This window comes from Manis javanica, chromosome 9 (assembly GCF_040802235.1).
Source record: "Manis javanica isolate MJ-LG chromosome 9, MJ_LKY, whole genome shotgun sequence".
Classification (NCBI taxonomy): domain Eukaryota; kingdom Metazoa; phylum Chordata; class Mammalia; order Pholidota; family Manidae; genus Manis; species Manis javanica.
The window spans coordinates 99,872,282-99,944,370 of NC_133164.1; the positions used below are offsets into that span (position 1 = coordinate 99,872,282).

The window sequence follows — 72,089 nt, forward strand, 5'->3', positions numbered from 1 at the left end:
AGCCGGGAATGCCCTGGGGCTCAGGGATGGATTCCTATCTGTCTGGGAGAATAAAGAACTTCCTTTCTGAGGAATGTCAAGACCGCCTCGTTGGTGCCACACTGTTTCAGTCTGGCACAGCCCCCCTCCCTGTTTCTGGTCTGCTTTGCCCGGCCTTTTGGCTTTACTCACGGTCTGCTACTACCACTTACCCCGCTTTTGCCTGCCCCTGGACTGCCCCTTCTGAGGGACGGCCATGCCCCCTCCTCTTTCACTTCAGCTTTCTTCATCTGCAGCCTAGTCACACCAATGTTGTAGCCCAGTGGTTTGGAGAAATAACAGGATATAGTTTTACATAATTTCTCTGCTTGGGAAATGCTGAGAAGAGGCCCTTTCTTGCAGAGACCCCAAGGATAAGGGTGCAAGTCCCCTTCTGCTGAAGGCCACTAGATCCAAGTGGTTCCGAAATGGAAACACATGCAAGCTGGCTGCCCTGGGGCTCCTCTTCTCCCTGCCCACTCAAAACCCTGAGGCAGGGATGCTGTAGCTGCTGAGGTAGGACCACCATGGATTTGGCTTCAGGACAAATGGTGGATAAGGCTTCTGAGGCTTGGACCACTAGTGCTTAGTGCTGGGTGGATGGTAAGATGAGGAGGCCCTGAAGGAATCTGGTCTGTTTGGCTTTGGCAAAAGAGCCAAGCTTAACTTTCAGAAGCATGTGTGTGTTTGAAGTCTGCATGGATGGATACCAGGTGGCAGGAGAGCCCTCTGACTACAGAGACCAGGGCTGAGGGAGCATTTTGGATTTAAACCTGACTTCCCTTCCCACTCCTGGTGAATTTTAAAATTCACCTTTGAAGGCTGTGGTCTCCAGACACTGCCTTCTTATAGGGTCATGTCCCATTTAATAGTATGAAAGCATACACTGTATTTTGGGGCCTCAAATGCACTACCAAGGGTGAAACAAAAATAATAAAATTAAAACTAAGATCAAAATGAGAAAATTTATTTTTCTGATGCTAGCCCTAGGCATTTGATTTGGGGATGTGCTAATTGCTGAAAGAGGAGAAATGTGGGGAGAAGAAAAGATGCACCTCAGGGTTCTGAGTTAGTGATGGGGATGTAGACTGAGAGATCTGGCTCCCAGGCTGAGAGAGAAGGAAGGTCCATTACATCTGGCTTGAAATGAAGAGAAAATCAACGCTTTTTATCTCCCAAATAAAAGCAGGAGAGCACACTAAGTTTGAATCCTGGCTCTGCTCCTCATCAGGCATGTGACGGTAGGCAAGTTACTGAACCTCTCTGAGCCTCAGCTTCCTTGTCCATAACATAAAGAATATCATGTGCTAAGGCTTGTATTGGTTTGCTCGGGCTGCCATAACAAAGTACCATTGACTGGGTGGCTTACGGATATTTACTGTCCTATGGTTCTGGGAGCTAGAAGCCTGAGATCAAGGCGTCAGCTGAGTTGGTTCCTTCTGAGGCTGTGAAGGAGAAGCTGGCCCGTGTCTCTCCCAGAGCTGCTGGAGGTGTGGTGCCATTCTTCGGCAGTCCTTGGTTATGTAGAAGCTTCACCAGATCTCTTATTTTCATCTTCACATGGCATCATCTCCATGTGTGTGTCTCTATGTCCAAATTTCCCCTTTTCATGAGGACAGTAGTCATATTGGACTAGGAGGTCTACCTATTTCAGTTTGACCTCATCTTAACTGATCATTTTGTCAATAACCATATTTCCAAATGAGTCACATTATGAGGTATTAGGAGTTAGGACTTCATCTGAATTGGTGGCAGATCAGCAGGGACACAATTCAACCCATAACAGGATTATTATAAAAATAAAAAACTATGACATGTACATAATGTTCTTAACAGAGTCCCCAATACAACATAAATGTTCAATAACGGAAGCTATGGCTATTGTTATTTTTTGCTAAACCTTCATTCACTAAAGATTTATCTATAGCTAGGCCAGATCACTGGGAATAAAATCATGTCCTATATACATCAGCAACATCATCTAAGTTACCCAGGACGAGTATGTCCATGGAAGGTGGGATGCTAGGTTGTAGGAAATTTTAGGCTATGTGCACACCTTGCTAATACATAGGCCAGCCATACTGACAGACATGTGGTTATATATGTGTATGTCTTGAAAACTATATAGAAAGATCTTTGCTCCAAAATCTAAACCCTCTGAAATTTAGCCATGAGATTCATCTAGATTAGTTGCTAGTGATTTAGATATCATTTTGAATGAAGGTATAAGGCATGCTCCTCTGTGCTTTGAATATGGGTCTAGGAAGAAAGAAGAGGTCTTTCCAGGGCCTGGCCCTCTGGGGAGAAAGTAGGTCTGAGTATCAGTATGAGACTCCTGGGAGCACACCCAGTGAGTGGGTCACCTGGAAAAAGCACAGTGACCCAGATGGGGGAAGTGAAAGGACAATAAGGTGACTGTCACCAACTTTGCAAACTTGCCTCTATTTTAAACAAAGGAGGTATGGTTCCTCTGTGAAACGATCAGCAGGCTTTTGTGCATGTTCTGTAGACCCCAAGCCCCTGTTCCAGGGTTTTCTGTGGTGCCATCAGTAGTCATGACAAGAAGATGAGTCAAGAGCATTGGACTGGGAATCCGAAGGCTGGCATGCTGCCCCTTTCTCCACAGCAACTTCGCTGTGTGACCTTGGACAAGATTCTTCCCCTCTCTGGGCCTCAGTAGCCTCATCTGTAAAGTAGTGGCTGGACTGCCTTCTCTCTGTGGACCCTGCTGGCCTGACAGTCTTTGATATACTGATCTTGACTCAGGGCCTGCTCCAAAGTCAATTAGAAAGAAATTCTCCTGAATTATGAGTGTCGTGAGCATAGGTTTCTTCTGCTGGAATGCAGCTCTGCTGAGGTTGTATCTCCGTATCAGTCATCTCTGGAAGGGAGGAAAAAGAAAGAAAGATCATCTGCCTGTATTAAAACAGGAAAGAGAGCAAAGTGACATCTGAAGGGAAGTGCGGAGCAGGCTGGCTCATGCCCATCTTTGAAGCATGGAAAGGCACTTTCCCTGGAATGTGTGAGTGAATATGATGAGCGAGCCTGTTTGATTAAGCAGCATGAAACTGGCAAGCCAGCATTCTATATGTTTTGTTTTGTCTAATGGCTGTAATCAGAAATCACGCCATCTCATCAAAAGTGGGAGTGGGAGCCAGTGATGAGGCCGACAGGTAGTTGTGCCTCTGCAGCTCTTTTGAAGACCCCTCCTCACATCTCCCCAGAACCTACAGGATTTGAGAATGTGAAGGGGTCTCTGATGAAGTCTCCACCAATGGGAAAGTAATTGGATCACTTTGTCAAGTCAGTTAACAGCTCATCGGTTCCATTTCCTTCCGTGAATTTGGATTAGATAGCCAGAACCTAGTAGAGTGGCTGGCACCAAGATACGTGCTTCAAAAATATTTATTAAATGAATTAATCAGTGGGTGAATGGAACAAGGGAATGCATGAATAATGGATGCAAACCTTACAGGTAAGAGGGGGAATGTACAGATGAAATTTTAGCTCTTTGTGTCAGATTGACATAATTTTTGAGAGGACTTTAGTGATGTGGGACCTGACTGTTGGTTCCTCAGTGATAAAAGATAAAGATGCCTACTTTGGAGCCCTAGGTCTTTTTCTCACTTGCTGTGCAGTTAAGGAAGTTACTCAACCTATCTGTGCTTGGTTTTCATCTCTAATGTGTGGATACTACTAGTACCAACCCAGGTCAGAGGAGTGGTGGGTCCACCTAGAGAATATGTGTGAGCACTAACTGAACTTTGTAGCACAACAAACTACTGATTAGGCTGGATAAGAATGGAGTTAGCCCTGTGTGTGTACCACTTGGCAGTTGCCTTTATGGCATGATTCTAAAGGTGGATGAGGCTCTTCTCCCCAACTATCATCCCCCTGACCTCTAGTGTGCTTAAAATTCCTACTCTTAGAATTCCATTTGATCCAAATTAATGCCTAGAGAAGTCCCTTTGGCAGCATAAGTTGCATGAGAAGGTGAACACATTCACCCATGAGCCACTCATTATTTCCCAAACTTCAGTCTACCTTCAAAACCCAGGGCAATATCATAGCCATTAATTCCTAGGCTCTGTAGTCACTCATTTAAAATCTAAGCTATGCTATTTACTAGCTGTGTGACCTTTGGCAAGTCACTTAACTTTGCTGAATCTCAGTGTTCTCAATTGTAAATGGTTAATGATATTTGCTTCTTGATGTTATCATGGGGTTAAGATGAGATAATGTACATGATCTCTTTGCATATATCACTCATACTCAAAGGGAGTGATTATTATAATACAATTTTTGTCCCATTGAGGGAATTCATAAGAACATTGTTATGAGCTAAATGCTTGTGTCCTCCCAAAATTATGTGTTGAAGCCCTAATCCCCAGTGTGATGGTATCAGGAGGTGGGGCCACTGGGAGGTAATTAGCCATAGAAGAAGTCATGATGCGGGTGGAACCCGCATGATGCATTTAGTGTCCTTAAAAGAAGAGGAAGAGACCAGAGCTCTGTTTCTGCCATGTGAGGACACAGCAAGAATGAGCCTGTCTGCAAGCCAGGAAGGGAGCCCTCTCCAAGAACCGGATCTCAGACTTCAGTCCCCTAGAACTGTGAGAAATAAAGTCTGTAGTCCGAGCCACCAAGTCTGTGATATTTTGTTATGTCATCCCAAGCTGATTAAAGAAACCATGAACAGCAATTCTCAAAGATTTCCAACAATAGCAGCATCACTGAAACAAGTTGCTGCTCCTAAAATGACCACTTGCAGGACACCCCTCGCCCTCCCCACCTCCCACAGACCAGTGGCCTTTGACGGGCCTGTGCTGCAAGTGCACACTGCTGGATTGAGGAAAGTCCCGGAAGGTCCCTTGAAAGAGATTGTCTCTAAATGGGGTTCAGAAAGACGAATGGGATGGGATGGAAAATGGGGAGAGAGGTCATTTCTGCTTCCCTGTGACTGCTGCCATTTTTATGAGCCCCTCGCCTCCTGTTTACCCCACTACTGTCCTGCTCCCCACCCCCCACCCAACCTTGTGCCAAAGGGAGCCTCCTTTGGAAACGTCTGTCTTCAATTCACTCCTTTGCCCTGAGCATTTTGTTGTTCAGGATGCTGGGAGACTGTGCCCTGCATCTTGTCCCCTGGTCTGTCTCGTCCCCTGGGAGATGCCTCAAGGAGGAAGCACCAAGCTAGACGATGCGAGAGCATGTGAATCCTAGTCGTTTGCTGGTTTTAGAGATCATCTTTCTCTTTTGACTAGAACTTAATCTTGCCTCTTTGCCCCAAGGTAAATTTAAGGATACCGCAAGACCTGCATATCCAGATATTCACCTTCGCTTCTCCAGGGGAAGGTGGGGTCCAAGAAGAGCCGAGACACAGACACACACAACAGCTAAATGCAGTACCATATTTGGGTTGCAGCACAGAAAAGGGTTAAACAGATTTTCTTCTCATATCTTTTTGAGATCGTTTTATAGCTCCAATCTCAAGGGAAATGAGCAGTTTGCACATTTACCGTTTCCTATCATTCGACCATCTGTAGGCACCACCTTTCACAAAGAGCTTATACGTTAACTGGTCACTTTATCATTGGAATATATTTGGAATATCAAAAACCAGCTGTTACAGAGCTATAAACTGGAGACTTTATTACATATTGTTGATCATTACTTTGGTATTTGGAGATTCATAATGCACGGACTTTGAGATCTATCTGTATTGCCAAGGAGGCCAAAGTTTATTTCCCTAATAATATGCAAATGGAGCCTTTATACCAGATAATGAATAATCACTTCAGATTAAAGGCTGAATTTTCTTTTAGTGGTACTGGCGGTGCAGCCTTTTGCATGCAGTTAATAATTAATTTAAAGAATTACCACTTCAGTGAGCCCTGCTTACATTATTTATTAAGTGTAATTAAAGTATTTATTAGTCAAGTAATAAATGAGGGACAACCCCCAGCACCTTAACAGTGTTGTAAAATAATCACAGACCATGTTTATCTGCAAAGCAAGACTGAGTGTGGCTCGAGTGTGTTAACAGATTATTTGTGATCCTTTGGTGTGTTACCAGTACACCTCAACAATGGGTACATGTCTGGCATGCCCACCTGCTTCCAGGGCTCGGTTCATTCTATAGCAAACGAGTGCCTTGGCTTTTTATCATTGATTTGTGTTTGTTTATTGAGAAACAAAATAAAGGGGATTTCTTGATTCAAGCAAACACCTCCTGTCTACCACATTCATTGCAACTCAAAATGGCTGATCCAGCATTGCCATTTTGGAATTTCTTGAAGGACTGCTGAAAGCATTACCTATAATTAAGATGATTATACAAATTGTCTGAACCAGGGCAGTTTTGAGAATGAAATACTAGGTAAATTGAGAAGGTCCTAGGCAAACCAAGACTGAACCTTGGGTTGCTTTCACCAGGCTATGGAAATTAGAATCACCTTCTACCCCTAAATGCCACTCCCCATGTAAGGTTCTAGATAAAACCCTGGACCCCAGCCTTCCCTCAATTTCAGGCATCTTTGGGCTGCCCACAGTCTTCCCCAGGAAACCTTTCCTGGTCCCTCCAATCAGACGTGATCACTCCTTCCTCTAACTCCCAGCATGCAGCTCACACCTCTGCTGGTACATAACTCAGAGGCTTGCGGTATCTTCATATGTGCATTTATTTTTAACTTCACTCTATGAAAAGTTTGCAAACTTTTTGAGGAAAGAGATCATACCTGCATATTTTTGGTTCTTCCATTATTCTTATTTTGGTGCCTCACTGAAAGCATGTACATAGTAAACATTTACTAAGTAGATTTTATACTTGGGAAGCACAATCCCTTGTCTTCCTAATCAGGAGAGAGGGTAAAATTTCAGTCCAAGATCACTGACCAGAATCCATAACTGAGCAGATGGTCCTGCGGAGTGGACATAAGCAGTGGAAGGGGTCACCAGCAGGCAGCCAAGCCAAGGCCATTCACTTCTGCCATGGAAGTCACCTGAGAGTCAGAGTACTTGCATGTCAACGAACAAAGTCTCAAGGCCCACTCCAGTCAGACCAGTGACTTGTTGGCCCTAGAGAATCATGCTCAGCCTTTGCTCTCTGAGTCCTTGATCTGGAAAGTTCTCCATCCTATGCGTTCTGAAAAACAAGGATAAAATCTACCAAAGTGTATACAGGTTAAGAGACTCTCCTAAGGTTATTGAGATAATTGGCACATTTCTGCAAATCCTACCTCCTCATCTAGGTGAGACCCGCCTACCTCATGTTCCACCTCCCCTCAGAAGTGTTTTCCTGACCTCCTCTCTGACTGTTTAAAAATCTACACTATCCAATCTTCTCATTTCGACCCTTGTGCCCCCGGGCTGCACTGCTTCATATACACAAACCTCCAGCTCTCCAGGAAGGATGATGCCGTCTCCTTCCCCTACTTTCCCCACAGTACTGGGTGCACAGAAAGTGCTCAGCGAGTGAAGGAAGGGGGCCAGACCTCACCTGGTTTTCCCTGAATGCTTCCCTCCCCTGTCTGCCTGCCTCCACCTTCACTCACTTCCCAGGATCCCACCTGAAAAGCACTGTCACTTATCAAAAGACACTGTGGTATTAAAAAGGAAAAGAAGTGATGTGGGGTCAAAGCCAAAGGGGCTGAGTGGCAGTAGTAGAAGCAAACCCAAAGAGTCAGACTTCATGTTTTAATCATAGCCAACACTGCTGAGCCCAAACTTGTGGGCTTATAAATTGATTTGTCTTTGGACCCCTTTACAGAGCTGTTCCTAGGCGACCGACAGGCTGGCCATATATCATATGTGCTGGGGCCTCGTGCTGTGGCAGCCTGCTCCTGACCTCTTAATCAAGCCGACTGCTGGGGCACCGAGAGGAGATGGGCAATCACTTATGGAAACACCAGCTGGCATTGGTCCCACAACCATCTGCCTGTCTCCCTCTGGTCAGACTGACTGTCTGCTAATGCCCCCTTCTCCTGTGGGCCATTTATATATTTCCCCACCCTTTTTCTTTTTTTAAGTGGAAAACAAATAGCATTATTGGACGTGCTCTGCTTGGCTACAGCTGTGAATCACAAAGTTGGAAATCAGTCCAAGACAAGACATTCTCTGCTTGGCTGCAGAGAGGTCCAAACTGCTGATCTAGCCTCCTCTGATCTTTGGTATTTTATTTATCTATAAATTTGTCATGGCCCTTTTAGGAAACGTCTTGCTGTTGTGCATTTTCCCCACTCTTTTTGTTTCCAAAGGGAAGGGGCCTTTGCTGTAGTCATAACCTGGGTCAACAGTTCTTCTTGGCCTTGTCAGAGATAATCAGTGTAAAGACAATATGCGAGAATTGCATGCAGCTGGCAGCAGCAGGGATGGGAGACAGGTAATAGAGGTTTGACGTAATTCACTTTGGCTCTTCACTGCTTACCAAAGTCAGTGATAGATCACAGGTAATGAGCAGAAGTGGATGATCCTGGGGTGGCACCCTTGTTCCACCATCATCATTGTGCCGCTCAACTAGGACTGAATGAGTGCCATTGGGGAGGATAGCACCATGCCCTCTCAATAGGAAACACATAATCCCTAGATCTGCCATCCCTCTATCTGTTTCTGCATAGCTAGATCTGTCCCTATATCTAACATTCTGACAGTCAGTTAAGCATCCAATCAACAAGTCAATATTGACAGTATCCTTTATGCCTTTCTTAGTTTCAGTTCTCCCAGAATCAGACCCTGAGATAAGGATGTGAGTACAAATTGTCTAGTTGGGAGTTAGAATTAATGCCAGAAAAGAAGTGAGGAAAGTCATACAGGAAGGAAAAGACAGTGAATAAAGGTGCATCATTTATTTTGCCAGCTACTGCTATGGGCCACTGGAGCCTAACTCTCGAGGAAACTCTGGGAAATGATGCAAACCACATGGCTCAGAATCATTGCAAGGGGTGAGGGAGCTGGGTGTTTATACAGCAACTCCCCAGAGTCCTTGGTTTGAGGGCTTTTGCTGGAGGGTGACTCTGAAACTCTGGCCTGCCATGTATAAATACAGCAAGCTTTCTCCCACTGAGGGTAGAGGAGGGAGAGCCCTCAGCCCCAGAAATGCAGATGCTGGTAGTTGTAAGGTGGCTGGAGCCCACTGAAGGGTCCAGGGGATAAGGGTGGAGCCCTGGAAGCACCTGCTACAAAAACAAAAAGCTCCTCCCCAAATGAGGAGTTTCTGGGGAAGCCAGAAGCTGAAGGTACCCATTCTATGTTCTCCATGCAATCAGTCTGGAAGGATAAAACTTACAAAGCAATCCAATAACTAAGCACTAAGTGCCATAGTAAACACTGAGAAAAATAGAAGTTCAGGGGAAGGAAAAATAACTATCCAGTCAATAGGAAAGTTCAATTTAGGATTAAATTAGGACCAGGAGAATGGGTAAGATTTAAATTATGAAAAGGAGGGAAAGAAAGATTGAATAAAATTATTCATTCCCAAAATAGGGTATATAATTCAAATTGAAAAACAAATAATCAAATTAAACCCAGTGAACTCTTCCCTCCTATTCCTGTTCACATCATCGTCTTAGAGATAGTTTACCAGTACCCACAATTGCACTCCAGTAAGCCATTTTTAGTTTCTTGGCATCTCAATTCAATGGTCAAAGATTTGGATCAGTTGACTTCTAAATTCCTTTCCTATCAGAGATTTTAAGAACCATGGGTTATCAATAAATTATACAAAAGACCAATGACATTCTATTTTGAAAAATCATTTTGCTGGTTGTGTGAATATATGCCTTCTGATTTATCTGCCCATTCAGCAAACCACACCGCATTTAACCAGAACCCTTTAGGATTGGTGGCGGTTCATTATTTGAAGGGTGGGGACAGCTGATCACATGTCCCTTTGACAGAGGGCAGCATACAAGTATAAGAGATATTCTTGGCTGCTGGTTTGACCCTCAGTGGGAGACAAGACAGTACTTGTGTTCAGTGGAGAGCTTGGACTCAGAGAAGCCTGTGTTTGAACACCAGGTCTGCCATTTACCGACTTTGTGACTTTGGCAACTTGACCCCTGGAGGCTTCAATTTGTTCATCTCTAAAATGGAGGTGTTATTTCCACTATCAGAGTTGTTACAGGAATTAAAGTTAACAAGGACAGTGTCTGTAAAGTATGTAGCCCCGAATTTGAAACACTTCAGAATCCAATATACAATGATAATGAAAATACGTGTATTAAAACAAAATACCTAGCATATTATCTGCAGTCATCAAAGTGTGCCTACCCTCTGGTTCTAGCACTTCTTTTCACTTAATTTTCTATACTACATACTAAACCATTGGATTATTCATACCATGTATGCATGAGATGGGAATTTGATTTCTGGCTGGAGACCTTGCATTTTAGTCTATACATGCATTTTAAGTTCAGGAAAACAGTGCAACAGATAAGGAATCAAAGTTTAGGTTAAGACCATAAAAATGAGAGTTCTGGGGTTTTTTTTAAATATGACATTAATTTTATGAATGGTTTATTTTTCTTGTCATTTCATTTTCTCTCCAACCCCATCAACTAGGAAAAAAAGCCATCTTTGTGAGTACTGCTCTGAAGTAGCTACTCTGCAGTACCAGCAGGAGGTCACAATTCAAGGCCATGAGGGGCTAAGAGTCTGGCCAGACAAGGGCAAGGTCAGACTGTGAAAAATGGCTACAGGGCAAGGAGTAGGAGCTATGAAGCATAGCTGTGGTCTGCAATGGGCCTGAGGAATTCTTCCAGCAGCATCAGACACCATCAGAGAGTAGGGCATAAGCTTCTTCCTCCTTTGCAGCGGTCAGGAGAGGCCCACTGCTGCAATTGCTTGGGTGTTGGCCCAACGCAGGGCTCATATACTAACAGCCTCTCCTTGGCTGTGTTAGAGTGAGAGGAGGAATTACAGATCATGGCTCTGGGACAACTGCTACAACCAGGACTGTGCCAGGCAACTCAGAACCTGCAGCCACCCAGCCCTGGTAGTCTCTTTCCTTTTCACTTAGAGTCAGACCCAATCTCTCAGCCCCACTCTGCCTGAGAAGTCGAGCCAGCAGTCCCCAAAGCTCCCTCTCACCCTATTTCTCTTCCTTAGGGATGGATGTCCAGAGCTCCTCTCTGCCTCTAGATGTGTCCATTGCTCTCCAGCACCTCCATCCCAGTGCTGGGCCAAGGCGGAGGAGAGAGGGCACTCACATAGGGCCCAAAATTGAAGGCAGTGCCAAAAAGCTCAGTAATCAAGATGGATCATATTTCAATACAATGTTTTTAAAAAATCAAAATTTGTGCAAAAATAACCCATTATGAGCAAAATATCCAGATTTTAAATAAAAACAGGATCAGTAGCAGTGCCATGCCAAGCCATACTGGAGCCCAAAGCAAAAGGAAAACCAGTTATACTAACCTTGTCTTTAGTTAAGTTCTTGGTGTTTCATTCCTTATGGATCTTTGCATTCATTTTCATTTTTTAAGGTATTGCATTAAATTATTGTTTAGCTTGCTGCAGGAGTTTTTGGCACCTCCTTTGATTTTGTACCTGAGGTTAGCACTTCACTCTCTCTACCCTAATCCAGGCCCTGAATTCTGTATAAATAACAGTAGCTGCCACTCCCCCCAAGCACTTGGTGGGAAACTGGCCCTGGGCTAAGTGCTATGCTTGTTTGATCTGTATAGTATCCACGTGTGGTAGGGACTCCATCACACACGCTCTGCCTTCACAGTACTTCCTTACAGAAATCTGCCCTCTTGGTCATCCAAAACTCTCAAGTCAAATTCCACTTTCATATAGAATTTAAAAAGCTTAAAACTGAAAAGACTCCTTGAAACATTCTCATCATCAGCATTTATTTTTCCCTTGAGAATTCTAATGCATATCAGCATGGTTAAGTGACTGGCCCAGGGTCACACAGCTGCTGGCACTACATCCATTCATTCATGAACTTAAAAAGTGTTGACTGAACAATATACAGATTCGATGCAATCCCTATCAAATTACCAACAGCATTCTTCAATGAACTGGAACAAATAGTTCAAAAATTCATATGGAAACACCAGAGACCCAAATAGGTAAAGCAATCCTGAGAAGGAAGAATAAAGTGGGGGTGATCTCACTCCCCAACTTCAAGCTCTACTACAAAGCCACAGTAATCAAGACAATTTGGTACTGGCACAAGAACAGAGCCACAGACCAATGGAACAGAATAGACTCCAAACATTAACCCAAACATATATGGTCAACTAATATTCGATAAAGGGGCCATGGACATACAATAGGGAAATGACAGTCTCTTCAACAGATGGTGCTGGCAAAACTGGACAGCTACATGTAAGAGAATGAAACTGGATCACTGTCTAACCCCATACACAAAAGTAAATTTGAAATGGATCAAAGACTTGAATGTAAGTCATGAAACCATAAAACTCTTAGAAAAAAACATAGGCAAAAATCTCTTAGACATAAACATGAGTGGCCTCTTCTTGAACATATCTCCCCAGGCAAGGGAAACAAAAGCAAAAATGAACAAGTGGGACTATATCAATCTGAAAAGCTTCTGTACTGCGAAGGACACCACCAATAGAACAAAAAGGTATCCTACAGTATGGGAGAATATATTCATAAATGCCAGATCCAATAAAGGGTTGACATCCAAAATATATAAAGAGCTCACACACCTCAACAAACAAAAAGCAAATAATCCAATTAAAAAATGGGCAGAGGAGCTGAATAGACAATTCTCTAAGGAAGAAATTCAGATGGCCAACAGACACATGAAAAGATGCTCCACATCGTTTGTCATCAGAGAAATGCAAATTAAAACCACAGTGAGATATCACCTCACATCAGTAAGGATGGCTACCATCCAAAAGACAAACAACAAATGTTGGCGAGGTTGTGGAGAAAGGGGAACCCTCCTACACTGTTGGTGGGAATGTAAATTAGTTCAACCATGTGCAAAGCAGTATAGAGTTCCTCAAAAAGCTCAAAATAGAAATACCATTTGACCCAGGAATTCCACTTCTAGGAATTTACCCTAAGAATGCAGCACTCCAGTTTGAAAAAGACAGATTCACCCCTATGTTTATCGCTGTACTATTTACAATAGCCAAGATATGGAAGCAACCTAAATGTCCATCAGTAGATGAATGGATAAAGAAGATGTGGTACATATACACAATGGACTATTACTCAGCTATAAGAAAAAAACAGATCCTACCATTTGCAACAACATGGATGGAGCTAGAGGATGTTATGCTTGGTGAGGTGAGTCAGCCGGAGAGGGACAGGTACCAAATGATTTCACTCATCTGTGGAGTATAAGAACAAAGGAAAATTGAAGGAACTAAACAGCAGCAGAATCACAGAACCCAAGAATGGACTAACAGTTATCAAAGGGAAAGGGACTGTGGAGGATGGGTGGGAAGAGAGGGATAAGGGTGGGAAAAAAGAAAGGGCGAATTATGATTAGCATGTATAGTGGGGGGGCGGGGGGGCGGGCATGGGGAAGGCTGTGCAACACAGAGAAGACAAGTAGTGATTTTACATCATCTTACTATGTTGATGGACAGTGACTGTGAAGGGGTATGTGGGGGGGACTTGGTGAAGAGGGGAGCCTAGTAAACATAATGTCCTTCATGTAATTGTAGATTAATGATACCAAAATAAAAAAAGTGTTGACCTAGTATCTCCTATGTCCCCTGTTGTAGACACTGAGGAAAAAGAACAAAAGAGGCAATGTTCCTGCTCTCATGGAGTTTATATTCTAGTGTAGGAAAGCAGTTAGTAAACAAATACAGACCCACATGTACACATATCAGACAAGGATAAGAGCTATGAAAAAATTGAAGAGGAGGGCAGGGAAAGAGTGAGTGAGAGATGGGTCTTATTTTATGTAAGATGGTGATGAAGGGTCGGTGGCTTTGAGCAAATTCCGAGGGAAGCTGAAGGAAAGAGGACACTACTGTGGATGGAATGAGGGTGGTAGAAGCTAGTTCTTGGACTAGGTTTCTCTATGTCATCACTATTGATTTATGAGACTGGAAAATTCTTTACTGGGAAGCCGAGGGGGGTGCCCTGTGCTTAAGATGCTTAGCAGCATCTCTGGCCTCTACCCCTGATGTCAGTAGCACCTCCCTTCTGGTGTGACAACCAAAAATGTTCCTGAACATTGCCAAATGTCCCCCTAGAGGGTAGAGTTGTCCCAGTTAGAACTATGGGTCTAGGCACAGTAAGAGGCAAGTTCAAAGGCTCTGAATGTCAGACTCCCCGCAGCTCAAAGCAGCATGCTCTGCACCCCGAGCATCCATCTCCTACCGAGAAGGCGCCTGCTCCCCAGACACACACTTATCTCTAATCTGTTTCGTCATGGCCATTGACTTCCTTTTATCCACAAGAGCAAAAGCTCCCTGAGGGCAGGTGTCCAGCCTTCAGTTCTCTGTATGCTACAGAGCCCTGGGCTCCATGTACAGTGGCAGTGTGTCTGCGTACTCCCGCCCGCTCCCCCATGGTGGATCCCGGATCCCAGGACCCGGGGGTCTCGGGGCCAGCTCTGGAGAACATCGTGTCCCTGAGCTGCGGCCCAGCCCGTGTTCTCTGGTGAAGTGCCCTCTCCACGTACTAAGGCTATGCAGCTTTCAAAGAAGGATAACATGTGATAAAAGTTCACCTTCCACTCAATTAACCTTGAGAGAGAAGGATTTTTTTTTTCCTTTTCTCCCCCAAGAGACTTTTTTTTTTGATGACCTTTCTGAAGCATCTTATTTTCTGGGCAAAAAGCCAAATGATACAGTGTCTTCCCAACTGCAGAGCTGCTGCAGATTTTCAAAGCTGAGGCAAAGACAGCCTTTGGAATAAATGCAAGGTGGGCGGTGGGGGTGGGGGACTGTGAGGAAATGTCTTATTATTCCAGCCAGCATGTGCCTGGAGGGACGGGGTCTTCATGGGGCAGGAGTCCACAGGACCCACAAGATGCAGGGACCTGGAGACCTCAGGGCTGCCAGGCATTCCCCCCAATTAGAGAGCATGCATAAATATGAATTTTGAAAAATCACTTCCACTTCGGGTGAAAGTCGAATATTAATAACTCATAACCAAGCACAATCTTGCATAGTATTTTGCAGTATATGAGGATTTTTTCATATATTTCATCTCTTTGAGTCTCAGATTCCATTATCAAATAAGGTTGAATCTTATGTATGGCTGGCTCAGCAGGATAGGATAGCAAAGCATGTTTTCACTGGATTTGTTGGACAGTGGTCCCCAAAAGACCCTACCCCATCCCAGATGTGCAGTGTCCCTGGTGGTAGATTTAGAGGTGAACCACAGATGCCTCCTTCCTCCCTCACCCTATGTGGGGAGCTCCAAAACCAGTTCATATAGGGCCTCACCATTGGCAGCTCTGCTGGCAAAGGGAGTTTCATGAAGTGGCCAGGTTGCTAAGCATCATGATTTTGTCCCTATCTCTCTGAGGCCCTGAGGTAGTTGGGGTACTTCTAGAATCCTAGGACCGCTGTTTGAACACAACAGGTTAGAGTCACCAGGTAGTGGTTTATTTCATGGAGACCAGGATGCTGTGATGAAGAGTCAGGAAGGTTGCATAGATGAAAAAAGGCAGAAAGAAGAGCCACACGGTCAAGAGCACAGTCCCAGGAGCTGCACTGCCTGGGTCCCAGTTCTGGCTTTGACACTTACCTTCTGCCTGACCTTGGCTGAGTCACTTTGCCTCATTGTGCCTCCATTTCCCCACTTGTAAAAGGGAGATAATCAGAGTAGCTGCCTTCTGGACTGGGTTAAGAGGAGGGGTGTCCTGGACTCAGATGCCCTCCAACGGGAGCTGAGTATCAAGAAACACCAGTCACAGAGAGAGGTGGCAGGGAAGTCAAGGACATGCCCGTGTGAGCTCTCGTAGGAGAAGCACGTTGAAAGATATGCTCAAAGGCCGGGGCCACATCAGGGGTTTGCTCTGGTTGTGAGGGAGCCAGAAAGAGCCTGGACTGTGAATTTCAGGCTCCACTCACCAAGGGAGATAGATGCAGAAGAGATGCCTGCCCCCAGGGAGGCACTGCTGCCTAACATGGGCCATCCAGCAGCACCCAGGGTGAGGCCCTCAGGCAAGGAACCCAACAGCACAAAGGAGCTTTCTGGAACAAGTTTGCAGCAGTGGGCACTAATGTAATGGCATCTCTTAAGTCCCAGTTCCAATCATTAGTCTCCATTTGCTGTCAAAAGGATGAAGGACTAGTGATTTGTGTTCCATGAAAATGTTCTTCCCGGAACATTAGGAAAGGAGAATTGGCATCATTGCAAAACCCAGAGTGGCCTGCAGCTTCTGGGCAGGGAATCCCCACTCAGTGGGGGACACTCAGTAGGAGAATCCCTTCCCTTTGGGCAGAGGGGCCCCCACCCCCAAATCTCTCCACACACACACACACACCCCTGGCTAAAAAGTCTTGTTTTCTTCCCAACATTGTGCTTGAAATGATCACTCACCATGCACTGATTTCAACAGCACATCTGCTGACTTTAGCCATTCATACTCAGTGAATTACGTTGGAACTGGAAGAAGGCTTGGACTGTTTCTAGCCCAGGCCTTCTTTTTGCAGAGGAGCAAGCTGGGACCCAGGGACATTTTGACTTACCCAGGAGCACATTTATTAGCCCTGTGCCAGTCTCAGAGCTCCAGTGACCTCATGGGTTTTGGGAGCTGTGGCAGAGTCACATTGCAGAGAGGTATGTGAAGTCACCCTGCCTCGTGACCTGTCACAGTTCTTACAAAGTTAGAAAATTTAGGAAATGTTGGGGCAAGTGAATATGCTGATGTACAGAAAGGTATACCTTGGGGCACAATGACAGTAGAATAGGATAGTTCTTAAGAGGTGCTCTTTATATAGCAGGATACCAAACAAGATGGGAGAACCACGTATGGCCATCTGTTCTAGGGTAGGGGTTGGAGATCTCTAGCTGTCCGTGCAGCACCCCCACTGAATGATTCCATAACTTCAAATCCAAACTTCCTCCAGCAATGGAAGAAACAAGCACCAGCTCGGGGAGGAGAGGCTAACCTGCCCTTCATCTAGCTCCCTGCAACCTTTTCTACCTAAGGCCTCGCCCAGTGCCTGGTACCCAGGCTGCTCTGAAGACACTCAGGAATCCAGGGAATATACAGCCACTTCCAGTTCCAACATTTAGGGGTTTGGAAGCCAGAAGCTCTAGTGCTGTGACTGCTCTGATTTCAGTGGGTGGCTTGGATCATGGCTTTGAGGGAGGAGCTTCCCTTTAGAGAACCTATAAATGCCTGGTGAAGGCCTGCCCTGACCAGCCATAAGATGACGGAACTAGAGGAACCTCAGCAGAGACCTGGAGATGGCTGCATTCAGCCCCAGCTTCCTCAGCCTCCTCATCCCCATATCTCCTTCTTCTCCTCTCAGCCATTTCCTACCAGGCACCCTGAGCCTTCATGTATACTCACCCAAGTCTGCCCTCTTTGGTCAGCAACCCTGGACTCTATATTCTGGACTCTTCTGTCTTCCTTTAATACTCAAAACTGCTCTCTAAGACAGAGCCATTGGCTTCTGAGGGATCTGAGAAGCAAGAGGTCATTTCCATGAAGATGGGGGCGGTCTTTTACCTTCTCCAGCATATTCTCATCTAACAGGAAATAATGCTGCCTTAAACTGACGATGGTTCCACCATGGCACGTTTCAGATAGCCCCCACGTTTCAGATAGGAGGCAGAGGCTGAGCACCCTCACTGCCAGCGCTCCATGGATCCCACACTGGCTCTCCACCTGCTCTGCACGCCAAACATCTCCATGCTGCGCCCTCCCCCCAGTGCCTTCCTACTGGGCTGCTGTCTCCATGTGTGCACACGGGGGTTTCTTATTCCACCTTGCAGTGGGGTCAGCCTAGAATTGGTGATTTAGGGGAACTTCCTGACTGTTCCTGAAAACCCTCCACACCAAGAGAATTTTTCTTTGTGAAAATTCCAGTGGGAAATAAGTTTGGTAGATCTAGGCTGTGAAAAAAACTAAGAAAATTCTAATGAAGTTTACTCAAACTAACAAGAGACCATTCACTAAATAAAGAAAATATCAATAACATTACACATATCTTAAATTAGAAAGAATGGGCATTATGTGTTCTGTGCTATTAATTCCATTTACCATCCTGCCCTCCCTGGAAACTTTTCACGTTGTCCCTCCCCTGCAGCTTTAATGAGATACTTGCAAATTCATTGTGCTTTGTTGCAGAAAATACTCACCCTAAGAAGTATTTGGAATGTGTGGGCCTGGTCCTTGGGTGTCTTTAAGATTTTATTGGCTCCTTCCTCTTGGGTCTCACTCTGTGACTGGAAGCTGGAGAGAATGAAAGTCTTTGGCTTACCTTTATTTAACTTATCCAAATGGCTATTTCTTAAGCCCCTCCCCAGTACCTAGTGCCACCTGCCCCAATCCTTCCTATGAATTTCATGTCCCACCTCCTTCACAAAGGCCATTTAAGGCCAATGTTATTTTCCCCAGTTCCTCTTTACTGCCCCCAAAAGCTCACCCCTTTCTTCTACCCACTTTACCCCTTTTTTCTATTTCCTACCCTTCCCAAGTACTTCTGTTTCTAATTATTCCTGACACTGACAACCTGCTGGTCCAAGAGGCCCTTAGTTGCTTCGCAGACTTGCAGAGGTAAATCAGTTTGCTAGAAGGTTTGATTGTACGGGGGTACTTGCATGGGAGAGAACATTATTGTGGTCACTCCTTTGCATTAAGGGACATTAGAGAATGTGAGGATGAGCCTAAGTAACAGGGTTCTCTCCAGCAGCCACCTAGCTAGGTGTAATTGAGTGATTTGCTAACAAAAATTGCATTTCTCTTTCTTTCTCCTCTGCTAGGAGTAGCATTCTGAGCCATCCTTTGGTAGCACAAACTAATCTCCCTTTCTGAGGACCTGTTCTGTTTTTGACCATGGGCCAGCCCTATCCCTCAACCCTCTCAAGAAGCCTTGCACTGATATTTGAGATCAAAATGTCTAGAATCATTTTGGCTCTGGAAAGAGATGGTTCTGAAGCCAGCCAAAACCCTGTTCAGAGTCAGAGCCAGCCTTGCATTTCAGAAGAACCTGCCGCTGCTTATGGGATATAACATGAAGAGCCATGAAAAGACCTTCAGATTCCACCCAAACTTATTTCTCTCACAAGAGCCTAGAATTACATCATTGGAGTCTAAGAATATATTTTGGTTAGGGAGCATTACTCATCATTAGCAATTTTTAAAAGGCAGAAATCCAACAGGAATTGTGACCCATCAGTTCTTCATAATTGCTGTGAATTCATGCTGAATTGTTGTCCCCCCTGGAAAGGTTTGAGGTGACATGGGACACTGGGATCATTGCAGATGGGAATTAAAAGGGGAACATGGGGTGGGAAGGAGGCACAGGGTGAAGTAGACAGTATAAGAAATGAATGTCACAATTCCCCCAGGCACCAATCTTACCTGCGGGAAACTTGGCTCTCTTAAAGCGCCCAGAAGCATCAATTTTTCATTGAATGAATGACAAACCCTGAGCAAAACAAATCAATGTTTCTGTTTTCATAAATCCATAGAAAACAATATTTCCCTCTTCAGCAGTTTCAAACATAGGGCAAATATTTTCCTACTACTCCATAAATCTGGAGTCTGTTGAACTATAGGGAATTTCCTCTTCAACTGTCCCCCATAACAGCATCGAAAGGGAAAATAAAATCTCAGTACCAAAGGCGTAGATCTTTAGAGCCAGCTGACTCGCTAGAGCCGGGTCCTCGGAGTCCTTGGCCAGTCGGAGTCCTGCATTCTGAGCATGCGAGGGCCTTGGTGGTCTAGCAGGGCTTGTAAATTCCCCAGTTTTAGGGTCCCCTCGTGAAGCTGCCAAGCAGGAGGTATATATTGTCCACTAGAGCCTGAGGGTTCCAAGATATATGATTTGAAACAGAGCCGAGGAGGAGTATAGTCAGAGGGGTTGTTCTTCCTCAGTGACTGTTCCAGGTAGTTGAAACATATCTCTTTAAGGGCCATTCGCCAGTTTTAATTATTTAGTAGGAAAACTTTCTAATGGTAGTGTGTACTTCATGAGAGCAGTGTGGTGGGAAAGCTCTGGAAGCAGGCAGCTTGACATTTGAACCCCAGTCCTTTGAATGAATCTGCAGAGGTTTTTTTGGTGGGGGGGATGTTTTTAACATTTTAGACTTGAATTTCCTTACTTGCAAAAAAGGATAATATCTAATTCACAGGTTTTCGTGTAATATAAATGAGGCATATCAAACTGCTTGTCACCTACTCAGTATATGGGCTGTATAACATTGACCTAGTGATTATTCCTCCATTAAGACAAAGCACGCTGATGTGCCTTAACTTTGTTTCCCTCAGGGTGATCATATTTGATAAATGTGCATTTTTATAATGTGCTGTGATACAGAATGCCTTGGGGGCCCAGGAAGCATAGGCACAGGCTCAGCTCCCAGCCTTCCAAAGAAGCAGCCCCTCTGCTCCGACTTACACCGTGGCTCTGCTGTCCCTTCCTGTGAACCATGAGTTGTGTAGTCACTGCCAAAAGCCTCTAATCGGGTTCCCTGCGAATCGAGAAACTAGGAGGCCGCCTGCAGTGGGGAGAAACAGGGGTGAGCCTTGGGGTTAGAAAGTCAAGATTCAGCACTTCGCGTCCTCTGTGTGGCCCTGGTTCAGCGTGCTGACCTCCTGGGGTGGTGGTGAGGATTAAGGGAGACAGTGCGTGGAGCCTCTCATGCAGTGTCTGGTTCACAGTAGATGCCTAGTGAATGGTGGCGTTAGTATTAACAAAGGCCACAGGGGAACACCCAAGGCCGGTCAGAGCACAGCTTTACTCTTCCAGCCTGGGAATACCAGGGACACTGCCAACTCTCAGTAAAGTTTGATGGTAACCCAGTAGGGAGCCATGATGTGGTCACAGACAGGTATGTAGGGCTTCCATAACCCTTCACTCACCCTTTCTGCATCCTCCCATGTCCACGTGGGGTTTTCCATGTGTCAAGTGAGGCAGCACCACAGCACACACGGGTAAATTCCTACCACCCCAGTGAGCCACCAACCTGGACACGACGGTCTCCAAGTGAGAGCACAAGTGGGATGCAGCACCAGGCATACAGCAGGTGTGGGGTGCCCTGCCACGTAGTGAACCCAAGGCACACGGCCACCCTATGGAGAAAGGCTCATTGCACACAATTAAGCACTTTCTGACAGGCCTTTGCCTCGGTGCTGGGGAAAAGAGCCTCCAGGCCCAGAGCCAGCAGAAAAGGCCCAAACCAACCCAAGGTGATTAGCCTGTGCCATGTCTCATTACCAGCTGTTCCAGGAGGTTGGTGAGTTGGTTGGAAGCACCTATTTTTAAATAAAATATCAGGAAATATTAGGACTCTAGCACCTAATAATGGAGGGACCTGGGCAGGATCATTTGTCTTCCTGAAGTTCAGTACCCCCCTTATAGAAAGCATGGGCGTGCACGGTGAGAAGGGCACTTTGTCCAGAGCCTGAAACCTGGAGTTCCTGTCTCGCCTTTGCTACCAACTAGCTGGCTGACTTTGGGTAATTTTCTCAGCCTCTCTAGACCACAGATCTCTCAGCTCCAAACTGAGGGGCTTAGCATAAAAAGCCTCACACATCTTTGTCAGCTCTGAAACCCGACCAACTCCTGAGAGAGAGTGTGTCAGGACATGGTTGTGACTCAGTTTACAGAATTTCCCAGCATCCTAGAAATGTAAGGTCACCTTCCAGCCTGGGAGTACCAGGGACACTGCCAGCTCTCAGTAAAGTTTGATAGTGAGTTAGTTATTATAGCTCAAATAAGATAGATTCAAAAGCCACATTTTATAAAGAAACAAATTTAAAATGTGGATATATGGCAGTGTTATACTGTGTGTGTGTGTGCGTGTGTGTATTGGCACTGTGTGCAATTTATAATTTCTATTTTTTGCTCTTCATTCCTCACTTCTGTGAAACACTGCAAAGTCTAGAGGGACACTTACAGATCTGCCCAATGTCAGTTCCCCTTGTAGAGCATTCCATCTTCTTTGGCATGTGTGTGACCTTTGCAGGTTGTCACATCCTGGGCATGGCACCAAGCGGTCCTCCAAGGGGGCTGGCTTGGAGGAGCAGCCCTGAGCCACAGGGTGGTGCATGCGGCAGTTTCCGGGCCCTGTGCCAACCTCCAGATAATTGGCAGCAGTGGGAGAGCAGTGGTCGAGGTCGGCAGAGCTTGTCTCTGACAGAGAGATGGTCCCCTCCTCACCACTGCAGCATCATGGCTGCGAGAGGAGAGAGCAGGGAAGCTGAAAGTATGCAGGCAGGCAGGGAGCAGGAGAGCACAGGAACAAAGAAGGAGAAGCCAGAAGAGGAGACACGCGGAAACAAACGATGATGGATAGTTAGAGAAATGACCGAAAGGCAGTAGATGGGATCACAGAGGACAGCTAAAGAGGGAAAAACCCAGAATGAGGCAGAGGGAGGGAGACAGAGAGAAGTACCCGAAACAAAAGGAGAGGACACAAAGGTACTTTGTCGGAGAGCTTCATCCACTGCAGCCTCAGGAGCTATCTGGGGGTTGGCAAGAGAGGCGAAGCCTCCAGTCAGTGCATGTATGTGCAGAGGCACAAAGCCAAGAAAGCCAGCGGCACGTCCTCAGGGGACTTCCTTGTCGGCAGCCCAGCAGCCAAGGGGTTTCCTGAAAGTGCCCAGGCTGGTGCCGTGTGCACCTCTCAGGCCCAGGCAGGGCAGAGAGCGAGTGGGGTTCATGCCGGGGCCGCGCTCCCCTTCCCGTTCCTTGTCCTCTGGCCCAGGAGATGGACTCCAACTAGACTGGGGAGAAGCTGCCCCGTAGCTGGTTGGTAGGCAGCCGCACAGAGCGGACCTGTGAAAGGGTAGACGTGTGGGAGGCCACACTGTGAGGGATGAAATGGAGATAATTGTCAGGTTGTAAATATCAGAGTCCTCAACTAGATGGGAAATAGAAAGAAAAATATCTCTTGGCTTTCTAGGTACCTAAGGCCTATCAATAACAAAAGCAACATTGATCGAGCACCTGTGTATGTGTCAGACTAAGCACCCAAGTATTTATCAGCCATACCCCAGAAAAGTCTGTAGTTTAATAAACCCACTTTGCAGATAAGCCATGCAGCCTGGTACCAAGGGCTCATCCCAGTCAGGCCAGAGTTGATTTGCACCAGTGTACAGATTTACTCGTGTATGTTGGACCACCACTGAGTATGAGAATGTGCTAGGACCTGGATGGTGGGAAAGTGTGGTGGTAGGTAGTGGATGAGAGGAGACACAAGGAAAAGACAGTGGACAAGAGAGACACGGAAGCTCTGCACCCCAGGGGGCTGAAGGTGGTCTGGAGAGAGGCCATGTGCACCAAGCAGAGGGTGAAGGCTAAATGGACACACTCCGAGGGCCCAGCGGAGCACGAGATCCTTTCTGAAAAGGAGAGATAGGGTCAGCCACATGGCAGGAATTCCTTCCGAGGCAGGCCCTAAGGCATGAGTGCAAAGTGTAAGATTTTGAAGCACAGAGGGAAGGTGCTTTATGGATGGACAGAATTGCCCAAGCAGACACAGAGGCTGCGGAATAGGCTGCAGACAGGTTAACTTGTCCACTTCACACACAGAGGCCCTTTGAATAGTAGGGGAGCAGGGAAAGATGAAACCAGGCAGGTCAGTTGAGGTTGGACTGAGGAGAGGGTTAAATCTGGGGTGCAGTGGACAGTGACTAAAGATAATGGATCAGAATAAGAGAGGTACCCCAGCCTCTGCATGGCCCTGTGAATGAATGAATGAATGAATAGCCACATGTGCCTGGCCCTCTTTAGACAGATGGGCACCTCAGTGGACAAAGCAAGCAGAATGCCCTGCCTCACAGAGCCCTAACTCTTGCAGGAAGACATGCATTGATCCTACGGATGCCTTGTCTATCCATGATGGACAGTGTCTTTGTGGACAGGAGTTTTCAGCTTTATAAACAGGCAAGAATCAACCCCTTAGGAGCCCCTTGTGCTGCTGTATAAGGACACCTGGTCTTGAGCAACTGAGGGGCGGTACAAGGGCATCTGGGCCCTATGATGGGAAAAGTCATAGACAGAAGGGTTTATATAGCTAGGACTCTCCTGGTTACAATTAACAAATTAAACTGGCTTAAGCAATAAAAGGTGATTTATAGGCTCATGTATCCAAACTCCTGAAAAATCAAGGAAAGAGCTGGCCTCATAAATATCTAGAATTGGGGATTTTAATATGCCACCCTATCCCTCAATCTCCATTTACATTTCTCTGGGGATGTGTGACACTTCCTCAAATTGGCTGATGTTGAGAATTTGGCATCAGCCCCTATAGCTTCATATCCTCACAATTTAACAGCCAGACAGAAAAGTTGGCTTCCTTGTCCAGCTCTACTTTGAAACCTCTAGGGAAGAACCCTGGCTAGCCCAGATTGGATCGCATGCCCACCCCTCAGGAAATTCTGATGGCCAAGCAGGTGAAGTTCGAGGCTGCCCCAAGCTGGGTTACCTGTTCCCTTTTTTATGGCTAGTAGAGATAAAAGGGGGAACAAAAATAATAGATACCTGCTTCTTGGATTGTGACAACTTACACCCACTTTACTTAATGGACAGTTACACTGAGGGGTGCCCCCAGCATCTCTCCAAAGTCCGGAATGAAAGTCCCTCCCACCCAGTTAGTCCGGGGCATAAATGTTACTCTCCTCACTTTACCTCTAGATTATAGTGGTACCATCACACGATTTGGAAGTAAAAACACAGTGGGAACAAGCTGGGAAGTACAGTGAATCATTTTAAAGATACACCGTGGGGGATGTGGGGAGAGTGGGGTCATTCCAAACAAAAGCAGGTACCAGAAAGTTCCCGGGAGTTAGAATACTAAGGCGGACTGCCACCCCCACTCTCCCAGCAGGACTGGGGAACTTGGTCAGGAACAGTGCCTCCAGCTAGAGGCTCTTCATTAGCTGAGAAGGCCAACCCTGCAGGAAACTCCTAGCTGAGGAACAAGAACAATTTGAAAGGTTGCAGGAGGCATTTAGCCAGAATGGTTCTCCAGGGGGTGGCGAGGCTAAGTGGAAACTCAGGCTAAGAGAACTAAAGGGGGACCAAGTAGGGCCACCATTCAGGAAAAAAAAAAGAATCTTACCATCAGGGGAGAGGGAAGTTTCTTCACTAGGAAGGAAAAATCAAAAGCAAACTAAAGAGACAGTTTAGCAAAAAACTCAATGTTTTAAAAACACACATTCATGCTTCCAGAGAGAAGTTCTAGAAATTCAGGGAAGAAACACAGGTTGCTCTGACATAAAGAATAATGAACTAGAAGCAGAAGCCAGGGAATGGCCTCACCAATACCAGGGATGCTCTGACTTTATTTTCCCATTTATGAAATGAGCTGACAGTTCCCACCTTGCATACAATACAGTATCATGTGAGGGTCCCCTGAAGAGGGTGGATAGGGGAGCAATTTTTAAAATATTAAGCAACTCTATTGTAATTAATTAGGCTAGGTGAATAATTAGAAAATGACAGTTAGAAATTGGGTCACTATAACCTGGAAGGGAGGGGGCAGTTGAGGTTCTGTGAGGCTTAGGACTCAGGTGAGCTGCCATCCTGCTAAATGACATGGATGGAAGCAGCAGAGTCTAAATATTTTTTCAAAGCGTGTATGCTTGCTGAGCACCTATTATATTCTCAATTGCAAGATGTCAAGGATAGTACAAGAAGCATAAGATGTTATTCCTAAGGCTGTGTCATCAAATGAAATAAAAATACACAAATAAGTCCAACTCATAACATGAATTATAACAAAAGCCCAGCTGGGGTGTTGATAATAAAAGTTAAGAGAGCTCTGAAGTAGAGATCCATAGGCTGGTGGGCCAGGGAGGGGTGCCCCTGAAATTGCTCTTGAAGTAGGATTTAAATAGGTAGGCAGAGAAACGGGCAGCGAACATGAAGAACACAATTAAGGTGCAGGTCAGGCAGGCTACAGTAATGGCTGGCATGTGTTGGAGGGACTGTTGGTGTGGATGGAACAGTGCATAACGTGGGAGTGATGGGCAATCATTTTGGAAAAGGCAGCATGTGATGAAGGAAATGATTCTAAAGGAAAGGGAGCCCATTGTTGACCCTGGAACAAAGGAGCTGGCTTGACTAAGTGGTGCTTTAGGAAGATGGATTGCAGGCACAGAATGCTGAATCAACAGGACAGGGTGAGGCTGGGGGCAAAATACTCAGAGAAGGGGAGCTCAGGAGTACAGGTGCTGATGAGCAGGCAGCTGCAGAAGGAATAAAAAATATTAGGGGAAGAGATGGCAGGACCTAGCACCTAACTGCATGTGGAAAATGAGGGATATTGTGGAGTAAAGATATCATATTTGCCTCAATCCTAAAGTACTGGGTTAATCTGAGAGAGGTGTGTGTATTGACTGTATCCTGTTCCTGGTGGGACTGGAGGCAAAGAAGTCTTTCCAGAAAAGTGACATGCTCATGAAGGCTCAAAGGTTATGCCCACCCATTGTCAGAGAAAGTAAAGAGCATCCAGAGAGAGAAAACAGCAGGGGCCAGAGGCAAGGAGGTGTGGGAAAGAGAAGCCCCAGTTACGGGGATGTCTCTGAGCACATGGAGACTAAGACAAGGTTGGAGAACCATCAGAGGCCAGAGTACAGAGGAACCTGAACTTTATGCAGCAGGTATGGGGAGCTCTGGAAGGCTTGACAGCCAGGGAGAGATACTGTCAGATTTTCAACAGGGAACTGAAAGTATAGATAATCCCAAAACGAAGTGTCTTGTGACTCTGAAAGCCGTTTTTGATTACTTTAATTGGAGGGAATTGTAGTAGTCTCTTCCCGTTCATATGTCTCCGCCTTTGTTTTTATATGTACTGCCTTTCAGCTTACTGAATGTTACTGCTGTATTTTTTGGTGCATAAATGCTCATAACATTTAGAGCATCATTGTAGCTTGCAATAAAGTCCCTGTCTTCGAGATTTACTGTTTTGTGCCCTGAACTCAACCTTGTCTGATGCCTATCTGACGTTACAATTGGGATCTCTGCTTTTTGAGGGTTTTGTTGCATTTGCTTGTTGGCCTTTGCCCATCCTCTTCTCTTCAGCTTCCCAGTCACTTGTGTTAATTGTGTCTCTTGCACACAGCATATGATTGTGGGGGTTTTGGCTTTCTAATTTTGATTGAGAATCTATTTCTTTCGATTGATGCATTTTTACTTTTATATGTTGATTTATATACTTACATATGTATTTTATATATATATACACTTTTATACCCTATTTATGTACTTACATATGTACTTTATATTATACACTTTTATATCCTATTTATATACTTAACATATGTACTTTATATATATACACTTTAAGTGCATACACTCTAAGTGTGTGTGTATATATATATATATATAGACTTTTATATCCTATTTATATACTTACATATGTATTTCATATATATATACTTTAAGTGTGTATATATATTTTTATATCCTATTTATATCCTTATATATGAAAATACATATGTAAGTATATAAATTAATACATATATTTTATATATATGTATTACATATATATATAAATATATTATATTTATATATACATATATTTACATATATACAATATACTTTTATACTATATAAATTTGTATTTGTATATAAGATATATAAAGTATATATGTATATATATACTTTTCATGTATATGTATATACTTTATGTGTTGATACTTATATATATATTGATGTGATAGATATGAATGGACTTAGCCTTGACATCATATGCTTTCTCTTTTTATTTCACTTTATGGTCTGCATTTTGTTTTGCTTTCTAAGTTGGTATATGTGTGGGTTCATAGTGGTAGTTTAGGAAGTGTTAATATGTTTCATTCTTTAAGTGGTTGTCTTTATAATATTAAATATAGTAGACTTAACCCTCTACATGGTTAGTAGCAATTGACTGTCAGCTCTGCAAGATGCTGAAATTTACACACTTACTCTTCTGCCTCTCATTTTCCTACCATAACTAATTTTAGTTAATATGGATAATGATGATGCCGACAATAATGACAATATTTCAGCTAATACTAACTTTATTAATTTTAATATACATTTCTGTCTTTTACTTGACTCATTAACTCTGAGTGGTAACTTTGAACTTTTGGCTTACCTCCCACCTTCTCTCTCCCATCACCTCCTGAGTTTTGTTAGTTTAAGGGTTTCCATGTTGTTATAATTCATTAAAATTTACATTGTTTTCTCTAACCTTAATTGCCACATGTTTTTTCATCTTAATCCTAAACCGAGTTGTGAAAAATTCAGCACCAGTCTCTCTCCCATAGTTTCTCCATTCTCTACTGGTTGGTGAAAGTTCAGCCTCAGTTTATTCCAGACAAGACCCTGGTAAACACATATTCCAGGTTATTAGAATTTAGTGCAGCTTTTGTACTTGAACAATACTGTGAGCAAAAAACTTCTCTATTTCATTCTTACTGAGGTTTTGTAAGCATGTTTCCACTGTCTTCTAACATGACATGTTGCTCTGGAAAATTCTGAAACCAACTAAATTTTCCCCCCTTAGAAAAGAAATTTTGGTTTTGGTTTATATTATTTGTTTGGCTTTTTGTTTGTTTGTATTAATGGAGAAAGAGTCTTCCTTTCCCTTTTGGGTTGATAATTCTGTATCAACGTTTTCTGAAACAGTTTGTATTTGGGTTTGAGTTTGGTTTGGTTTGGCTTTGTATGTAGACTTAAATATCTCATTTCTGAAAAAGTTTTGCAATTATATTTCTCCAAATACATTTTCTATTTTTTTCAATACTCTCTGTCAAGTCCTGCTTGGTCTTTGTATGCATACCCAAAGGTCTGCTGGATCTACTTCATCTTCCATAGCTATCACGTTCTTTTTCCATTTCTCAAGTATTCATTTCCATTTTGTTTGCTCGCTTTGCTAGTCCTGTTCTTAAGCCCATTTTTTTCTTCTGAGCAGTATCTGTTGCCTCCATGGGCTCCCTAATTTTCATGATGATGTTATGTTTCTCCTCCAGCTCTTCCCAGAGCTCTGATGGCTCATTTTTGTCTTTTTCAGTTGTCTTGACATTTCTTCCTTGAGCTCTTACTTTATTGAAGTGATGATTTTTCATTAGGGTTTGGAAGTTTTGTTGTTATTGGCTTGTTTGTTTGACTATGTCCATTTGCTCAGCACAGCTTCCATTAGTTCTATGGCTACACAATTTGACACATGTTCTTTGTATGTTTGTTTTCTCTAATCATTACCTTCATTTCTTGCAGTATCTTTGTAGAGCTCTTCTCATGGCTGCTTTTTTATTCTGACTAATATTGACTGAGATTAGGTCTTTCTTAATCAGCTGTTTCTCAGGAAGATTATGGGGCAGAGTCATCCAGGGGAGTCTTTCATTTACAGGGATGCACCTTATAACATGGTTGTGCATATGCCTATGTGATTTATCCTTTATTATTTCCTAGAAAGAAAGAAGAGATAGGCAATTGCAAAACTGATTAGTATATCTATCTTATCCAATCTGCCTCCCCAACAGACAGCTTCCTGCAAAGATGGCATGCCTAGGTGTTTTCTTATTTATACCACATCCCCTGCTTCTCAGTGGGACCAGACAGAGTCCAGGGATGGCCCTCACAGACAGCTCACCCACCATAGATGGGGTGATTTCGCCCTCTCATGAACACTATGCTCTGCCAACCTCATTTCAGGTCTTTGGCAACAGACATTTTTCGGAATCTACCTGCTCCTTGTTGAAACTTTATTGCACTTGATAGTACTTCCTCAACAAAGGTGAAGTTTGCCCTTCTGTTTCGCATTTTCCCTGTTGTTTCGGAATAATTTCAGAAAGCAGTGGGTAGGGCTGTCTTAACACCTCCATCTTGAAAGCAGAAGTCCTTTTTAAAAGACCATAAACACCTATCTTGCTCTCTCTGAATCTCCAACACCAAATTCTATATCTGGGAAAGAGAAGATGTTCAATAATTACTTGGTAAATGGAATGAATAAATAAAAGAATGAGCAAACAATTCTCAAATGTAATAGTTGAGACAAAACTGCATTGAAGGCCTCTCTTCAAAAGACCCTCAGCAACTAATTCTCCTGGTTCCTCCTTGAAACAGCATAACAAGGCATATTTCCCAGGATGTTGTCCATGGTTCAGAAGTCTCCTGCCCACTTTTCTTTCATCTTTCATATTTCCTTAGCATCCTGCTGTCAGGGCCAAGTCAGAGTACCTAGGGTACTCTGAAACAGTGGATTATGTAGGAACACTTCATATAGTGGGTTTTTCTTTTCTTTCTAGTCTGGTATCTAGCTTCAGTTTTTATTATTGCATTTTGAATTTCTTTCTCCTTGGGTCATTTCTGAAATTGGAAAGCTCTGTATCTTCTTTACCATAAATCATGATTCCATTCTGTACCTTGTTTTGGTAATGAATGGAGGTAATCATTCACATTTCTTACAGCAGTAGGCCCCCAAGTCCCACAAAGGTCTGGACTCCGTCCAGATGTAGCCACGGAGGAAGGAGCCTTTGAGAAATGGAGCACCATGGGATGTGGACACTTGTTGCTAGCCCTTGTGAATTCCTTGGGGGTCTTCAGCTCAGCCTGGCTCCGTCCATAGAGCTTCCAAGTCCAGGCTTCTCTCTGGTTTCCCTTTCAAACTAGAGGAGCCTTTTTCTCAAGGAATCTACTTCTTAAAAATAAGATATATGTCTCAGACTGCCTTCTGTATGGCATATAATAGGCATTTGAGAAATATATATGTTGATTTCTGATTTTCTTTGAGTCTGCAGGTAAAACCAAAACCTGTCCTACCTGCTCCAAACCCCTCAGTATCTAACCTCTGGCCAGATTCCTCATTCCTTTTGGAGATCCTAAGTGGATGATTTCTTTTCTTCTCTGCTTTTGTCTTGAGTCACTCAAACTCCTCCAAACTGCTCATGTCCAGAGACATGTTGACTGCCCGTGGAGTGTCCATGGCAGCCTGCAGGACTAAGATGCACAGCACAGCAGGAGAGGGAGGGCTTGGGAGATGCACAGTCACCATCCATGTTAGTATTTCTAACCAAAGCATAGTGACCAGCCACCTGTGCCCAGAGCCAGGTGTACCAATGTCCTTTCCTTCCAGACATTCATTGATATCATGCCTACAGCCCACATCCCCAAAATAGAACTCCCTCTTACCTGACTGAAAACCTATGTCCAGCCATGCTGTACCTTTGCCCTGTGGACCTGGAAGGGTTTCCATTAGGGGCACCAAGCATCCTTGTTTGTCTGGAACAGTCCCAGTTTATGTCTTCTGTCCTGTCTAATTAAGCATATGTCCCAGTCAAAAGTGATTTTGTATGACAAATTATATGCTCTCCCTAGTTTAATGCTTAGTTTCCCAAAGGCAGCATGAGTCAGAATGCCTCTGGTTATAAGAAAAATTCTCCTCTTCTCCCCACCTTTGTAGAAGACTGCTAAGAGAACAAAGCAGACAAGGGCTTGAAATCCAGGCACACAAATGACTTGGGACAGGTGATTGGGGGAAAAATTGACACTAGTGGGGTAGCCAGATAGGCATAGAAAGTTTCACATGGGGCTCGAGGAAAGAACCTATCCCAAAGATTAGGAAGGTTTCCAGGCCCAGGGGGAATTTGGGATAATCACTCCCCAAGTCAGAAAGAAGGACATTATGGAGGACATACGGTCGTCTTTTCTCCCTCTTGGTTCCTGCACATTTTGGCCAATAATGCACCAGTGATTTCTTTCAATTATTTCATTTATGTCAATAACTTCAGGTCTTGAATCTGGTCATAATGGTGATCTATGCATGCCATTTACTTTGGGCATAGATAATGAATCCTACTTTATTTCTTAATTAAGAATTTGAAAGTATCCCCAAATTACTGCAATTAACATGGATTTTTTTCCTCATTTCTTTACTTATTTAGATGCCTGAAATTGCACCCTTAGCTTAAACCAATTGCAGAACTCAGAGCCTGTTAAAATATATAGTATTCATTAAAATATTTATTATTCCCCAACAGTGAAGGTGCAATTTGGAAATGATGGTGGTATCTATGTATGCAAAAGGCTTCCAAAAAAATATGTATCTATTGAATTTAGTCCATCCAGATTGGTAATTTAAAAAGTTGAATTTATTGACAATCCTATGTGTGAGTGAAATAAAGTAAAATTTTCAAAATAGTCCATTGCTATATTGACCTCAACCGGTATTATTGTTTTTCTTTCCAAACTTCTTGGGAAGATGAGCATCATCATATTTTCATAAGTTCAGTACATATGAAAGATAAGCATAACGATGTGAGGATGGTTGAAATCTGGTTTCAAAACAATAGTACTTTGAATAAACTGTTTAGCATCAAATTATCTAGTACCTTTGAAGATTCAATCTTAGTCTTCATTACTGGGGTTTTGTATTTTGTTTTGGTTTTGTTTCTAGCTGGTTTGCATGGAGATGCAGCTCAAGACAGAGTGGTTGAAATTAATCAAAAATTTTCTTCAGAAACATAAACCTGTTGTTGTGGGCCAGCAGCCACTCCAAACTACAAACCACAGGGGTGTAAATAGGTACAGAAAGCAACAGGGAAATAACGTCTCAAAAGCCTTAGAAGATACAAACCCTTTGAAATCCAGCTATTCCACTTCAAAGAATTTATTCTGAGGAAAGAAGAATGTGCAGCAAGATTTAGCTACACTGACATTCATTGCAGTCCTGTTTATAATAGCAAAATGAATAAAATAACCACTGAGCAGCAATAAAAGATTGACTTAACTTTAAATGGAATAATAAACAACTATTAAAACTATGTGGTTTGTATTAGTTAACTGTGGCTGAATTACCAACAGAACTTAGCAGCTAAAAACAAGCATGTATTATCTCCCGGTTTCTATGGGTCAGGAATCTGGTCATAACTGGGTCCTCTGACTCAAGGCCTCTCGCAAGGATGCAGTCAAGGTGTCTGAATCACCCCAAGGTATTTGATGGGTTCTGTTTATATGTCAAGGCTTAACTTGGAAAAGATCCACTTTCAACTTCACTCAAGTGGTTGCTGGAAGGGCTTGGCTCCTCCAGGCCTGTTGGTTGGAGGTCTCCCTCAGTTCTTCTGCCCTCCTTTCCGTAGGGCAGTTCACAATAGAGCAGCTGGCTTCATGACAGCAAGCAACCAAGGAGCAGGAGAAGGTGAACAAGACAGCAGCTGGAGTCTTTTTGTGACCTAATCTCAGAATTTACATCCACCACACTTGCTCTACTCTATCGGTCAGAAGTACAAGTTCCAACCCCCATGCCAAGGGAGTGCATTACACATTGGTGAAGATGGCGAGAGGATGAAGATCATTGGAAACTGTCTTCGAAGCTGTCTGCCACACAGCTGAAGTTTATTTATTGGCAAAAAATATTCGTAATATTCAATGAAAGAAAAGCAGGTCACAAAACAGTATGTGCAGTGTGATCCCAGTTTTGTAAACTGAAAACAATAGAAAAATATATATCCATATATATGTGAATATTCATGAAACAATCTATAACTGTTCCATGGGTCAACCATGGGTCTATATGAATAGTGGGATGACAGATGAGTTTTATGTTTTGTTTCCTAATATGTATTTTCTATATTTTCTAAAATGAACATGTATTGTTTACAATTTCTAAAAGAGTAAATGTTATTAAATTCAAAAACACAGCAATTTAAATTCTCTAGACTTCTAATGTCTGACCTCCACTGTCTGTCTTTACAGGACTGGTTCTCATTTACTACTTGAAATCACCTAAATAGAAGTTCACAAGACCCTTTGAAAGAACCCATTCATTCCACTGTGACAAAGCAAATTGTGAGTACATTCTAAAATTTATTGCTGCGTTTGTGTTTTCTAAAGCAACTGTTACCACCAATAATGCTGCCATGGAAAACTAAAATTGTTTCCCCTCTGAGGTCACTAGGACCACATGGGAACTACAATTGACCTGAGAGCGTCAGGTCCCAAGGAGATCTTCCCCTTGAGCCAGTGTCTTCCTCCCCAGCTCCATTCTGGTTGCTTCCAGACATGAGCTAGCATCACCACATGGTGCCCATCCAGTCTGCAAAATTCCAAAGGGGTGGGTTCTATTTATATGTCAAAATAGACAAACAAATCTGATACTGCTGAACATATCTGCAGGTTTGTAAAAGGAGAGGGGATGGGTGAATGAGAAGATAAAGTCATTAATAATCCCCACACTTCATTAGTTTTCCTGCCTCACACCACCAGGAGCTGCCTGAGCTGGGATGCCGCTGGTTCAGGGTTGGAGTGATTTGTCTAGTAATGAAAATGTTATCTTAAAGTCACTTACTGATGAAAACACTGTTTTGCCAAGTATAGATTTATTGGTTGTTTGACAAGCAGACCAGCTGCTCTACACCTATTTAGGACTCGAAGGAAAACACTTAGGATGGGTGATGTCATATCCATGGATAAGGAAGGCAATGGTTTCCAAGGTGGCAGGGTATTAGTACTAGGTCTGAAATACTGATGGGTCTCTTTTCATTGGGGTCAATAATACAATAGCTTGTATAACAGATTACTTATATCTCAGTGGTCTAACAAAATAGGCCATTTCCTGCATATAAGGCAAAATGGGTGTTTGTCAAAGTGGTGATTCAGAAACCGGGTGCCTCCTATCTTGTGGCTTTACCATCTTCTAGAGCTTTTGAGTTTTATGCTGCATCTTCTGCATCTACCTGGTTGACAGGCAAGAATAAAGTGAAGAAGGCACACCCACCTCCTGCCCACCTTGATCTACAACTGGCACATATCCCATCCCATTGCTGGGAATGAGTCACATGGGCCTCACCTTGATGAAAGAGCCCTTGGGTTAGTCCCTGGCAGGCAAACCCTTCCCAGAGACTCTAGTCTTTGGTAGGAGAACACACATCATGGGGTCTGTCAGGAAAAAGTCATAGTGTTAGAGAGTTCTAGGCGAGGAAATTCTTAGCAGGCTTTCAGATATTAATCACAGAGCATGGATTAGTTGACTTATTAGTGACTCACTGAATTGTAAATCATTCTGCCCTACATGAAGGAACCTCTAATACCAACCATATAACTCTTTCTTGTACTTAGGGCAACAAGCCACTGGTAATAAGGCTCCAAAGATTCAAGTTGCTCTACCCTAGAAGGGCTAGGCATGCTTGCCAGTACTGGAAATCTGAAGACGCCACTGGGACCTCATGATATCAGCTTTAAAACCACATCTCTCTTTCTTTCTTCATTTTCTTGTCGTGTAAAATAACAATAATAGGATCTACCTTTTAAGGTTATTGTAAAGCCCCAAGGAAGTAATTCAAGAAAAGGCACAATGCACATCTCAACACTAGTGACTTCTCCGGCAAGATCCATGTATGATGAATAATCTTAAAAGTGCCTTACCAGCACTACCACAAGTGCTTATTCTTAGACTATTATTATTACCCCTAGACTACAATTACAATGATTAGCACCAGCACCAATAATAAAATTATAACATCTCTCCAGTGCTTTATATTTACATATTTTACTGACATGACAACCTTATAAAGTAGAAAGGAGACTTGCTGTTACGACACCCATTGCATAGGTGAGAGGGCTGAGCTTCACGGAGGCGAAGTGGTAATGACTCAGGTCACATGACAACTCACATACAGTCACCTCTTCGCTCTCAATCACAAGTCTTTTAAGTCGGTATAACACTACTACCCCAAATGTAGAATGGGATCTTCTTGGAATAAATGAAATCATTGAGGAAACCTAGTCTCACCCTCTCAGTGTTCACGTGAGTTGGGGTGCATTTGAGGGTTGTTCTATTTGTGCTCCTGGCCTTAGCTTGTTGTTTCTCCTTCAAGGTTGGTTGTCGATTGCACCTGGGTCAGGGGTTGGGATAGTAATGGCGGCCTTGGTGATGTCATTTTACAGGGGCCATAATGTAGAGGGCTCTTGGAATTTTCTCCAAGGAGCGTGTGTGGAGCCCCAGAAAGGAGGAAAAGGGGGCACTTCTCCTGCACTCTGGCACATTTGAAGACATCAGTGGCCAGCATCGCCAACCTAGTGACAGACCAGAATCCATTTCTAGGTGTCTTAAGGTTTTCTTTCTTTCACTGAACTCTTTGGCCGCTTCTCAGCTAACTAATGATTAACTCTTTAGTGACTCTTTTGTCACTAAAATAGAATTTTTTCTATTGAGAGCAGAAAAAGAACTGTTTCCTGTGCCCCAGGTTTGCAGTGTAAGATCTCTGGAGAATGTTTGACCATGCATTGAGTGGCTCCAGCTCCCAGGAGCAGAGAGCTATAGTGGACACAGGTTTCCCTGTAGAGAGCAGCCTCCAGCCCAAACCTGCAGACTGTGATGCCATCATCTGTCAAATCAGTGGATGATACCCACCCTCTCCGCCTCCCCCCCTTTATTATGGAAATACTGAGAACTTGGGGCTCAAACAAGTATAGAGCAAGTGCTTTGAAAAGTGTAACATGCTATGCTTGTAGATAAATGTAGCAGAGAATTGTCATTATCACTGTGCTGTTGCCATTCTTACTTTGTGGTCAGCTCAGTTTTTCTTAGCACAGAACAGTTAATGAAGTGGCAACTGTATTAGTTCCCCAATAGGAGGGTGAAGAGGCCAAATGAGGCTCTATTATTTTTACCCCATTTTAGTGTCCAGTTTGTTTTTTTTTCACAACAGCTATGTCTAGTGGGTTTATGAGTATTTTAATTATAGTAGCATTTTATTATACTTACTCCTAAAAAATCAGACTAAGATCAGTATTTTAAAATCCTAAAATAGTGAATTTCCCTATAAGCTACACTAACTTTCACACAGCAAAAACACTGGTACCTTTGACTCCATCTCAAGTGATTAGACTGGGTCTACTTGATTAATCCATTTCTTATCTTGGCATAACTTTTAACAAATTATTTTCGGCATAACCAAAAAAACGTTTTAAATTGTACCTGCAGGTCCACTAGTAGAGAGAAAAGTGACAAAGTCTATTATTCATCAGGCTTTAGTTCATAAATTGTTCACCAGCAGAGATGCATTTTTCTTGTGATCATGAGGAGTTATAGGGAGTAGGAAACTTAGAAATGGATGCAAAGACAGACTTGAAGAGCCAGAGAGATGAGAAAGAAATTCTCACTCCTGACACAGTGCATGGTGGTTCTGCTGCTTCCTGCAGCATCTCAGATAGTCTTGTCTCTGTATCATCATCAAAAATACAAGCCAACACTTGCCTCATTGGAAGGAAAAGATAAATGTTGCAAAGTAGGGAATGTAGCCAATCAGGGTCATAAAATGTCAACTTGAAAGGGGTTTTGCAAGCATATGGCCTGAAATAACCACTTTATAGATGAGATAACTAGGTGAAGAGTACACACACAGTACTTCACACAGGTGAAGTACACATTCAAGGTCACACAAAAAGTATTAAGATGACCCCTAAAGGGAGAATATTAGCTTCCTATTGCTGTTGAAACAAACTACCACAAATTCAGTAGCAACACAAATTTATTATCATATGGTTCTATAAGTCAGAGATCTTACACTAGTCTCATTGGGCTAAAATCAAGGTGGAGGCAATGCTGCATATCTTTCTGGAGACTCAGGGAAGAATCCATTTCTTTGCCATGTCCAACTTCTAGAGGCTGCCTGCATTCCTTAGCTATGACACGTTTCTCCATTTTCCTAGCCAGCAATGTTGACTCTCACTGATCTTTTTTCTGTAATCACATCTTTGGCCACAGCTAAGAAAGGTTCTCTGCTTTCAAAGACTCAAGTGATTAGACTGGGTCTACTTGATTAATCCAATATAACCTCCCCATCTCCAAATCAGTAACCTTATGCACATCTGTGCAAAGACTCTTTTACCATAGAGAAGGTAACACATTCAAAGATTCTGGGGAATTAGGATGTGGACATCTTTGGGTGGGGATGGGCATTATTCTGTGCATGGGGTGGGGATGAAGTTACTGAGAAAGAAGATGGTGACTCAATAGACAGTTGGTTGATTGAGCGAGAAAATCTGTTGCAATTTACAGTCTCGAGGCATCCAACTCTAAGTGAAGACTTGCCTGGTGGAAGGACGAGTGTTCTCAGAACCACCCCAGAGTAGCTGGGCTGCAGGTTTGCCACCAAGCCTCAGCTGACCCATGGGCATCCTTAGAATGGGATGGCCCTTCAGTTGTCATGAGGGGCCAGGACTTTAAACTCTTTTTCCTCTGATTGCTGTGACCACAACAAGCAGTCACAGGATATGGGCTGCCCCAAGGAGGGGTTGTGACTTGGGCACATTCTCTCTTCTGATGAGAAGGACTCCCAGCGGCTGGAGGAATGTGTCCTTCATTTATGAAGTAGGATCTAAATTGACAATCACATCTTCTTCTAAAGCACCAATTATTAAGTGTCAGGTCCATATTTGAAAAAATAATAATAAAGTCAGCTATGATCTGTTTGGGTACTACCTGACTGAAAGATTTCACAAAGTGGTCCTAGACTCAGAACTTAAATTTCAGAAGGAAAAGAGTCATGTACTTCATCTACAGTGTAAAGCTAAAGACAGGATCTAAAAGGAGTGTTGAACCCTTTGCATTAATGAACATGGTTCAAGAGCAGGCAGGGATCACATAGGGATTGGAGGGTGAAAATGGGTCAAAAATGGTATGGACCCAGAGGGAAGGACATGCAGATCATGAGTTCTGGGGACTAAGATCCAAATCCAGGTCAAAATCCAGGACTCTGTCCAAACCATGGCAGAGAAGTGGACCTTGGTAGAGGCTAAGAGCAGGGGTGGGAGTGCTAATAGTGGCTTAGCAGGATCCCAGCAACTTCTAGCTGAAATTGGTGGTCAAAACAGTAGAGTCCAGCATTAGCTGCAGAGGTGGCCTGAGAACAAATATGCAATCCTGTTTCAATAGAACTGAGGAAAGGGCAAGATCCTAATTACCAGGGAAAAGGGCACCCTGTATTAGATGAAGCAGGTGGGCTATAGTCGCATGTCATCTGGCCCAGAATGTCATTTGGCCCAAGCCCAAGTCTGATTTTGGCACAAGAGCAAAAGATGCTCCAGTTGTCTGAGTAGCAAGGGTTAGAAAGACGCCCGGGCATTGCCATCTGCTCTCTCCTAGGGAAGTCCTTCCATGGAACATCAGGGCTGACCTTAATGTTAATTTTAACTGAATAGTATCTGTGAGGAGGGCACAAAGACTGGTTGGCTCCTGCCCTTGAACCCCCAAGGCTCTCCCTCTCTCTGGTCACTGCTGAGTCCCGCACCTGCCTGTTTGTCCAGACAGACATCAGGTACTCCCCACCACCTCCATTTCTCAGCAGCCAGGCTGCGAGGCCCAAACAAGCTGGTATCTAAGAAAGGGACTGCCTGCATTTCTAGAAGACTGTAGAAACTGTACTAGGAGACAAAAGAGGTGTGGCTCTCCTGTATGCCTTTGTTCATGTGGCAAAAGTACTTCAACCCAATAAAGTTCATTCTCTTCCTGTAAGTTAGTTCTTTTACACCCCTAAGTATCAGCAAGGACATGAATAATGCGTTACGATTTTTACCAGGCTTCACATTTTACTAAATACTTTCATCCAGGATAATAGATTAATTTCACAATACTACTTAGACAATGGCATTATTCTGCCTCCTGAAAAGATGAATAGACATTCGAAAAGTCTGAGTGATTCACATTAAGTCACAAAGTTAGAGTCTGAAACGGACCCGGGCCTTATGAAACCAAGTTGCCTCTGATACACTATCGTGAAAACTCTACCCCAGCAGAAGACCTTTGTATCTTGCAACCCTGGAAGTTTGGGAGAAAAGAGAGTCAGGAAGGGGAAGGAAAGCAAAAGTTGAGGAAAAAAATCATCTGACCTTCACACTTCATTAGAGGCCAGTCCTGAGGGTATTGTTTTGAACTCTCAACTTTACCTCAGTGTTTTTGACTCTACAGAGCATTCTCACACCCTTCCCTCACTTGATCAGCTCAGCAAACTAGCAAGGCAGGCCGAACAGCTCTGACAGATGAGGAAACCTCATCCCAGAGAGGTTGGATGGCTCACCTAAGAAAAGATGGCCATTTGGTGGAAAAGTTGGAGCTGGAGCCCAGATCTGTGGAATGGGAATGGGATAGGAGAAAAGCACCTGCCGAAAGAGGTCGGAAGGAAGCATCTCATTAGATTAATCAAAATTCACATACATTTCACAGTATATATGCCAGACCAGTACGCTATATACCTTAAACTTATACAGTGATGCATGCCAATTACATCTCAATAAAAAACTGGAAAAAATAAATTAAAAAATTCATATGAAAGTTAACAAGGACCAAGAACAATGAAAAGAATTTTGAGAAAGAACACAAAGAAGAAAGATTTATATCACAGATATCAAAACACATGGCAAAACAGCGTGATAGAGGTATAGATACAGAGACTAATGGAATAAACTAGAAAGTCCAGAAAGAGACCCACACATTTTTGGTAATTTGGTACATTAATAAGGGTGGTTGCAAATAAGTAGGCAAAGTATGGACTGTTTGATATTAGTGTCACAACAAATGGCTCTCCATTACTGGAAAACTAACAATAGAGCTCCATTTCATACACAAAATAACACAAAATACTGCAGATAAACTCCAGGTGGATATAAGGCTAAAAGTTAAAAAAAACAAAAACTTTTAAACTATTAGAAAACTCAGCAAGATTTTTTATATCAAATCAGGGAAGATTTCTTAAGATTGAAAAAAAGCACAAAAGAAAAGGTAAATACATTGGATAATGTTAAGAGTTAAGACTTCTCTGTGACTAAAGACACCATGAACAAGGCCAAAGAACCTGTGAGATAGAAGAACGTTTGCAATACATTTGATCAAGAAAGGACTGATATAAAAATAGGTGGGGCAAACATTATAATAAGTAAAAAACAAACAGCCCAATAGGATAATGGACAAAATACATAAATATAGGCAATTCACAGAAATGTAAATAAAAATGACCTATAAAAATATGAAAAGATGCCCTACTTTACTAATAATCAGGGAAGTACCAATTAAAGCGGAGATACCATTTCACACCTCTCCAACTGTCAAATATTGCATAGTTTGATGTGCCCAGTTTTCGTGGGAACTGGGGACTGTCATGCTGGAGGGGGTGCACATTGTTTTAACCTTTTCAGACAGTAATTTGGAAATACCTTGTAAAAGTGAAGATGCACATCTTCATGACAACAAGTTTTATGTCTAGCTATATACCCTGGAAAAACTCACTCCTATGTGTAATATGACATGTAAAAGGATGTTCGTTATTGTGCTCTTCGCAATACTGGAAATCTGGAAACAATCTAAATGCTTATCAATCGGGCAATGGAAAAGCAGCATACATTTCAGAGCAGTGACCCTCAGTGTGCTAGAAGCATGATTTTAGAAAATCCAAGTTGAGTGAAAAGTATCAAATCATATTAACATCCCTTTACATGCATGTTTAAAACATAAAACAACGTTGTCTCTTACATATGGATTTAAACCTGTTTGTAGTAAAAGCATAAAAACACAGAAAAAGACCCATGTATGTTCAAGAGAATGATTTCTGGAACAAAGAAGGAGGATCATAGCTTCACAGTACAGAGAGGGTTCAGCTGAAACTATGTTTTATTTCATAAATTTAAAAAAACTAAAATTCAGCAAGATGTTAACATCATAACATTTTGTGCTGTGGATATTATGTGTTTGATACAGTAACCAATTCAGGAAAGAAGATAGCTATTCACTACCAGTCTTTCTTACCTCTGGTGGAAATGAGAAGGCAGTGGGGAGCAGAAGTCAGTGGGAAACAGAACTGACAGCTTTGAAAATTATTTTGGCTTTGGGTTTCTGCTCGTGCACACACACAGAGACAGTTCCGCACACAGGAGCAGTGGGGTCATGCAAGAAGCGCTGCCAAACAAAACAGTCAAGGCACACGGGGAGCCCCCGCTAGCCCCAGCTCTGCCCAGGAATCAAGAACAACATTCTGTAGTTAGGCACAGGGCCCAGGAATGACAATGGCTTAAATACAATAGGAGAATATTTGTCTGAATTTAGAAGAATTCAGAAGTAGGCAGTCCAGGGCGAATGTGACGGCCACACCATGTCCCCAGGACTCAGATTCTTTCCATCTTTCTGCTCTGCCATCCTTAGATACATGAGCTCCATCTCCAGTGTCATTTCACAGCCTAAGATGGTGCTGCAGCTCAACGCCCTCCAGGTGGGAAGCAGGAAGAAGTGGGGGTGGAAAGGGCAAAATGGTTCTTATCGGCTGTCTCTAAAAATTCTTTCCTGGAAGTCCTTAACTAGCATGGACATTTTATTGGGCATCTCTCACCCCAAAGGAAGCTAGGAAATATTTTCTTAAATTCAGTCAGCAATGTGCCCAGCTAAAAAGTGGGAGCTCTATTGCAAAGGAGGAAGGGGAAAGACTAGTTGGTTAACAGCTAGAATACCTGCCACAGTCGATAGTAACTCATTGTGTGTCCGTGGACAAGGGCTGGACTCTGGATGTTGCTTACCTGTCCGTGCAAGAAAAAGCATCGACAAGGTGGTTTCCACAATGGAGCCAATCATCTTTGCTGTTCATCGCTCCTGACTTTGGTTAGTTTCTACTTGGGACAAATATTCTTGAAGCCCTGGTCTACCCATTCAGCTTCTGCCACACCAGGGATAGGACTGAATGATCTGGTAACCTGTTTCTTCCCCCATAGTTTTGGTTCTGCACTTCTGCTTTGCACTTCCCATTCTGTAGGACTTGCACTTCTCTTCCAGGTTAATCAACTGCTAGGAGCCCCCTGGCTTGCAGCAGGTGCTCGGAGACGACTTCATCTCCCTGCCCACTATCAAGAGTGCCTTTCACTCAGAGAATCAAGTGCTTTTATTGAGGACAGGCCTGAGACCATCTGTCCAATGATTCACAGCTTTCTATTTTCAGAACCCTTTCTTCAAGTGAAAACTTTGTGAAAACCCAAGATAATAAATAAAATGAATAAAATGATGGGGTGGGTGAAAGAGCCCCAAGTCTTTTCAGAACACACTCTGCTAAGAGAGTATCTTGCACTTATTTAATGAATGAAGACATTGCTACCTCAAGACTAATTCAATTCTCCCTGGTAATACAGCCCATTGCAACAGTTACATTAATAACAACAGCATTAGCTAGCACTCACCTCTGTGGCAAGCACAGCTCTGAGTGGTTTACATAGTTTAATTAAACCTTGCAATAATCCCGTCAGTTAGTCAAGGGCAGAGCCAGGATTTGAACTAGATGTTCCAACTCTAGAGACGTTGCTTGGAACTACTACAATATAAGCAGTGAACCACAGAGCTTAGTAAGAATTCTAGTCTTTTACTCTGGGCCAAAATACTCTTCTGTGAATCACTTTATACTGGTTACATAGTTATCGATTCTGGGTGTATCTCTTAATTTCACTTTCCTCTGTGCCTCAAATCTATTTTTTCCATGTACACATTAGGCATTTGATAAAGTCGGTAAAATAGCTGAGCTTAGGGAATAGGGACCAGCTTCCCTCACATAAGGCTTGATGGGATTTGACTTGGCTCAAAAAGACCGCTGCCTAAGAACTAAATGGAAACATCAAGCCACGTCCTTGATCCTCTGAATGGAAAGCCATGTTCTCGCCAAATTGTGTCTGTAGAGAGCAGCTCAGACAAATGTTCTGGGTACTGTCACCTTTCAAGTCAGTCCCTTGACAGGGCAGAAAAAGAATGTGCCTTGTCAGTGTACTGCACTTCTTTCCCTAGACGGGTGGTGTCGGAAGGGCTATCCACAGACCAGGAAGGAGAGAGCTGGGTGACCACTTATAAAACCAAAGTTGGCTCTCCAGGTCCAGTGTCCCATCAGGCAGTTGAGCTCTGCAGGAGGAGTTGTTTACTCCAAGTTGGTGCCACTGTACTTTCATGCTCCCACCCTCAGCTCTGTTTGCTGTCCTTCCTCATGTCCACAGTCACTCATCATCAACCCTGCCAAAACACACACTGCTCCTTGCTCCTCACGTTGCACCAACATCATCTATTCATTTGACCAAGCCAACGCTTGGTCCTCTCTGACTCCTCTTTCTCCCTCCCCACCATCATAGACACAGTCACTAAACCCCATTGTTCCTGTTTCCACAAGTCTCTTGAAACTATCCTTTGCCCTCCTTAGTCTTGGCTTTAATTTGTTTCCAAGAAAACACCCTCCAATCCATTCTTGGCTTAACAGAGCCAGAGCTTTCTAAAACAGAATTGGATCATGTCAAACAAACATCCTCTTTCTTAATGGTTCTCTGTCTACCCTTTGGGATAAAGGCAAAACTCCTAAAATAGCAGGTCAGGTCCTTCAGTATCTGACCACTGCTGGACTCCCAACTTCACTTTTAATTTCTTGGATTGCATATTCCAGCTGCTAATGCATCATGAGCTCCCTAAGGTGTGGACCTTTGTGTGTGCTGCTCCCTCTCCTCTGCCCCTTGTCCTCCCTGTCCCCACCTCTCCATCAAGATTTGCCATGCGTGAGTGAGTCTGGGTGCAGGGGAGCAGGAAGGAAGAGTGACAAAAGAAGGAGGAATGAAAGTGACAAAAAGAGAAGCCAGGCATGTGGAAGGAGGAAGAAAGTTAAGACAAAGTGGGAAAATTGAGGGGAAAAAAACAAAAGCAGAAGTCTTAAAATATTGTTTCTAAGACCCTGGTGGCCCTTTTCTATTTAAACCAAACTGAAGGGTACAAACTTCACTTGACTGACCCCACTAACCACTGCAGAACTCACACCACCACCAGATGACCCTACGGAGCAGCAGGGGAAGCCGAAGCCTTGAGGTCAGGTTGGAGAAGCGAGTAAAGCCAAGGCTGAGACTTGAGCCCTGACCTTGGGGTTCCACCACCGTGCATCTCTACTGGGGCAGAGACCACCTTGCCTTGTTACCGAAGTGAGTCATTTCCACTTCTTCCCTGGTCCTCTCCCACAACACCCAGGAAAGACACCCTCATTAATAACCTGGCTCCTCCTCTTAAGGGATTACAATGGCTTACATATGATGACTCATAAGAGATACCAACCAAATTCAGGACTCAACTGGTAGAATCATTAATATCTTCAATTTGGCAGCTGGTGCTCCAGAGAGAAGAGTGGAAAGGACACACAATGCCTACAATGTGAGACCAAGCCCCACTCTCCCAGAACCTGGGAGAGCTCCAGCTCACATGTCTGCAGCTTGCTGAGATCCTGGGGCTACCCAAAGGCTTTAGTAGCTGATAGGAGCAAAGGCCCAGTGAGGCTCCGTGTGACAGCACCAGTTTCCTGAGAGGCAGTGCTTCAAGTCCATTAGCATGGTAATCGTTTCCAAACCAGACAGTTGAAGTGGAAAAGATGAATAGCAGAGGCCATTCCCACCCCCAAGGACAGCATGACTCCTGAAAGCAGCAGCAGATGATTAGCACAATTCTTTGCACATATAATTTATTTGGTGCTCACAACACTGTATGGGAGTATTACCCTTGTTATACAAAAGGATTGGAAAGTCAGAGAAGTGACAGTCCCAAGGTCACCACATTAGTGGCAGAGCCAGAATACAAACCGAGCTGAATATCAAGAGAGCCCACGTCCTCTCCTGCACTACACCTCCCTTCCTCTCAAGCTCCCGAAGGATGTCAGTCCTGTAAGGTGCATCAGGGCTAGTCGGCCTGACAGGTGGCGGAGTGAGATGCACGTGGAAGGTGAGCCTGAGTTCCTTGGCTCCCAGTTTGACTCTTTCCTCACTATGCCTCATTGCTTTCTGGACTCATTTGATAATCTACTTAGCAAAAAAATATATAGATATATAGATATATGTATATGTATATATATATACACACACACATGTATATGTGTGTGTGTGTGTGTGTATATATATATATATATATATATGTATTGAGACCTTACAAACAGCCCAGCACCATGTAAGGCCAGTGGGGATACAGCAGGCTGAAAACAGAAAGGGTCTCTGTCCCGTGGAGCTCGCATTCAACTGAGAAGACAAACATACACACAGACAATCTACCAGGTGGAGAGCAGTACAGCCTATGTGGGATGATAAAGCAGGGGGAAGGAGACAAAGAACAGTGGGGCAAGAGAAAGGGATATTATTTCTAAAAGGATGGTCAGAGAAGGCCTTTCTGTTGACACCCGGCTGTGAGCGTCCCCAACAAGATCCATTTCCACTTGGCCTACATCTTGCTCGTACCCACCATGTGGAACTGGACTGACCATGAGCACGTTAGACACACAGAGACCAGGCAGAGGGTCCCCAGAGAAGGTGGGATTCAGAAGTAAGCCCTAGTGCTGCCACAGTCCTGCCATGGGAAGGTCCTCACAAGTAGGTTAGGTGCGTGCCAGCTGGGTTGAGGAGCAGAAAGGACTTTACATAGTGGACTGTTCCCAGAAAACATGGTCCCATGGCCCAGGATCTCAAGGAAGATGTGATCACAGTCTGGCTCATGGCCAGCCTTGGAAAGCCCTCCGAATACTTTCTATTAGAAAGGGAAACTGGGGCTGAATGTGACACTTGGAGGATTCTAGCAGAAGGCTTTTCAGTGTGCATCGGCATCTCATTGAGCATGTTTCCTTCAGAGACAGGAGGTTATGTACCTGGGAAAGGCACTAAAAGTAAAACAGTAAGAAGATTCTGGGCCTTAGAAACAATACAGAAGTCCATTCCTGTCTGAGGCCCAGAAAAAAGCTTTATACAGAAATTGCCAAATATAATCCATTTTATAACTGTAAAGTAATACACCTGTCCAGTGCGTGGTGCAAGTTTTCTTAAAGGTTCAGCAGTCAAAGAAATCAACAATAAAGAAGACCGCTGCCCAAATGCATTTCTGTATTTTACTACTGAAATCATCCCAGGAGAATTCTGTGGGGCTGGAGGCTCAAGGAAAGGACAGGGTCAGTGCCAGATGCCGGGAAATGGGGGGACTCAAATGGGCTGGGAAGGGTGGCAAGAAGCCATCAGACACCAGAGCCAAGAGGCCTTGTGCCCGGAGGTGACAGAGCAGCTCTGGATGGTGTCGCTTGCCACTTGCTTCAAGCGCCGCAAGTAGTACTCCAGATGAAACTGGCAGGAAATGTGTGCAAAGCTAACAGTGCATCACCTTTCCCTCCCATCACTAAACCCTGCTTCAGGAGACTCTAGGGTCTACTCTGAAGGTGACCCTCTGTCTCAACTCAGGATTCACCCCTCCTGCCTCCTAATTAGGCTCCTTCCTCTCAATGCATCTCCCCCTTTCAATTAGATTCTTCCTCCACAAACACATCATCTCCTCCTGTGTTTAAGGCCAATAGAGAGTGAGAGAGAGAGAGAACTTTACTTGGCCCTGATTCCCCCAAGCTGGCATTCCATCCCTCCTCTCTCCTTAATTGCCAGATTTTAAACCAGTTCTTCCATTCACACTGCCTTCCCTTCCTCATCTCCACCTTCTTGAGCACCTCAGTGTCTGCTTTCTGGTCCCACAATTCTACAAAATCTTCTCTAACTGCCAGAAATGCCAACTTGTGCAAGTCTTCAGTCCCAACAGCATTTGTCACTGTGTTACCATCTCCTCGATTCAACATCTTCAAACATATGCTTCCTTTGGCCACCATGCCCCTGTCCCCTGGTTTCTTCTGTGCCTCACCTTCCCAGTCCCAAGACCCCCAACCCCACCACCGCCTGAGTCCTCCACTGGTGGAAAAGAGACCAGAATCATCTAACTCCCTGGTTGGTCTGATGTCACTCACTCTTCAGAAAACCTGATGGAAGTTTTAAAGAATCTCTCCAACTATGGTTTATATATACATCTACATGCATATGCATTTACATATACATATATAAACATTATTTCAGGGGAGGCTCGCAGACTCCCTGAATTAAGAGCCCCTGTCACAGAGAATAGCCTTTGGTACAATGTGCAATGATGATGTCACTTAGCTGTGCCATGTTGCTTTTAAACCACATGTTTGTAGTAAGTTCTTGGCTTCTAGGGGAGCTGGAGTGGAGTTAAGCGCTTCATCAGAAGGCAGGAGTCCAGGGATTCATCCTAGTCTTCACACCTTCTCGGCTTGAATAAGTTACCTCTCCAAACCAAAGTTAACTCCTCTATAAAAATCGATATTATAATTTCCTCTCTGCTGCTCAGGATGATTGTAAAGATCAAATGAGATCAGGAATTTGAAAACATTTTGCAAATTTCGAAGCACTACAGAAATGCTTACCACTGAAATCACCTTTGAGATGTGCCAGAAGGGTGTCAGTGTGGGTTTTAATCTTATCTTGGACACCATGTCAGGATTTGACCTGGGTCCATTTCCCAGTTTGTAAACTGGAGATAATAACTATTCTGGCTTCCTCATAGAGCTAGTGTGCATCAAATGATATAATGAATGTGGAGAGACTTTGCAACTCAGCAAGACTGAGGCGCCTGCCGTTTCTCATCCTCCTCTTTGTCCCTCTCCATGTGCATTAATTGAGTTCTATGAGCCCAACAGAGGGAAGCTGGGCTCACAAGAGTCCCTCCGTGCCCAGCGATGAAGCATTCCTCTGAAATGCCTCTAGAGCCGAATTAGACTCCAGTGAGTTAATCATGGACAATGTAATTATAAAAAGCAGCAAATAAATTGATAATAATTGGCTACTTATTATTTTTTTAAAGGAAGCATAGAGAGAAAGAATATAGTGTGTGAGAAAGATTATCCTTTGCTGAAATAATCGCTCCACCTGGCCACTTGGCCCATATACGAACCCATCCCAAGGAGTGCTAGTTTCTCATTGCACACTGGTTTGCTATAAAATATTTTCTGACCTGAAATCCTGGCTTTACCCTGATGTATGGGTGTTTATAGCACCTAGTACGTGTTCAGGTTTCCAGATCCCCAAGAAAGAGCATGGCAGCTGCTCTACCCTTTCTTCTGGGCTCTACTGTGCCTGGCTGAGGTTCAGAGTGGTAGAGATGAGAGACAAACCAGCCAGCTTAAGGTGGATGCCTCTCTGCCTTTTCACCAGATTTTATCTCGTTTGAGAAAGGGAGGAGATTTCCATGGAGCTGTGGGAAGGGGGAATTGACTATGATCTGGGGAAAGACAAACCAGGTCGCTGTAAGAGTCAGAAAACACAGCAAGAAGCCTTTCTCAACTGTCTCTAGGACCTGGAAGCTATGACGCTGGCACTTCCTTGGAGAAGAAAGGAACAATGGGTGAGCATCTTGCACTCCATGTGCAGGAGAAGAAGAATAAGAAAATGGGAGGGAGGCTAACATTTATAGAGCTAAAGACATTATCTACCTTATTTCATTCAATCCACTTAACAGTAGCTTCTGGCATGGGTTTATTGTCCCATTTTACCAAAAACAAACCTGAAGGTCAGAAAGGCTAAAACCTGCACAAGATCATACACAAAGTAAGGGAACACCAGAACTCCAAATGCCAGGCCATTTCCACTCTAGCAAACTGGTTTACCAAAAAGTGTCAGAGGCCATTCCAAGTACTGGATACACCCAGGAAAAGATCAGAAGTGACTCTCCAGTTGTGTCCTATCCACAGGCATTACCCTTGATAAAGCACGTTTGATCATTACGTGACAGACACATACTACAGTTGAGTAAGAAGATTCCAATCTGAGTCTTGCATCTGCCACTTACCAGCTTTATAAACTTAACTAAGTCTCTTAAATTTATCTATAAAATAAACATAACATTATTTCTCTGGGAAATGTATAAATTGGGTGTAGCTCAAGTGCAACAATATTTGTGAAAATGCTTAGTCACTGCTTTGTCTTCACCAGGTAGAAAAAGTAGCATTGCCTCCATCCACAGGGCTGCAGGTGAGGGCCATGTCCCTGGCGAGGGCCAGAGAGGTCCTGACACATTGGATAAGGATGAAACAGAAGCCCAGAAGGCAGCCGAAAATCTGATAATTAGCTACAAGGTCAGAACAGGACCGGCAGTGACAAGGCGCCCCGCACAGACTGCTTAATACCATCCTAGGATCATAGGGATCCCAGAGTCTTGGGCAGAGCTAAATGTCCCTGTGGTATGTCAAGTGGCTTCTGCCCTGGGGCAAGGAGCGTCATGGGGGAGGAAACTGGCACGCCATTTCAGCTGGCTAGTGCAAGAATATCCTGAAGCATGAGCTCCAAGTCTGCTGCTTTTTCCCCTTATCTTTGGATATGATATCCCAGTTTTATGGCTCTAGAGAAATGTATAGGTTATAAGAGCCTAGCGGGAAAGAATTCTTATATGTTATTGGGTTTCTCATAGAACCTAGAAGAGCATGGGGCTCAGATAAGTGGTCCATAAGGGCAGGAGGCTGTGCCATCCTTCTGTGAGTTCCCACAGCTAACTTTGCCCATAATGAACTGTTCATCAGGCAGAAGACACAGAGTGCTTATTATACAGGCAGATTCCCCAATTCCTCTCCTAGAGATTCTAATTCATGAGGCAGGGGTGGGACAGAAAGCACCTTTAAGAAACTTCCCAATTGTTTCCAGTGCAGGTGAGCCTTGGAGAAAAGGCTTTGAGAAACTCTGATCATTCATTGTTTCACATCCCATCTTGTACTGAAATGACCTGTTTATGGTTCTAACTCCCCCTAGCAGAGTGTAAGCTCCTGCAGGCCCGGGCCTGTACCCTCTCATCCTCATACCTTCAGCCTAGCAGAGCACCTGGCGTAGTGTAGGGGTTTTGATGGGCTTACTAGGTCTGGATGATGAGCCCTAAAATACTTCCCATTCCCACAGGAACACATTTCACATCTAAAGTCTGTGCCGTTGACAAGAGCCACTGAATCCCCATTATCATAAATATGGAAACAATACCAACTCATGGGATGCCAGAGTAATAGAGCTCAAAGTACCCAAATCCATTCTTCAACATCCATAAAGCAAAGGCCCAACTCTGATCTTTGCAATCATCTGGATCTGTAAGATCATGCTCTGAGAAACATCTTATTAAAGGTCACCTAATAAATGTACTACAGTGTGCTTCGCAGCCACTTTGTAAATAAGAGGACTAAAGCCTAAAGAAGTTAATTGACATGGTCAAGGTTGTACCAAGAATCAGTGTCAGATCCAGAACTCAGACCCAGAGCTCTGGATTTTCCGGGCAGTGCTTCCTTAAAACCACAAAGTTGTGAGAAGAACCTATGTTTTGGTTCTTTTTTTTTTAAAGATGATCAATAAAATCTCCTCTTTTTTTAAATGCCTCTACTGCTTGCAACAGGAACATTTATCACAAGCAGAAGAAGCATTTTGAAATTCCCTGGACTGCTCTTACCAGAGACCTGGGCCATGGAAAGTCTTCCCCAGAGCCCCTTGGAATTCTAAGAAGGAAACTCAATTGGAGTTAATTAAATGTGTAATTACTGTTGATTGTGGCAAGTGTGCTGCTTGTAGGTCCAGATTTATGTGCAGGAGCGTGACAGTGTTTATGACACATGAGAGTGTGGTATATGTTTTGAGGATCCTGGGATCTTTGTCTCGGCCCTGGATTATTTCATAGAGGCAGGTTTTACAGGATTGGGGCATGACTGCACCTGGCTGCAGTGGGTTCACAGAACAAGCTCTACAAAGGGTGTCCCCCTCCGAGTGATGCACAAAATGGAGCCGTCCTGGGCCTGCACTCACTGAGGGGGCTTCCCTTCTGCAGGGTCACGTCCTTTCTAGCTACATGCTTAGTCAGTCATGTTAATGTGATTCAGTGCCTGGTGTTCATGCATCCACCTTCCCCTTTCCACTCTTGGTTTTGGTGGTTTGTCCCTCTAACACTTTCTGACTCTAAGTGTTCCTGCTACTGTGTCAGGCTCCCTGCGAGATGCATTCCTTTAAGTCAGTACGCAGGCCTCATCTCCACTTTTTTTCTTTATGCAAAGCCCCCTTTGCTCCTTCTCGGCAGCGCGAGTTAAAATGCTAAATCGCAGAGGTGGGCGCACCCCTTTAGTAGTGGATCCAATTGGAGAGGCAGTGCCCTTTCCTCCTTGCCCACCCGCAGGTGCTAACGATTTGAAAATAAACCTCTCTGATCCCTCGCAAGTTGATCAGCTGCAGGGTAGTGAGTAATGCGGATTCAGAGTGAATTTCCCTGTCAACTGTGCTCCTCCCATGATGCTCCCCATACCACAGGAAGTGGAGAGGCAGGAAGAATTACCAGAGGATGGTGTCCATCTTGCAGGTTCTGAAGCTAGGGATCAAAGCTGAAGCTGACTTACCCCAAGTTAGTTAGTAATAGAGCCCCTTCCAGATCCCACGACTTCCCGTGCCTGGTCTCCTGGTCCTTAGTCCTTACTCTCTCTGATCACGTCCTCACTGTAGCTAGAGTACTCACAAGGTTGGCTGATGTGTCCTCAGTAGGGCGGAAAGGAAGGAGGAGGAAATCTTTGTTTTCATCTCCTGGAATGTTCCAGTGTTTCCAGCTGTGACTACAGTTCATGACTGCAGGGATTTTTTGCTTGTTTATTTTCTTTTGAAAGATTCTATCTCAATTCCAGCAAACTTTCAAGCAAACAGTACTTTGAGGCAGCTGGGGAAGGGAGGGCTGTTCCTTCCCTGTCATATGTCCTTAAAATAACACAACAGGGGAGGCATGCCCTCAGGGTCCCCTTGAGGTACCAAGGATAACATAATGAATTGGCTAATCATAAACCATTGGCTCCTGAGTTCCAAGCGATATGGTAATGAATTGCCAACAAGCCATTCGCCAGACTGCAGCCATATGGTGAGGGATGGGACCCTGGCACATTGTAGTCATACTGTGGGTTTGTCTGTGTAATTGTTCCCATCCAGGACCTTCCCATCTATACCACTGCTAATTAACATCCTGCTTAAGCTTCTGTTGTCAAAACTAATCATTTGTTTGTTTTATGCAGATAGGTCTTGCTCTTATCTGCTTAGTGATAGTGACCATTAAGAAATGAAAATGTGTTTGAGTTCACATAAAAATATTTGAGTTTCACACCTTGCCTCACCCTGTGGGTACCAGGGCCCAGCAGCACTTGCCTATAGTAGCAGCTCAATCCAGCTTTTTAAAACCAACAAATTACATCTTTCCCAACAGAAACACAAATGAGGAGTCAGTTCATTAATTTCCCCTTTGTTCTTCCTGTCTGTGGCCATTACTCTAGTTGGATCTTGAGCTATAAAATGTAGAATTTATGGTAATAAAAATAATCAAGAAGGCAATTCATTTATCAGAATAGGGCACCTTTCAAAAACACACTCCCTGCTGGTTGGAGGACACGGTGAAGTTCTGGAAAGAATGACATCAGTTTCCTCTCTGCTCCTCCACTGTTCTGTCCCCTCGCCTCTCTCCTTGTTTTCCTTAGTCATTAACCAACTGGGACTAGGAAACGAGTTTAGGGAAAAAACACAACAAAATAAAGTGAAGCTACCCTGGGAAGAAAGGGGAATGAAGACCCACTCCCAGTAAACAGCAAGGCCAATTTGAAAGGAATAGTTTGATCAAGGGTTTCAGAGAACAGTGGGGAGGAAGGGACAGGACCCTGTCTGCTGCTTACATCGTCCAGTGTGTGTCCAGCGTCTTATGTCCCCGAGCATCACCACTAAGGCACAGAAGGGGGATTGAGCCTTTATCTCCCACACATCCTCTGACAGCCTTTCCCCGATTATGACTGCCTCTTATTCCTATATAGCAATTTTCCTTTCATAACAATGTTGAGGAATATAAGGAAAGTAGGCAAAGAGGAAAGAAGCTAGAGGTGAGGAAGCCCACAGAATAATAATCCCTTACAATGCTCCTTGGCCCCTCACTTCCAACAGGACTCAGGGGGAGCAATCACTGTTTCACAGCTTTCTGGTCTTTCCCTGCATCCGCATACCACACCCCAGAAACAGCCAACATGCTAATTGCAAGGTCAGGCCAGTGTCTTACATGGCATCTGGGACGTGGTACAATGCAAACAGATTTCCATATGTGGTCCCTTCCAGCAGCCCTCGGCCCCCAAGCACCCACACCACGTGAGAACACGGCTTCTCGGGAGATGCTGACATTTTAATTGGAAGCATCTGTTGCCTTTTCTGTTATTTTTGGCCAGGTTTGGTTTATTTGTCTGAGCCGATATTTGTGTACAGACCCGCCTACACATTTCACAGGAGGCGGGAAGCAAAGCCGAGCTTGCCTCCTCTCTCATCTTCTTCTCATAGCCGCATGAGACATGTGGCAGGGCCTCCTGCCTTCACCCAGGTCTGTTCTCTGCTGGGGTTCTCTCAGCAGAACTGGGGACCAAGCTGAGACCAGAAAATTACTCTCCTTGGATAATAGAGGTGTGGGGGAGATGCCCACTTCTTCCGACTCCCAGGAAAGGAAGGTCCGTCAGCTTCAAAGCAGGAGCCCCAGGCCATGGTGGGGCCTCTCCCCCACCAGCCCCATCCAGGCAATCCTCGCAGATCTGACTCACACACTAGCTGAGACTGCTGTCCGCAAGACTGCCACAAGCTTGTTCCCACCCTGTGACCCTGCCCTTCCCTCAGCCTGCCCTTCTCTCCATCAGATCCCAGTCACCTCCTCGGAGCATCCCTATAGTGGGTCAATGGGCCTGTTCAGACACTGGGCAGCGCTAGCATCTGTTAGTGATCAGTGTGCACTGTGCGTTTGCTATACTTCAAGCTATAGTGGGTTTCAATCCACCTCCCCAAAATAAAATATGTCTACCGGAAGCCAAAGAATGTGAGCATATTTGGAATGCAGACCTTTGCAAATATAATTAAGGTGAAGATCCTGAAAGGAAATAATCTGGACTAGGGTAAACCCTAAATCTGATGGTGGAGGAGACAGAAAAGGAAATGACAGAGACAAGGCCATGTAAACACACAGGCCAAGACTGGAGTCATGCCACATGAGCCAGAATGCCCAGAGCTGCTGGATGATGGAGGAGGCACGAAAAGATTCTTCCCTTGGAGGCTTTGAGGGAGCATGACCCTGCCAGCACCTTGATTTTGGACTTCTAGCTTCCAGACTGTGAAGGAATAAGTTTCTGTTGTCTTAAAGCACCAAGTTCATGGAAATTTGTTAAAGCAGCCCTGGGCAAAGCTGACATGGTGTACAAAATTCTAAGAATGAAAGGGAGTTGGAATCGGCCCTGGACCTGAAGCAAAGGAACATGACCTGATGTGTCCCCTCGGGGAGTTTACATAAGCCCCAGGCCTCAATATCCTCGCCTGCACCTGGCAGGAGGCAGACAGGAGGAAATGCCAGTGGTCCTCTGCAGCTCTAGTATTGCATGTTTTGTGCAAGAGAGAGAGTCCATAACTACACAGGACAATGACACCATAACCCTGAGTCCCCACTGTGAAAAGCAGACTAAAGCGGCCATGATGGGTCAGAGGAGGGGAAGTTCAAGTGCTGTGGGGTCAGGCAGGACCCACAGAGGACCCCGGGAGCACCACATCCCCACTCACCCCGAGGCAGCCTGTGGGAGCCTCTGCCCACAGCCAGCATGCCAGCACCAAAGAGGGTGCTTTGCTGCATAGGAGAGACTGGGCTGCCCCTCAGCTCACACACACTGTGCATTAAGTAACCCCATATCGCCCACTCACCGCACACCCAGCAGTGTCCCGGGCCCTGAAACGTCAGAGGTAAGCGCAGTCTCTGTCCTCTGACCTCAGTGAGCGCACGGTCAGATGGTGCTCGGGGTGATAAGTATTCTATTCAAGAATTTCCACAGAGGGGCTCCTATGTCAGTTTGGAGGGCTTGAAAATCTTCCCAGAAGAAGCAACTTTTAAGCTACCTGAGAAACCAATAGAAGTTGGCTAGGTGACTGGAATGGTGAGAGCATCCCCATCGCACTCCTGCCTTTGAGTATGTGTAAAACAAGGAGGCAGAAACATTCAACAGGAATAAATCAGAACAGCACAGGAAAAGCAAGAATAATCCATTAGAAAAGCATGTCAATCTGGTGCCACCTGGCACGGGGCGAACAGCTATGAGCAAACAAGGGCCTCCCGGGTACAGCTCTGAACCTGTACACAAGCTTCGCTGTGCCCTGCCATTCTCAAAGTGAAGAAAGACGAGAATATTTTTCAGAAACTCGGTCATCCAAAGTCATCAACAGAGGCATTTCATTTCTCTGGAAAACTGATTGGGGTAGGCCTGTTTCTGTAAGGGGCTGACCGCTGCAGTCCCCCTGAGCTGCCCATGGGCAGGCTGTCGTCTGTGCTCTTCGTGTGACTTTCCTCTCTCTCTCTCAGGCTCTTGAAGAGGATCCTAAGCTCCTCAAAGGTGGAGCCTTTATCTTTTCCTTTGTACTTGCCACCCACTCATGAGTGCCTAACCGTCTACAAGTTTTCCTCTAGAAATAGCCAGTGTTCGTTTGCCAAGTCCCCTCCAACCTTCTGGCATCTGTCCATTCATCTGGACCCTTGAAAGCTGTCTGAAGATACAGGCCCAGTGATTCACCAAGACTTTATTAAGGGCCCTGAGGTTCAAAGCATGAGGCTCATTCAAAGCCACCTGTCCTCGAAGAATTTACAATCTGATTGTGGAAACAGGACATAAACATGTACAAATGTTAACAAAATCACAAAATATGAAGATATTTGGGAAGCCCAGATGACCTATGAGTTAACTTCATGGGCAGTAATGCCAGAGTCCCCTAAATTATTGTCTTCAGGTGCATCTGAGGCAAGGTGCTGGAGTGGGGTATGCTCCCCCTGGGCCTGGGCACTGCACGCCATGCCTGTTCTCTCCTGGAGCCTCCTCCATCCAGTGATATCAAGGCCATGATAACACTTTGAAAAAGCAAGAAAGAAGAAAAACGAGGACTCCACACACCCTTCACGGAGTACCCTCCCCAGTCTTTCCCAACTCATCCGTGGGCTTGGCTCTTTCCATCCCCACCCCTGTGTGGACAGGAACAGAGGAGATGGGCCAATCCCCTGTCTCTGCCTAAATTTATCTCTGCCATCTCTCTCTCTCTCTCTCTCTTTCTTTCAAGAACTGCCTCTCTCTCTCTCTCTCAAATTCTCCACAAGCTTCTTTCTGTGTTTTTCTCCCTTGCTATCTTGCTGTTTCTGTGTCTTGGTCTTTATCTCTTGCTGTTCCATACACATAATTATATTTTGGGGGTAAACCCACTACCCTTGTCACAGTAAGCCTTAGTTCTAGTTTATTAGCATGGAGGAGATCAAGGTTCAGAAGAAGAACAGACATTTACAACAAGGCCAAGATAAGGTTGTGACTGCATTGCAGGTCATTGAGGGGACATGGGAGAAAAAAATAAATCAGACAGAACGAAAAAGTCAAGCCTGGGAAGGCCAGGTTGCATTATGTTGGCAATCTGCTGCTCTAATGGCCACAGCTCTGCATTCTGTGGGCCCTTACCTTGAATTGTTCTCACAGGAGGCGTTGGGTCCCAAAGCCTTTGAGTTAGGTTAAGGTAAATTCTCAGACTCAGGAGCCCACGTGGTTGCTTTTCCTGGAACGCAGAGCATTGTGGGTCACAGGCCGGGCCTCTGATGCACAGAGGGATGTGATGCTCCTTCAGTGTCAGGACTAGAGGAGGCCTGAGAGAGGATCTGATCCATCCTCTGCATCACGGAGAGGAAAACGGTAGCCTGACATGTGGAGTTGCCCCAAATCCCACAGCTAGTAAGGAGCAGGGCCAAGCCCAGAGCATTTCTCCCCAACCTCCTCACTGTACCTCCCAGATTCCTGCCTCACCTCCATCTTTGACGGTGACTTTGGGTGAGCCCCTTAACCACTCTGAGCCTCAGGATTCTTATCTGTAAACTTGGGGAGCAGGAAAGAGAGCCTTTCTGAGGGCTTCTTGCAGAGTACCAAATGCTGTTATTATTCTCATACTTATTCTGACCTGTTCAGAAGAGAAAATGAGTCTGTGTGAGATTGGGGTCATGAGTTTGTTGAGCTGGAATTTGAATCCTGACCCCAGTGGTGTACCCAACCCCCGCCCCCAGCTGCACTCAGCATAGGCTGAATGCGGAGTCGGAACTGATGGCCAAGCTCCCCCAGTCACCCGGGCCCTTTCACGCTGCTCCTGCCAGTGTGGGCTGGGAGCTGCCCTCCACCCTAAGACCCCACCGCTGAAGGAGTACAGAAGCAGGTTGCTCTGCCTGCAGGAGAGCGGCTTGGCCTACTCTTGCATGGAATATCATGTCACATTCCCTTCACCTGCTGGTCAGGGTCCTGCCTCCAGAAAGTGTCCCTGGCCGTTGCTCCAACCAGATGCAGAATGAAGAGGCCCTCACCATGCTCCTCACACTCAGGTGTCTGCCCCACCCAGAGAGCCACTGAGACTCCCGAAGCTGCTCTCCAAAGGGCCCCATGAGCCCCTGAAGTCTAAGAAGAAACTCGTTTGGGAAGATGACAGCCCACTGGCTGGTTCTCATCCTCTGTGCACAGCACAGCAGCATTTTCAACCAGCATTTGCAAAGGCCATTCTCCCCACTTTGGATTCAGGACACTTCTCCAGCCCATGCTCAGAGCTAGCTGCACTGTTAGACATTTCTTTGGACACACACTCACACACATGCACACCAAGTTCTGTTCTTTTTAATAAGACTTATTTTTTTCCCGTTCTCTCCTAGAAAACCAGTAGAGTCCTCTGTAGGGCAGAGGCCAAGAAGACAGGTACCCACACCATATGATTCCACAGACAGCTAAAAGGTCCCTATTCCCAGCTCATGTATTAACTCCCCTTGAGTTCACTGAGTCACTCCAAACCAACAGCCTTGCTCTTTCTCCCGGGCTTTGCAGGGGGCATCACCTGGGCCATGTAGCTTGGTACTCATTTACATCCAAAGCAGCACTCCAATATGTAGAGCCTCATATTCTCATTTAACTATTTATGATGTGAAGAACTTTTCTCAATTAGAATATAGCCCCTGTGGAGCAGGAACTGTATTTGAGGCAGTGGACCTCTGAAATTCAGGATTTATATAGTAGTTTAAAACTTCTTTTTCAGATTCTCAGAGATCACCCAGAGCAGAGGTAACTTTTCCCCAGAAGATCCTCATCCACCAAATCAGCCCTTATCTCTCTTTTAAGGTCCACCTCAAGTATTTCCCTGGTGACATCCCTAACCCCATCCCTTACCCTGAGTGGATAAGGTATCTGGAAACCTCTCTCACTCCTAAATTGCACTCCAACACGTTTCTCTTGACTGTGTTTTTGCCCCCTTCCCTGTGCTCACTCCCATGACCCTCTGTCCACGCCTTTATTATTACCTGATCAAAGTGGTTCATTTTTATCTGTTAAGTATCTAGATGTCGCCCCATCCAGGTGAGCTCCAGGTGGGTAGCTTGCAGGACAAGCTGAGATCTCAAGTACATGTGTTTGAGGGAAAAGAGAGCTGGAATTACATGGGAAGGAAGGGGGAGTTATCTGAGGATCCCAAATTCTCCCAGGAAAAATTCTCCCATTTGTACCAAGTACTGCCCCAAAAGGGATCTCATGAAAATCACTCTTGGAAGAAGAACACAGAACCCAAGAGGCAAGACTATATCACACAGGAACCAGGCCCCCCCTCTGCATATCAAGGGGTTCACTTCTGCAGCAAGGCACCTCTGCAGGAAATGCCCATGGGAAGTGCACTATTTGAAGACTGGGGGGCTGTGGCATCAAGGCTGTTCATGGCAGGGCCTTCCTAGAGGAATAGGGAGGTAGAAAAATGAGCTCTTCTCTCAGGGAAAGAAGAGCTAATCTCAGGGAAGGAGGCTAGCAGAATGAAGTTTGAGATGCTGTTTCAAGCCCAAAGAGGAATTAGAGGCTGGGCATGTAAACTGAGGCAGGACTGTGGCTGCATATCCAGGATCACATGTCAGAGGAAAGAGAAATGCTTGGAGACTATACACCAGTGCCCATGAAGTGTCTCTGGGCAACAGAGTAACTCCAGTCCCTGTCAGGTGACAGAGGTGAGGCACCCAAATGAGTTCTTGTCCTCATCAGCTGTAGCTTAGGAATCGGGGTGACCTGGGCCTGTATGGAAGGAGTAGGGAACAGGGAAGCAAAGCCATAGGGGGAGAGTCCTAGGCCAGGAGAAAGGGTCCTTTCTCAATTTTATACCTCCCACACCCAGCAAACTGCCTGATCCATACATACCAAACAGTCAAGAGAAATTTGTTGCAGTGTAGTTTAGGCGTGAGAGAGGTTTCCAGATACCTTTCCATCATTTTGGCAGGTAACTTCCAGCTTTCCTGGCCAGGCTCTGCTTACTGGAACCCTTCGTCCAATGCCATGGAGAAAGTACAGTTCCCCCCTGCACTATTGCTCATTACCAAGAAAAATGACGGCTTGATAGTCTTCCAGCAAGAGAGAGAGATCTATTTCATTTGGAAGTTTGGTAATTGATTAGGGCAATAGATTTTCTTCAGGGCAGCCTCTCTGGGAGAGTCTGGCTCAGACACAAGATTTACATACATCAGGCCCACTCTGCCTTCAGTTTGTCTCAGAGGATGAGATCACAAGGCCATTACTGAAGAGGGTGGTGGGCTGGAAGGACGGGGAAAGCAGCGGGGAATTCCCAGACATCATTTCTCAACAATGAGGGCTGTGTCTAGTTCAGAACATTTTCAAGTAGTTTTCTGTCAGTAACTTTTAGGTAAATGTATAACTAAGGGTCTGTCTACTCTGGGCTGTGATCAGAGCAAGTGCTTCTTTGAGGGTCTCTGCAGACCACCAGTCACTGTCAATAGGCCCCAGAAACTTATCATTAGCCTTATGCCCAATCAGAAAAGTGCCACAGCCTCAGTGAAGTGATATCCTGACAGTTCATATCCTGGGGCCACTGTAGAGGTCTTCAGCAAGCACATGGTCTCTATTAAAAACATCGTCTGAGACACATCCTAATATGATTTGCCACCCAACCTTTACTTCTAACTCTGTGTGTGTATGTGTGTCTCTGAGTCAAAACTGCTCTAGGAAAAAACTTTCAAACCTGTCATTTACCTCCCAGCGTAAACACAAATCATTATGTTATCTTTCCTGGGGAAGTCTCCACTTTAAGCCTTATCATAACTCTCTGATAAAGAAATTTCCAGTATCATTGCATTAATAAAATTGCAGAGCGGCGGGGAAGGGGTAGCCACACAGGGAAGATATGTATATATGGACAAAGCATTTGTAATGCCATTGTGTAATGGTACTGCTTTTGTTTGAGTCACAACACCATTCTTACCTTAGTCAGGGCCTGTCAGACTCAAATACAAAGTTGACTGTGATACATTTAATTCTAGTACCAGTGATTTGATTTTAGCCCCAAATGCAAAAGTTGAAGAGTAAGAGTATTTAGATCTTACCTACATCATGTAAAAAATTAAAGGGTGACTTGGGCCTACATTGACTGGCCCCAAATGTCTGAACGTTCTGAATACAAGGAAGGTCTGCACAGTTGGGAACAAGGCCCCACGGATAGTAAGGACACAGAGACATGTCTCTGGGGTGGTCTGAAAACACGAGACACTAATCTGGTCTGCACCACTCTCACTGCATCTACTCAGACACATGATGGAAGGAGATTTTCCCCTGACCGGCTGAGGATGGGTCCGATTTCCATGGGGACCCAAAAGAGTAAAAGAACATCTCCACCTCCCTTCTCTGCCCAGCACACACAGTGGTCTGCCGGGAGTGGCGGAAACCTGTCCCTCCGTGGGCAGGCATCCCCTTCAACCTTACGGCTCCTCGTTTCATCTCTAGAACTAAACAGTTGGTCCTAATCAGACTAATAGCATCAACCACAGATTGAAAAAAATATTTTCCCCAAGAATGATACCATAGAGCTAAACATCTACTCTGACAAAATGTAAATCTGGCCTTGTAGACGAACTTGCCTCATTAGAAAATTTGTGTAGATGCTTTAGGTGAGAGTTCTAAGGTGCATCTGACCTGTACTACTAGTTAAACAAATGGTGAATTGGGAAGTGTACTGGTTAGTTAGCAAATTCTGTTGCACGTCTATGAATGTATGCGCAAGGCTACGTTCTGTGAGGGATGCAGAGATGAATAAACCCCAACCCATGCCATCGAGATTTACGGAAATCTACACATGAAGTCACAATGGCAAATAACTGCTTACATGGAACTGAGGTAGTTCCTAATATATTCATTAATATCCATTAAAATGTTAGTTGACATATTAATAAAAGGATTTATTCCTATCCATTATGGCCACCTTCTTTCCTCTGTTCCCCAGTTTATCAAAAATAGAATTCAAGGACCAGCTTCAGTGATTCTCTGGAAACCCGATAAGAAAACAATGAGAACCCCATTAAGCATTATGACAGCTTTCTCCCAGGATAGGTTGAGACATGTTGGCCAAGCAGGATTAGCAGTCCATTCACAAGGGTGTTAAAGTAACCAGTGGTGTGTGCCCCGCACCACAGTAGTGTCTGGCTCTGAGTAATTAGTCAATAAATATTTGTTCAATGAATGAATGATTGATTAAAAATGGAAGAGTTATCAAGTGCTCTTAATACAACTACAGATTCTGGGCATTGTGATTTTAAAGTAACTGCCTTGTCATACTAACTGTAGCATCACTGAGTTAAAATCAATTTTAAGGAGCAATTACGGGGAGTGTGGACAGAGTGCAAATTCGGTATGCAAAGGCCTGGGTACTAAGCTTAATGAATACTAACTAGTCAGGTTGGGTCCTTTAATCTTTTGAGGCTTTTCTCTTTATGAAGTAGACTGAAAAATGGAGTACAAGCAGAATCAAGTAGGACCACAGAGAAAGAAACAAAGCAGGAACATCCCAGTCCACAACTGGGTGCCCTTGAAGCTCACTCCACCATTGATTGCAGACTCATGGAGCTGGGAGGGCAGGCCTGGGCAGAGCCACACGTAGGTGAGATGATTAGGGTCAAAGAACTGCCCATTGCAGGAGACAGGCCCCAGAGGAAGGATTTAAGGCCCACTGTTCTCGGAAAGGAAGCAGGGCATGCTGTGCCTTGCTCTCCTTTAAGCCATCTAAGGATGAGCAGCTTCGCACCCAAGCTACCCTAGTAACTATAGGAATTCCTCACTATAAAAATGCAAAGCTGATAGTGTAAAATCTTGGTATTAATAAGGAATTGAGTTAATCATTGGTATTTTCCCCGAAGTCCCCTTTTTGAATATTCTCTTTACAAAACTTAACATTTGGACTTCTGGGGATTCAGGGGTCTGCTATACCAAATATGAGGCTGTGTTGATGCTGGGATCAGTGAGGAGAACATTAAATTAAACTCATCCCAAATGCAACGAATTTCCATTTTTTTCTTTATTTCTCTTCCCTCTTCCAACTACTTCCCTGCCTTCCTCTTTCAGCCAAAACTCGGGCAGTATTATAAAACACAAAGTCACCCGGGCACTACTTTGGAGACCTTGGTTCGCCTCCCAAATTTGCCACTGAAATAAGTGTGACCCTGGTGAGGTCACTTTATTTCTGTGGCCCATTTTCATTTATAAAAGGAAAGATCTGAAAAGGTCAGCAATTTTTTAAACATTGCCTCGGGGAGCTACATGGAAGAAAGAAAGATCAGAGCTGGGGTTTCAAACCCTCTGTACTCCTCAATCAAGGGGGCTCGGTTCTTATCTGTTTTACACAAAGGAGAAGACTCCATAATAGTTTGAAAAGAACAAAGTGTCCTCTTTGCTTTTTAAAAACAAAATGTTAGAAACCCACCAGGCTAGTGAATCTCATAGGTTCTTTCCCACCCTGGGGTTGTAGGTTTCCACTGTTTACTGAGTTTGTCATGTAAAAGACATTGTGCTCTGATGCTACAGAAAAAAAAAACAGGAGAATATAAGACACAATCCGTGGCTCCAAGGAGCTCACACAGCTCTGAGATTAACCATGGGGTTCAATGAGTATTAGGGAGACTGACAGATCAGGGAGGGCTATTTTGAGCAGACAAAGCTTCACAGAGGGTGGAACTTGAATTAAATTTTGAAAAACAGGCAGTATCTAGAAGAAGGGATGGGAGAGCACATTGCAGACAGGGAGGGCTACCCCTTTCCTGCACAGTCCTCAGGTGTGCCATCTATGCACTACCTCAGGGACACATAGGAGAGCAAGACAGGCTGGTTTCTGCTGTCCTGGAACTTAGGTCTGCTGAGATGCAGACAACGCACCAAAGGACACAGTGAGCTCAGAGCCCAGCTCCGTTTGGTGGGCTTGATGGTGACGACAGAGTTTTTCCCACGAATTCATGTGACTCTGGTTAGCTTGAGAAAGGCTGCCTGAGTCAGCAGCAGGGCAGACAAAATGACCTCCCAAAGTACCCTCTCATGAGACACAGCCCTGGTTGATCCAGTTTGGCTGGGATTCTGGGACATTCCAATAACTGCACAAAGGGCAGGCCCTCACCCCAGCCAGACTGACCTCAGCCTTGCCTCTCCCAATAGATAATTACATTTTGAGGTCTCCAAAGTCAGCCCCTTCGTGGCTAACCCTTGGATGCTGTTTTCAGATGGGAATTAAAGGGTCTGGAGTAGCCAAAAATCTTCTCAGCAGGAGGGTTTGTTATTCTTTAATTGTGGCATTAAACTTCAGGCTAGCATTACATAAACATTCATGCTGCTATCTAACTTGCCAAATTAGCTTCTTTTCACAGGCTTTATCATGGCCAACACCAGTCTCACCCAGAGGTAAAAACAGCCACCAGTTTTTGGCTAGGAGTTATAAATCCAGGACCTTGAAGAACTCTGTATACCCTAGCCTTCCTTCCCAAAGCTCTCTCACTTTTGACTGATGCCTGAAATTCTACCTTTGGGATCTGGGTCACTCTGCTGAACACTAATCTCTGTTTTCCCTGGGAGAGAATGTGTTAGGTTCATAGGGGTACAAGAAATAGAAGTTCACTGGTAACAGATCAATTAGAAAACAAGTGGCTGGCTCAGTAGGGCAGCTGCTATAAGAGTGATGTGCTTTATTGCAACTACTGTAGAAGATCTTTGAATGAGAACGTCCAGATTAATACTGTATCTTAACTTGAACATCTTCCATTAGCTATCTTAACTCCAAAATAGTAATAATAAACACAATGTCTAGATTCAATCTGCTTTCTGTTCCATCACATAAAATAAGGAATAAGATGTACAGTACACTTCCCCAGTTGCAACCCCATGCTTTAAAAGAGATGTTAGCTGGCAAAGCATGCATCATAGCTCTGGGTTACCAAAGAATTTCTGGAACATCTTTGAGAGAGCCCACTTCACTTCACAGCTGATTCAAATTGGATCCCTGTTCACCACTCACTGTGCAGTTTAGCTTTCATACTTTATTAAATACTGTGATTTTTAAGAAATAGATAACAATCTTTTTAAAAATAATACAGCCATTGTTTGCATGTACCCAGTGTTTAATTCCAATATTGCCCCCCTGTGATGGTATTTGTGTTCAGCCATTTGTCATTTGTTTAACCTATTTAGCAACTGTCAAGTACAGTTCTAGACACCAGGATTACTGGTGGAAAGAAAAGATCCCAACCCACTTTTGCAATCTAAAAGTGAAATAGACATAGTAGTAAGTAAACAGCCCTATAGCTGTTACTATAGATGGATCCTTGGTCTCCTGGACGAGAAAGAATTTGAGAATGGACGCAGAAAAGCTGTTGGGCATCAAGATTTTATATGTAGAATTAGAGTTTAAAGAAAGGAGAGAGTACTGCCCATCATTTGGGGTGTGGGCAGACCCAGAGGAAATTGTGCTAAGGGAACAATAGCGAACCTTTTTTATTTGAAGGGAGATGAATATTCACTAAGTGGGGTTAGGTTTCAAAGGGAACAGGCGGAGCTTGGGCTTGCTCCACCCTCATCTCAGGTTGGGAGAGTTTTGGCTCTTAGAACTATCAAGCATCGGAAGGCGTAAATTTTACTATGTTAATGGATGTGTAATATATTTGGAGGTGAAGTCAGGGTCAACTTCTCCTCTATGTTGGAACAAGCCAGTTTTGGCCATTCTATTATCTATACCCTTACTCCCCTAGCAATGGGAACAGTTTGTACAGAATACGTAGAGTGTAAGCAAGCATCCAATGGAGGTGGTCCCCTCCCCTTTCCCTGCCCGTGTCTGGCTATCTACCTATTCTAATGTAAGTGCTGATACGGAGCAGAGACAGAGAGAAACCAGAGCAAGGAACTCTTGACTTTTCTGGATCCCTAGGAAAAGCTTCACAGAGGAGAGGTTCAAATTGGTGTTGTCCGAACGTAGCCCCTGATGGTCAGGGAATTAAGAAATTATGACCAGACCTGACCTTCCTTTGTGTTTTTACAGAAAGATGGATAGTCTAGGAGACTAAAGTTGACATTTTTTTCTAGTCCTTTTCTGAGAAAGGAAAAAAAGAGGCAGATCTCAGGTTTTTGGACACTTCTTCAATAGAATACCCCCTTAACTCCTTCTCCCTGGAGAGCAAAGCCAAGGGCAAGCAAGCTGGTTGGCACAGGTGTCAGCGAAGACAAGACGCATCCACTGTGCTCTGGCAAGCTGAGAGCCCAACTGGCAGGGGGCCAGCCTGGTGGCATGCAAGTAATATAATACACAATCTAAATGCAAACGTTTGGGATCTGTTTGGGGAATCAATTAACAATAAGCATATACATCCATTTACAAAATAGCAGTGTGCTAGACTATACCCACATTGTAATTGGAAACTAAAATAATACCAGGAGGAATAATCATTAAAAACTCTTCTCCAAAAAGCCAAGAATAATATTAAGAAAATAAAAAATGTCATCCATCTGCAGAGTTGTATCCTCAGGGAGGCACCACAGAGCACACTAACAAGCAACTGAATCCATATATAAATGAACCGAAATCCACACAGGCAGGAAAAGGCAAGGTGGGGCGCAGACTGAAAAAAATCTCCCTTGCAGATTAGCTAGCTCTGAACCAGGCCTAGTTCCATTTGATCGCTTCTTGCAGAGGATGGAATGCTCTGAGTCTGGACAGGAGCCTCTGGGGAAATTATCTGCCTGTTCAGAGAGTCCCCAGTGTTAGTTCTGAACTTGGATCATCCTCTCCAATATCCACATCCTCACGCCCACACATGAGCACCTGTGCGAGCACACACGCCCCCCTCGAAGGCTCACCTCCCAGGGTGAGCTGATTCATTGTTAGCTGCTAGCTGGTGAAGGGGAACAGAAGAGGCTGCCGCAAAATATGTCTCCTTGGTTTAAGGATTATCTTTAGCTGACTGTTTTTAAGAAACTGCAAACATAGGAGAAGCTTTGAAAACCTGGTGAAAGTTACCTTTTTGGAAGATACATTTGCATTTTTAAGGGAAATCTCCATTTGTAAGGGTGTCCCCTCTCTGTTCCTTGAAGAGAAGGATGAGTCTAAATCTCTAGAAACTCCTTATCAATGGAGAAGGCAAAGACTTACATCTGCATAACAACCTTACCTTTGTTTCCTGGGTCTTTCCTGGTAACCTCCCACAGCTCTCCTTCTTCCTCCTCCCAGCATCATCTTTTGTCTTTGGCTGGAGATGGTATTTAAGGTGATTGGCTTGGGCCATTTCCAAGAGTTACTCAGGTTTCCTGGGTGTCTCCCATATATACAGGAGGTATACATGTTATTAAACTTCTGTTTGTTTTTCTCCAGTTAATCTGTCTTTTATTACAAAGGCGCCTCAGCAGGAACCTAGAAGGGTAGAGGGAAAATTACTTTCTTCCCCTACCCTGGAGAAGAGTCCCTGGCAGAGAACTAATCAGGGTAAGGGGCAGAGGTGAGGACAAAGAAGAAGAGAGCTTATAAACCACAGCCGGAGTGCTTGGCAGTCAAAAGGTACCGAGCCAAGTGCCTCCTGACTAATGACAGCTTCAGAGAAACCCCACTCTTGTTCTGGGACCTGCTGCCCTCGCGGTTCTGTGGTCTGGAAGCCCTGCAGATGTGAGAACACTTTGAGCTCCGCCCTAGGTGAGATGGCAGAGTGAAGCCAGAGTCAGGTGGAGTCCTGAAGTAGCAGCGAACAGGGCGGTGCCACCAGGCACCTGGCAGTGGCACCAAGCTCCTCTGGGCTTCAGTAGACCTTCTCATACATGGATAGGAGCTGGCAGCTGCTGCTCCTTTGCACACTGGAAACCACACCTATGGTGTGCTTAGAGCTCTTTGGGCCAATGGGCATGCTTTGTACACACCTCGATTTAAGTTCCTAGGGGGAGGGAACCATAATTATTATATCTGTGAAGCAAAAAAAATGCTTTAACCATAATCTTGGAATGGGCCATTCAACCCTGCTAGACTACTCCATCCATCAGTGTGGTAAATTGAGCTATGGTTGTTTCAGAAGCAAAGCCCATTATCAAATTGGCAGTGAATCCCTACCAAGTGTAAAGCCCCAACTAAAATCTCAAAAATCCCTTTAAAAATGTGAGCATACTACACTTGATTATTAACAGATCACCCAAAAGAAAATGATGGTGACAAGTGGTGCAGTTTTGGGCCCGTGGGCATGCCTCGAGCTTACCCTTGTGTCACCAACAGTGCCTGGCACAATACTTTATGAAGTACTAAGGACTACATGAATATCTTTTGAACAATTGATTAAATATATTTAAGATTGCACTTCTTTCTAGTCTTTCTGATTAAAATTTATGGAATAAACTCTGAATGTAAAATCAGTTAGATATTTATGAAAAAGTGTTTCTCTGGGAGTTTACACCCAAAAGAGGTATAGCCCACAGACAAGAAGCAGTGTGGTACCCTGGGGAGGGTATGACTTTTCAACAGCAAGAAACTTGGTGTGTGATCGCAAGTCCACACCCAGTGGGCAAGTGTCAACAGGAAAGCACTCAGAAGACTGAAGGGAAGACCCAGAGGCAGTGAACAAGACATGAGGGTTTATTGGGACTTATGTACAGGTGGCTGGCTGGATGAGGTTGCACACTGCTGTCCTGGCCAGGGAAGTGCTTATTGGTGTGAGGGCACAGAGTCCTGTGTGACCAGCATCCCAAGGAACAAAACCTTGGTCACAGGGGTCTGCATCCTATAGGGAAAATGGAAGTTCCATGGCCAGGATCCTCACCTGACCCTAATCTACTAACTCACTGTGTACATGCAATGATGTAATACTTAGCCTACTGTGCAGGAGCATGCTTGCATTCCCTTTGGCAATAAGCCATTATTGACTACAAAGATTGTAGGCAATTCAATCTGTTGGTGTACAAAGAGCTCTGCCCAGTGCTAAGAGCAGAAGAAGGCAGAGGCTGGAGGCAAGAGCAGAGCCTGGAGCAGAGGCAAAGACAGAGATGGACTTGCTACTTTCAAACTGCCCCAGAGGCAAATGGGATTCTAGTGCCTGACCTGCCACTGTAAGAATAAAGCTTGGTATAAGCTCCTTTTCACCCGCAATGTTCTATTGTCATTTTTTGGTCTCATCAAATCCAGAGTGAACTTGCCCGAGCTGAAACCCCATTCAACCTGGAACTATACCTCCAAATAAGATGTTTCCATAGATAAAGCAGGCCTGGATTTGGTCAGTCCCAAGCCATGATACTATATGCCTAGCATAGGACCCAAAGGAGAGGTCCATGTGGACACATGGTTATTCTGAGACAAAAGGTCACCAGCATATGTGCGGGTCCCACACTGGGGTTCTAACACATCAGCTGTGTGACCTGAAGCGTTAACCTCTGAGATCATCCATTTCCTCCTCCACAAACCTCCAGGTAACAATTTACCTAATTTATAGGTGACTGTGAAAAATCAGGAAGACCTTTTAATAAACAGCACAGCTCCAAGCAAATATAAACTGTTATTATCATGATTACCACCGTAGCAGGAGGCTATTGAATAACATGGGTGATTTCCTGAGCTCCACATGAGTAGGGCCCGAGTCTTTCAGTGCTTCCTCCAACATCAGTGATTCTGTGCACGCCTTCTCCCTTTTCTCCTCTGAGATCCTCTGGAGTCTGAACAGCTGGCCCAAGCAAGAGTGATGTCCGTGATCAACTCCCAGGCCGTGGGCTGGCCCCACCTACCCCACCCTAGTTCTTTATCAGGGGGTCAGCAATCATCTTTAGTATAACCGTATTTGCGAGTCCCCATATTTTTGAAGGGAGTTTTTGAGATTATAATGTAGGCTTTATACCTGCCTCCAGGCTTGGCTTCTGCAGCAACCATGTCTGGACTGTGTACATTGATGCAGGGAGTAGTGCTAGACAGCAGCATCTGACAGAGTTCAGTGGCTCCTTCCAAGAGTGTGGTTAAAGCATCTTTTTAGTGTCCCATGTCATGCCAAGGACTCTTGGGGATACAGAGAACACCCTCAGAATTAGACAGCCCCAGATAGGGATGGAGAACCACAGAGGCAGACCCACACTGACTACACAGCAAGGTAAGTGTGATACAGCTCAGGGGCCAGAAGACTAGCACATGGACAGGATCGGAGAACTTTGGAGGGTCAGGGAAGAGGGAAAGAGAAGAGGGGACATTTAAGTCATGGACAGTAACCTTGGAAAAGGCTGCCAGAGAGGAAACATGTTTCTTTCTTTCCTTTTCTTCTCTCCTTTTCTTTTTTTTTAAACTTACCTTTAAAGGGAACAGATTTCCATGTTTTACTGAAATTATTTCTGGCTCAACTGATCTTCAAAATTCACTGTATTCCATGAACCAGCAAGTTACAAAGTTTAAGATGCATAGGAATCACTTGGTGAGTGTGTCAGGAATGCAGATGGATACAGAATCGGAGTCTCTGGGCCCCAAAACTGTATTTGTAGGAAACTGCCAGGTGATTCTGAGGACCCAAGCTGAGGGAGGCAGGTTGGGGGTTGGGGTTGGGGGCTGCGTGCTGCCGACGAGTGGGAGTGTCACCAAAAGGCAAGAAGCGTCTTCCCAGAGCCCGACAGGGCCGTTGGCCTTAAGCATCGTATCCACTCATTGAGCATTCGTCCCCTTTGGGACAGCTTGTCATGGAGGAAAGAGTGCTGGGCTGGGAGTCAGGAGGGATGGGTTCCAGTCTGCCTTGCCTCTGTGCCCCCTGAGTAATGTGAAAACAATCAAGTTCCTCTTCTGCTCTCAGTTTGAACATCAGGAGAGATAACCATCCCCTCGCTGGGTTATTGTGGATTTCAAATGGGAGTATAAAAGCTGAAACACCTTCAGAAATATGAAGTGCTGCAGGAACACTAGCATCCTGTTATGGGTGTGATGCACTCTGAAAAGGAAGCTTTTCTTACTGTTTGCCTGGTTAGCTAAGCCCTAGAAGCATAAACACTGTGAGCCCATGAGAAATGTCTAGCTTGCCGTGATAACTTCTAGAAGGTAGCCCCAGCAGGCTTGCTCTTAACATTTCAGACCAGGGTGCATCTGACCCCTGCCTCCACAGGTGCAGCAGCTTGCTGGCAGCATCCTTCAATCCCTGTTGCTCGTTCTGCCCAGGATGGCACCAGTCAGGGAGGGGACATTCCTACATGACTGGCTGCCCAGAATAGAAATACCACCGAGCACACTTAATTCTGTACTGACAGTTCCCGGGAAACGGGCCTAGTTCTCCAGCATCCTCTAAAAGAAGCTGATGGTTTTGGTAACTGGACTTTCTTTCTTCAGGAAATTCCATTCATGTACTCATTCATTCAGTTTAGACCACAAATATTTATTGATTGTTTTCAGCAGTCTCGCTGCTGCTATTTGCTGCACATGGATTTTTGTTTACTTGCTTGCTGGCTTTCCTCCGGCTCTCATCTGACTTCCCGGTTCTCACTGACACATGGGTCACTGGAAAATCATATTACCAACAGCTACACCCCATTGCTTTGGGAAACAGAAGTCAGAGAACATTTTTAAGGACACCTGGTTCAGACTATCTGGATTGCTTGGGGTTCCCATCACTGCTAAATTCCAGTGCAGAATACACCACAGCTTTGCACACATGCAGCCAAAAGCTGCTCCTTTCAGGGTTTAAGTCAGGAGCAATCAAGTTTTTTTTTAATCACGATCCCATAGATGATCTGCAGCAGACTGTGGTCCACACAGTTCACTAAGGTAATGGGAACTCAGTGGTCTCCACTTTCCAAGCTGATG

General features: G+C 44.5%; 2 long non-coding RNA genes across 3 annotated transcripts; both read right to left on the reverse strand.

Moving 5' to 3' along the window:
• Window positions 1-964: 964 nt before the first annotated feature.
• LOC108392395 (uncharacterized) lies at window positions 965-23,684 on the reverse strand. The gene is made up of 9 exons (XR_005061011.2): window positions 20,544-23,684; window positions 19,763-19,947; window positions 19,505-19,571; window positions 18,280-18,373; window positions 17,489-17,600; window positions 15,712-15,853; window positions 13,238-13,328; window positions 6,910-7,159; window positions 965-2,899 (listed from the first exon to the last, which is right to left on the reverse strand). It is a non-coding gene; the product is annotated as an uncharacterized lncRNA (long non-coding RNA).
• A 4,446-nt stretch (window positions 23,685-28,130) lies between these two features.
• On the reverse strand, window positions 28,131-52,693 carry LOC140843435 (uncharacterized). Of its 2 annotated transcripts, XR_012121207.1 has the most exons (4): window positions 52,328-52,693; window positions 34,924-35,012; window positions 31,269-31,392; window positions 28,131-29,545 (listed from the first exon to the last, which is right to left on the reverse strand). It is a non-coding gene; the product is annotated as an uncharacterized lncRNA (long non-coding RNA). The 2 variants fall into 2 exon arrangements; XR_012121206.1 differs by lacking the exon at window positions 34,924-35,012 and having other exon boundaries at window positions 52,328-52,692.
• Window positions 52,694-72,089: the final 19,396 nt, after the last annotated feature.